Here is a 65,372-nt window from a genome sequence, read left to right on the forward strand (position 1 = left end):
CCTAAACAATCTATTAAAATGTTCAGTTTATATCTTATACAAACACAAGCGACCATAACTTTCCAGACAAAACATACAAATAGTTTAATTACAATCAAAAACTCAGATTTTGGTTAATGCCTTGGCTGGGAACCGAACCCGGGACTCCAGCTTGGAAGGCAGCTATGCTCACCACTATACCGCTATGTAAATGACTAAGATTCTCTGCAAATAAACCCATCCTACAATTGTCTGCATTCGTAACTCCGGCATCGGGACAACAGAAAATAGCCCTAATTTTAAAAACCCAAGCTTTTCCTAAGATTTTCATTAATCTCGCTCTCTTTGTATCTGACCCTCCGCCCCCGATTGTCACCTCTGATCTTCCCCTCAGTTAATTATGTCCTAATCCGCCACAATGTTTGCAGGGAGTGTTACACTCCTGGGCGAAAGGTCCAGTTTTATTAAAACATCTCAGCTCCCCCTTACTCCCTTCGCCTGACGTTCCCTTTCTGTCTGCTCCCGTTGCTCCAGCAGGCTCCACATATGCTGGTGGTGGTATTTCATCAACATGATTACCTCTGTATTTTTGGTATACTAGAGAAGGATATAGTTTGTTACCCTCACCCCCGCCCAATTGGCTAACTTTTTCATCTGCGGGAGCGGAGGGCAGCGCATCTTGGCTCTTTTTGGGTTTCCTCCTATTTTCACCCTCAACTCTCTTTTTTGCTTCTGAAAGCCAAACTCCGGCTGTGTATAACCCCTGTTTATTCTGCTTTTTCACATCTTTTCCACATTCCTTATGTATATGTTTTATAAGTGATTCCAGCTTTTCTACATTTAAACGGCCATCAAAATCATATTTCTTTCTCCATTTTAGACCGAAATCAATGTTTCTTTTGTCTCTCTGTTCCATATAACGCTCGTCTCCCGTTAGTTCCGGGACCTCCTTTGAGGATTTACTACCCATATTTGATACTTACAGTGCCTTGCGAAAGTATCCGGCCCCCTTGAACTTTGCGACCTTTTGCCACATTTCAGGCTTCAAACATAAAGATATAAAACTGTATTTTTTTGTGAAGAATCAACAACAAGTGGGACACAATCATGAAGTGGAACGACATTTATTGGATATTTCAAACTTTTTTAACAAATCAAAAACTGAAAAATTGGGCGTGCAAAATTATTCAGCCCCTTTACTTTCAGTGCAGCAAACTCTCTCCAGAAGTTCAGTGAGGATCTCTGAATGATCCAATGTTGACCTAAATGACTAATGATGATAAATACAATCCACCTGTGTGTAATCAAGTCTCCGTATAAATGCACCTGCACTGTGATAGTCTCAGAGGTCCGTTAAAATTTCACCCGTATACAATTATAAGCTCATTATAAACTATTGTTCCTTGGGACTGTCAATGATATCTCACTCACTCTCTAGACTAGGTTTCCCTCTCCACCTCCTTGGATATTACTTTCTTTCAGTATTGAATAGGTTGTTATTCCATTCGCCTAGGATTACCCTGCCTTCTCACCAAGCCTAATTTATCCTCACCCGTTTTAATATATCTATCCGCTACTTTCCATAACAGATAGACTACTCAGGTTAACTATTTAGGTATGTCTTTTGAATTAATGGCTATCCTATTTGTACAGAACGACCGTCCTATCTAACAAAAGTTACTATATCACTTCCTTCCGTTATATTTATTTGTGGTAGAATTCGTTACCTTAGGTCTTTTCGGACCTCCTTCCTTCCTATCGATTTTGGTTAAAACACAAAGTAGAAACCTAGTGTATTTCCTCCCAAATTCGAGAATAAAGACTATTTACCTTCGTCCTGTAGACTGGGAAAAGCAATGCCGGTTCGATTCCGTCACCTTCTCTGTCGCCCTTAGATCTAATACCGGCCTGTTCTTTAAACCTCAATTCAGAGGCCAGGTCTTTAAATAACGAGTCCAGACCCGTCCGTGCATGGCTTTCGGCTCTACCTTCGGACAACAGAGGCAAGTTTGTGGAATCTGCTTGTAGGACCAATTGTTACTGTAATTTCATTATTTCCAATATGTTTTCATTAGTCTATTTTATGAGAATTTGTAAGATTCTTATTTGCATAAAATAGACAGAGACCAGTCTTATCAAAAATGGATAATAGTATTTATTCTCGTAGCGCGCTCTCAAGTATCCACGAACAACAGTTTATATACAAAACATGACGTCATTTCATTGCTTCTAGAATTAATCTCCTCCTCCCGACTGAGAATAAAGCAAGTTCAGAAGTTCATTCCAACTCACTCACACACACACAGGACACACAACATAACTGAATTAACTCTTGACCCTTCACCATTATCGATCACCAATTAGCTGACAGTTCTAGTTAACAGAACCTAGGAATGCACTCACTGCCTTATCTAAAACACCCCAGAGCTAAGTTTCGTCGGTTCAACCATAGGTTAACGACCCTATCTGCTTACTTAACCCACAACCCGTTCCTCCCCAGACTAGTTGGAATGGTGTTCATTATGTTTAATTACTCCTTGTTCATGCCACATAATCCCTTCTTTATGAACTGACATTATTCATCAGATAGTTTACTTAGTTACAGTTCTATTTAAAATGGGGATATTGTTAATAAGTAAGTCATTTATGCCTGAATAAATTAAACTGATAATGACTAGATTTAAACTCATTTCACTTCGATTGGTTAGTCAACATATGCTGTCAATCACTGAGCTGAATTATTTGCGTTTAGACGAACAAGATCAGATTAACTGAGCCTTTCACCCCTCCCTTTTCAGTAACTGTGATGTGAACTACAAAAAAATGGTAACCAATACTTCAGGTCAGTATGATATGTATGTTAGGGCTGTCCCCGACAAAAAAATAAAATCTTAGTCGACCAAGAGTGGTCTTTTCTTTCGGATTGTTCTAAATTTTAAAACGTGTGTTTTTCCATTAAAAGAATAAAATCAACTATACTGTATTGGTAGACATTAACAATCAAAGGTTGAACAATTCACACAATGAAGTTATGAAACAATGAATGCGCACAAACTGGTGGGAAAGAATGCATTCTGCATCTTACCCACACTTCCCTTCTTCTTGTACCCAACCATCCCTGCAGCCACGTCAATGAATTAGTTCACTGAGACGGCTGCAAATCAGGCAGGTGTCTCGTTTGCCATAAAAAAAAAAATCTATTTGCAACTGCTCGACTAAAAGAAATCTTGGTCGACCAAACAATCGACCAGATGGGGTCAGCCATAATGTATGTGTTGAATATATTCCACGATTTGAGCTCGTGCTCGGCTCGTGCTCTACACTGTGTGCACCCGTATGTATGCGCTGAAATCTACGCCCACCGTGACCTATAGCACCGCCCACCGGGTGAAATGGCTGAAACAATATGTCCCATGTCTGTGTCACATTGTTTTACGCTAAACAGGACAATGTCCACAACCACGATTATGCTCTACAAATGAATAGTCCATGGCCTCATAGTTAAGTTGATTTATAACATTACCCTGGCTTTGATTGCCATGGCTTGCACTGTAGTCTTCAAATGTATACAGTGCTTAAGAGTGGGGTTTACTAGCCTGATTCTTGACTCATGCTTCACAAAGGTGCTTCCGATCCTTAAATCTGTCTGAGCTTTCCATAGTAGAGCTGAGGGAAATGTCTCCACATTTTACAGAAAACAGCATCCCTTGATAAACTGTATTTCAGACAAACTGTCCGTACCATGTGATTGTGATTAAACCAATAAGATGCCAGTAACCTCCTACTGCATTTACCCAAAATGTCTGATTAGTCAGGAGACGATACAAACTACAAATTAAATTCATTTATTAAATATTTTATATTCACTAGATGATCAAAGTATGTGGACAGGGGTTGAGGTCAGGGCTCTGTGCAGGCCGGTCAAGTTCTTCCACACTGATCTCGACAAACCATTTCTGTATGGACCTCGCTTTTTTGCACGGGGACACTGTCATGCTGAAACGGGAAAGGGCCTTCCTCAAACTGTTGCCACAAATTTAGAAGGATAGAACCATGAAAAACAGCCCCAGACCACTATTGACCAAACTTAGTGGTCTGGGGCAAACTTTACAGTTGGCACTATGCATTCGGGCAGGTAGCATTCTCCTGGCATCCGCCAAACCCAAATTTGTCCGTCCGACTGCCAGATGGTGAAGCTTGATTGATGACTCCAGTGAACGCGTTTCCAATGGTCCAGAGTCCATTGGCTGCGAGCTTTACACCACTCCAGCCGACGCTTGGCATTGCACATGGTTATCTTAGGCTTGTATGCATCAGCTCGGCCATGGAAACCCATTTCATGAAGCTCCCGATGAACAGTTCTTGTGCTGACGTTGCTTCCAGAGGAAGTTTGGAACTCGGTAGTGAGTGTTGCAACTGAGGACAGACAATTTTTACGTGCTTCGGCACTCTGCGGTCCCATTCTGTGAGTTTGTTTGGCCTACAACTTTGTGGCTGAGCCCTTGTTGCTCCTAGACATTTTCACTTAACAATAACAGCACTTACGGTTGACCTGGGCAGCTCTATCTTGTTGGAAAGGTGGAATCCTATGACTATGTCACTGAGCTCTTCAGTAAGGCCATTCTACTGCCGATATTAGTCTATGGAGATTGCATGGCTGTGTGTTCGATTTTATTCACCTGTCAGCAACGGGTGTGGCTGAATCCACTAATTTGCATATATTTTAAGACAGCCTGATTTGGGTGGGCCAGTATTCAACCTGTCGTGGCTTTGCCTCTGTAAGGCCTGTGAGTTTATTTCCTACTTGTATTGTTGTTTTCACAGATAGTCAGTGAGACATACCCTGTGGTGTGCAACAGTGACCCGTACCAACACAAGCCCTTCACCTCCTCTGGACACCACTTCCTAGAAAACCCTAATCCCAACCTTAACCCTAGCCCCAACCTCAGCAGGACCACTCTCCACTCTGCTATCGTCCGCATCACTGACTCCCTGCAGGCAGACATAATGGTGAGGGAGAGGAGAGAGAAAGAAGGGGCGAGATGGGAGAAGGGTGAGGTGAAAGGGGAGAGGGAAAAAGAGAGAGAAAGGGAGGATAAACAGGGTGTGGCAGGGCCCCACAGTGTGAGCCTCTGGGTTCTGTCTGCTGATGGGAGGGTTGGTAAGGCCTCAGAACTGGGACAACTCCCGCTGCATAGCAACCAGCTGCCCCCCCCTCCCTTAAGCAGGGCCCATCTCCTCCCCTCTCCTCCCCCCAGGCAGAAGCGAGGCAGCTCCACTGCTGTGGGTCCTGTGCTCAATGGGATGAACCCTAAAATGTCAGAGCCTCTGATTGGCCCTCCAAACTACTTCAGACCACTCCCCTCTGGAACCAGCAAGCGGCTTCAGACAAGCTCTCTCAGGGAGCCAATCACAGGTCAGATGGACTTCCTGTTCATCTCCAAGCCGCTGAAGCATCATCATGAAGAGAGCATGAGTCCGCAGGTTGCCAATCAACGGGCCAGTAGGGAGGATTGGCGGTTGGGCCAGAGGCACTTGGTGATGCTGTCAGAGGAAATAGATGTAGAGAACATCAGAGTTTACGGAGTTCGCTTCTTCCTGTCCCAACTCGGGAACAAGACCCCACGGCATTCCACCTCCCTCTATCTCTCAGAACATCACTCACACACACATGTCAAAACCAATTCCCTTTACGACTCAGGCATGGAACACAGACTGACAACCTGCTCCTCTTATGAGTCTGGCTCAGAACACACACTGAGACCCAACTTCCCCTTCGATCCTCAGCAGGCTATCAGCATCCCTACAGCAGAGAATGTTCTCTTACCATGAACTGAGAGTAGGACTATATAGTATCTAGCTAGCTATATATTCTATAACATAGAAATAACATTTGATTTTTTTTTTTACAATAAATTTGGACTGCAAACTTCATTGATATTATGCGTATTTATTTAATCTGTTTTCTCTGAAACGATGCATACACTTTCTAGATGGAGACAACCATTTGACTCCGGCAGAGATACTGATGACAACGCAACCCTTCAGGGTGTACGCAGGCAAAGATTATGGATATATTAACAAGATGCATGTCTTGCCACCCTAACAATGTGAGTCGTTGTCCACAAAGCGGGACAGCAGTCTGTGGAGACGTCTCATTATTGTAATCTGTTTTTTAAATATTCGATGAGGGTTGTTGACTTCATCCGCTTGTATTCAATGGTGAGATGCTACAGGGCATCCTCAAGCAGTTCCAGCAGGACTTTTACGGGATCAAAGAGAGCGTACAGCAGGAAAAGCTTTCTCTGTGACCCACCCCCATCCTGTCTGATCACACCTCTTCAAACTGTCCTGCAGATGAGGATAGTCACCCCTCCAGCACTGAACACACCCTGGTCCCACAACTGCACTGCTCCTCCATCACTGAGAGGGATACGTTCACAGAGCTGGAGAGATACATGGTGGAGCTCAGAGAGCTAGTCCACACAATCCAGACAGAACAAACCCACAAAACAGACCAGCACAACAACACCTGGAGGGCAGAAGGTGGAGATGGGTGGCTGCTCTACGGACTGAGGTAAGAACATAAAGGAGAATGGAAACAATGATTTAGAACTCTAACTGTAAATCCCCATATTGGCATTGTTGCATCACTGGCAGGAGAGAACATTTTGAAACCCCCAAAAATGGCTGAATTTACCAAGTAGCTCTGAGAATGAGTTTATTACAGAGAATGAAATAATGTTAGTTAGGGAGCCAATAAACCTACTGAAGCCATTCATATTTGAGCCGATCATTTTCCCAGATCAGAGTTCGTTCTCGTATTACATCCAGTCAGAGGTTCCTGTCAGTCTGTCTGGATAGCGATGTATTGGACGTGTCACTAATCCTTATGAAGGACTTCCTGTCAGAAGAAGTTACTCAAATCAGTCAGCAGCCGATATGCCAGTTAAATAATTGGTGAAATTTTGCTATAGGGGCAGGACTCCGTTGTATACTGATGGTCGTGAGCGCAGTCTAGCCGGGCCCTGAGCTCTTTAGTGGTGGACATCTTCTCCACCGCAGCACATGAACACTCTGGCACCAAGGGGTCAGTTTGGCATTGCTGTTCTTTCCTATTGGTAGAAAATAATTTCAATGTTTTTATTTTACCTTTATTTAACTAGGCAACAAATTCTTATTTTCAATGACGGCCTAGGAACACTGCCTGTTCAGGGGCAGAACGTCAGCTCGGGGGTTTGAACTTGCAACCTTCCGGTTACTAGTCAAATGCTCTAACCACTAGGCTACCCTGCTGCCCAAGGCATCTATTAGGCTACAGTTATATTCAAGAATCACTGCATATACTTGAACTAAACAATAGCTTTAGAAATAACATGGAATTTGCTTGTTCCTCCTCTGCCTCCAGGATGAAAACATTCAGGGATGAAGATGTCATCCTGAAAGCAAACAAACATTTTGTTAAGACAAATATATCAGTTGGCATTAGCAAGCTACCTGTCTTGTATGCTTTGTCAACACACACACACACACACACAGCAAATACAGGGACATTTATTTTTCAGCGAATATTAGTGTCAACTTATGTCAACTTCAGTCTAACTAAATGAGGTGGAGCTAACAAAATATTACTTGACTGAGGTGGAAGCTAGCTATAGTAACTACCTAATAACACAGAGAAACTGTTGCAATTTTTGTTGCAGTTTAGTTGCTTGCTAATGTTAGTTGCTAAATACTTCAGACGCAATTAGCTTGTTACCTTCAACTAGAGTTGCCACAAAGTTGTCCAGTGTCTAACGCTAGCCTCGTCAACAGCATTCATGACAAGTTAACGTTATCTCGGGCTCCCTTGCATTGACTCACGTCACCTCCTCCGTTCAGTCACTTTTGCTTGACTCCGAAGTCAGCGATGATGGTCAGTCGGTAACCCCTACACCATAACCCTCTAAATGTCAAATGGAGGCCCAAGCAGAGGGCATTAAATAGGCCTATGACTCCTTTCCATTCGGAAACTCCTGGTTGCCGCATTGAGAGTGCCCTTCATCGCGAAGTGCTGTCTGTAGATCCTGCTAGCTCGAGCTGGCATGTCCTTCCTCTTCAGGACATGGAGTAACTTCTTCAAAACTGCAGCCTATGGTCGTTTACCAAGGGATTGTTTTGGAGCCAATTCATGCAGCCCGGCACTATACAGTTCATGTTTGAATTACTATTGTTGTCCGCACCTAACCTCACTCTCTTCGATTGACGCTCCGGGTAAAGACTCAATACCACACCGCCAGTCGTTACTATGGCAATTTAAATAGCTCAAATAAACTTTGTCGACGATCAAAATACTAAACAGAGATATGTTTTTATGGTAAAGGCACATGTTTAGTATTAGTGGATTGAATAATTATCTGCTTATATTTACAGTTTAAGTCGGAAGTTTACATGCATCTTAGCCAAATACATTTAAACTCAGTTTTTCACAATTCCTGACATTTAATCCTAGTAACATTTCCCTGTCTTAAGTCAGTTAGGATCACCACTTTATTTTAAGAATGTGAAATGTCAGAATAATAGTAGTGTGATTTATTTCAGCTTTTATTTATTTAATCACATTCCCAGTGGGTCAGAGGTTTACATACACTCAATTAGTATTTGGTAGCATTACCTTTAAATTGTTAACTTTGGTCAAACCTTTCAGGTAGCCTTCCACAATAAGTTGGGTGAATTTTGGCCCATTCCTCCTGACAGAGCTGGTGTAACGGAGTCAGGTTTGTAGGCCTCCTTGCTCGCACACTTTTTCAGTTTTGCCCACAAATTTTCTATAGGATTGAGGTTGTGGCTTTGTGACGGCCACTCCAATACCTTGACTTTGTTGTCCTTAAGCAATTTTGACACAACTTTCGAAGTATGCTTGGGGTCATTGTCCATTTGGAACCAAGCTTTAACTTCCTGACTGATGTCTTGAGATGTTGCTTCAATTTATCCCCATAATTTTCCTGCCTCATGATGCTATCCATTTTGTGAAGTGCACCAGTCCCTCCTGCAGCAAAGCACCCCCACAACATGATGCTGCCACCCCCGTGCTTCACGGTTGAGATGGTGTTCTTCGGCTTGCAAGCCTCCCCTTTTTCCTCCAAACATAATGATGGTCATTATGGCCAAACGGTTCTATTTTTGTTTCATCAGGCCAGAGGACATTTCTCCAAAAAGTACGATCTTTGTCCCCATGTACAGTTGCAAACCGTAGTCTGGCTTTTTAATGGCGGTTTTGGAGCAGTGGCTTCTTCCTTGTTGAGCGGCCTTTCGGGTTATGTCGATATAGGACTCGTTTTACTGTGGATATAGATACGTTTGTACCTGCTTCCTCCAGCATCTTCACAAGGTCCTTTGCTGTTGTTCTGGGATTGATTTGCACTTTTCGCACCAAAGTACGTTAATCTCTAGGTGACAGAACACGTCTCCTTCCTGAGAGGTATGACGGCTGCGTGGGCCCATGGTTTATACTTGCGTACTATTGTTTGTACAGATGAATGTGGTAGCTTCAGACGTTTGGAAATTGCTCCGAAGAATGAACCAGACTTGTGGAGGTCTACATTTTTTTCCTGAGGTCTTGGATGATTTCTTTTGATTTTCCCATGTCAATCAAAGAGGAACTGAGTTTGAAGGTAGGCCTTGAAATACATCCACAGGTACACCTCCAATTGACTCAAATTATGTCAATTAGCCTATCAGAAGCTTCTAAAGCCATGACATCATTTTCTGTTTAAAGCTGTTTAAAGGCACAGTCAACTTAGTGTATGTAAACTTCTGACACACTGGAATAGTGAATTATAAATGAAATAATCTGTCTCTAAAAAATGGTTGGAAAAATGACTTGTGTCATGCATAAAGTAGATGTCCTAACCGACTTGCCAAAACTATAGTTTTGTTAACAAGAAATTTGTGGAGTGGTTGAAAAACGAGTTTTAATGACTCCAACCTAAGTGTATGTAAACTGCCGACTTCAACTGTACCTCGGCCTCAGATGTGAACAATCTGAGAGACAAGGCAAGAAGGGCCTTCTATGCCATCAAAAGGAACATAAAATTTGACACCTGAAATACTTTTGAAATACTTGAATTAGTTATAGAACCCATTTCCATTTACGGTTGTGAGGTCTGGGGTCCGCTCACCATCCAAGAATTCACAAAATGGGCCAAACACCAAATTGAGACTCTGCATCAGAATTCTGCAAAAATATCCTCTGTGTACAACATAAAACACCAAATGATGCATGCAGAACAGAATTTGGCTGATCCTTGCTAATTATCAAAATCCAGAAAAGAGACTTTAAATTCTACAACCACCTAAAAGGAAGTGATTTCCAATCCTTCTTTAACAAAACCATAAGCTACAGAGAAATTAACCTGGAGAAGAGCCCCCTAAGCAAGCTGGTCCTGGGCTCTGTTCACCATCACCCCACAGAGCCCCAGGATAGACACACAATTAGACCCAACCAAATCATGAGAAAACAAAAAGATAAAGCCTTAACACATTCGAAAGAATTTACACAAAAAAAATGAGCAAACTAGTGCTATTTGGCCATAAACAGAGAATACACAGTGTCAGAATACAAATTGAAGGAAATCAGTGACTACTATATGTACAGACTTAGTGAGCATAGCCTTGCTTTTGAGAAAGACTGCCGTAGGCAGACCACACTGCCCTTTCCGACCTGGACAAAAGGAAGAACACCTATGTGAGAATGGTGTTCATTGACTACAGCTCAGCTTTCAACACCATAGTGCCCACAAAGCTCATCACTAAGCTCAGGACCCTGGGACAACACCTCCCTCTGCAACTGGATCCTGGACTTCCTGACAGGTTGCCACCAGGTGGTAAGGTTAGGCAACAACACATCTGCTACGCTGATCCTCAACACTGGGGCCTCTCAGGGGTGCTTGCCTATTCCCTTGCCTAGCCGAACACACCATCATTCACATCGACAGAGCTGTCGTGGAGAGGTTCAAGTTCCTTGGTGTCCACCAACAAACTATCATGGTCCGAACACACAAAGACATTTGTGAAGAGGCCAAGCTTCCTGACATCCAGGACCTATATACTAGGCGGTGTCAAAAAATTGTCAGACTCCAGTCACCCAAGTCATAGACTGTTCTCTCTGCTACCGTAAGGCAAGCGGTGCCAGAGCGCAAAGGACCAAAAGGCTCCTTAACAGCTTCTACCCCCAAGCCATAAGACTGCTGAACAACTAATCAAATGGCCACCCCGACCATTTACATTGACCCCGCCATATCACGTTACCCCTACCTACATGTACAAATTACCTCGACTAACATGTACCCCCGCACATTGACTCAGTACCGGTACTCCCTGTATATAGCCTCGTTATTGTTATGTAATTTTCTTGTTATTTGTCAATGTTTTCGATTTTTTTTTTCACTAGTTAATTTAGTAAATATTTTATTAACTCTTTCTTGAACTGCATTGTCGGTTAGGTGCTTGTAAGTAAGCATTTCACGGTAAGGTCTACTACACCTGTTGTATTCTGAGCATGTGACAGCCTGTCTTTATGTGCACTGCTCTTGTACTTTAACTATTTGCACATCATTACAACACTGTAGACGTAATATGACATGTGAAATGTCTTTATTATTTTGAAACTTTTGTGAGTGTGTTTACTGTTACTTTTTTGTTTATGTCACTTTTGTTTATCTATTTCACTTTCTTTGGCAACTTAAACATGTTTCCCATGCAAATAAAGCCCCTCGAATTGAAATTGACAGATTTTTCGCCGAGTTAGGCCTCTCTTTCCTCTTCCTCTCTGACGCAGGGCAAGCAAGCGATGGCTGAGCGAGGATGATGGTTAGTGCTATATGGGATCCTCAATACGTCCACACCCTAAATCATAACCCTAACTTTACCTTAAAGGTAGACTCAGCGATTTGACATAGATGCCGAAAGTGAACAGCATAGTGGGTTAATTTCCGCAAAAACTAAGGGCGTTGAAGCGTGGGGCTAACTGCTCCGCTGTTTTGGAGCCCTGGCAACAACGCTGTACACAGCGTGAAGCATCCCTTGCACATGCGCAGATACTGTCCGTGTTCGAGAGCATCAACACCGTTATGTACATTGGTAAATTGTGACTGACTGATCTACAAATAATAATGAGTTATTTATGATGCAATGTGATTTGTAGGTCAGTCAGTAGCCTGCAGTCGTTTTGACTATCTCGAACACAGTCAATATCTGCGGTGCTGCTCGTGGCAACGTCATATCGTTGAGTCTACCGTTTACCGGACGTCCCAGTGATCCCGTTTAGACTCTTCTAGAGAAGGATAGAGAGTGGGAAAGAGGAAAGAGTGCTTGGGGATGGCGGACAAATCTCTCACGGTGTTCGTGAAGCTGTTCGCCGCGGTATTTTACGGACTCAGTTCTTTTCTCATCGTCGTGGTAAACAAGAGCATCCTCACAAACTATAGGTTTGTTTGATTTCCGTTTAGTCTGTTCGCTTGGTTCCAAAAACATCTAGACACACAGCGATGCTACGTACTGTTTGATTCTGATCTATTCAGGCTATTCATCAACTAGCTAACGTAAACTCACTTGCTAGTTAAATAATACTGCTTGGACAGGTTACGTTATTTAGCTAGTTAATTTACGCCGGCGAGTTACTTCCTACTAACGTTAGATACACATTTAAACATGTATTTATATTTTCTATGTAGGTAACTTAGCCACCAAAGCCTCAAACCCGTAGCTAACGTTAATTTATTTAAAGTTTAACTTTCATCGCTACACTAGCTAGCTGACTACTGTCGTTTCCTCGTTGTGTCACCGTTTGGGACACCTTCATATCACGAAGTTAGACGAGATGTTTGTCAATTTTCTCAAGCTGTTTTCTTGTCACAGTACGATACATTTTTACTTTCAGGTTCCCCTCGTCAATATGTGTCGGCATCGGGCAGGTAAGTGTTATTCCTGTGTTTTTGTGTGAGAGAGAAAGTGCGGTGTGTTAATCCAGTATAACTGATGTGTCTGTGTTGTAGATGCTGGCCACCGTGGTCGTGCTGTGGGTGGGCAAGGCTCTGAGGGTGCTGAGTTTCCCAGACTTCGACCATAGTATACCTCGCAAGGTGAGTCAGTCAGCTAATAAGTAGGTGTGCATGTCTGTCTGTGTCCATCTTTGTGTGTGTAACGTGTTTCTCTTGTTGCAGACCTTCCCACTCCCTTTCTTGTACGTAGGGAACCAGATAACTGGACTGTTTGGGACAAAACGGCTAAAGTATGTTATGCTCATCTGGGTTTATATGTTATGGTTATATGTAATGTATATATGTTGTGGTAGGGCTGGGTGATATGGCCAAAATCTCATATCCCGATATAGGTCATTTCAAATCCCGATAACGATACATATCAAGATATAGTACCTTTTCTGTAAATTCAATGAATCAATAGTTTATATAAAATGACCACATGTAAAGGTCTATTTCTCATGACATTTTGAATTATACTCTACAAATTAAAGGTACTTACTCATAGGTTCTAAATAAAAGGAGAACTTTTGTGCACATTTTCAATTAAGCATGTAACAAAATATAAATGTATTAAATCGAAAAAGGTAAATGGAAAACACTACAACTAGAGTTGGAAAAATATATATGTCTATATATTTTTTTTTGGGGGGGGCTTGCCTGTGTTGCATGTTATTTTGGCATTAATACTTGTCACATAACACTCGACCCAAGGTACCAAATTGATAACTCACGAAACCCCTGTTTCTTGACCGTGTAAATTGGGGCCATGTCTTTGCAGATGTAAGTTGTAACAGCAGCTGTTATCTCCTTCCGCGAGTAAACCTCTCTTGCAACATCTGAGTCGGATTTGTTTTGAGCACTCAACTTTACTTTTTTGGGTCTCGTCCTTGGAGACTCTCCGTACTGTTTCACATGATTATTGCGTATGTGGTAAAAGAGGTTTGTGGTTTTTGAGCCTGTTGTCTGGACCGGCCTGCGGCATATTTTGCAAAGGACGGTTTTCTGGTCCATGTCAGAAGTTTCATACCCAAACCACGTCCATGCGACCGAAGTAGCTCCTCTTTTAGGTACGAGCTCTGTGTCACATTCACTCTACTTCCAGAACGCAAAGCGTCGTCCAGTTGACTAAAAATATTGCCCTAAAGAGTGATTTGCGACACAACGAAATAAACGATAGAGCATGATATTAAACGTTAAATGTTTTTCTATTGTCACATGATATATATCGTCATATCGCCCAGTTATATGTTGTGGCTCTGTCAGTTATATGTTATATGTTGTGGCTATCTGGGGGGGTTATATGTTGTGGCTCTGGGGGGTTATATGTTGTGGCTATCTGGGGGGGTTCGGAAAGTATTCAGACCCCTTCTGATTTCCCACATTTTGTTACGTTACAGCCTTATTCTAAAAGGGATTAAAATAAACATGTTCCTCGTCAATCTACACACAATACCACATGACAAAGCGAAACAGGTTTTTAGTGATGTTTGTAAATGTATAAAGAGAGGTAAATAAGGGAAGTATTCAGACTCTTTGCTACGAGATTCGAAATTAAGCACAGGTGCATCCTGTTTCCATTGATCGTACTGGATGTTTCTACAATTTGATTGGATTCCACCTGTGGTAAATTCAATTGATTAGACAGACATACACCTGTCTATATAAGGTCCCACAGTTGACAGTGCATGTCAGAGCAAAAACTAAGCCATGAGGTCGAAACAATTGTCCGTAGAGCTCTGATACAGGATTGTGTCGAGGTACAGATCTGGGTAAGGGTACCAAAACGTTTCTGCGGCATTGAAGGTCCCCAACAACACAGTGGCATCCATCATTCTTAAATGGAACCACCTAGAATCTTTCTAGAGCTGACTGCCTGGCCAAACTGAGCAATGGGGAAGGGCCTTGGTCATGGAGGTGACTGACAGATTTCCTCTATGGAGATGGGAGAACCTTCCAGAAGGACAACCATCTCTGCATCACTCTACCAATCAGACCTTTATGGTAGTGTGGCCAGTTGGAAGCCACTCCTCAGTAAAAGGCACAACAGCCTGCTTGGAGTTTGCCAAAAGGCACCTAAAGGACTCTCAGACCATGAGAAACAAGATTCTCTGGTCTGATGAAACCAAGATTGAATTCTTTGACCTGAATGCCAAGCGTCATGTATGGAGGAAACCTGGCACCATCCCTACAGTGAAGCATGGTGGTGGCAGCATCGTGCTGTGGGAATGTTTTTCAGTAGCAGGGACTGGGAGATTAGTCATGATTGAGAGAAAGACGAACCGAGCATCGTACAGATATCCTTGATGAAAACCTGCTCCAGAGTGCTCCGGACATTCAGACTGGGGTGAGGGTTCACCTTCCAAAAGGACAACGACGCCAAGACACAGCAGCAGCTTTGGGACAAGTTTCAATGTCCTTGAGTGGCCCAGCCAGAGCCCGGACTTGAACCTGATCTCTGGAGAGACGTGAAAATAGCTGTGCAGTGACGCTATCAATCCAACCTGACAGAGCTTGAGCAGATCTGCAGAGAAGAATGAGAGAAACTCCCTACATACAGGTGTGCCAAGTTTGTATCTTCATACCCAATAAGACTTGAGGCTGTAATAGCTGCTAAAGGTGTTTCAACAATGTACTGAGTAAAGTGTCTGACTATTTATGGAAATAAGGCGTTTCTGTTTATTTTTAATACCAACATGTCTAAAAACCTGTTTTTGCTTTCTCATTATGGGGTATTGTGTGTAGATTGAAAAGGGGGAAAACTCATTTTAGAATAAGGCTGTAACATAACAAAATGTGGAGAAAATCAAGGGTCTGAATAATGCACTGTATGTTCTGGTAATATTTGGGGTTATATGGAATGGTTATAGGTTGGGGTTATCTGGGGGCGCAGGTTGGGGCTGTAGGTTATCTGAGGCTTCATCTAGCTGTGTTGTTTTGGAGGTAGTGGATAGATGATGATGATATTGTTCTCTACCAGCCTGCCGATGTTCACAGTCCTCAGGAGGTTCTCCATCCTCTTCACCATGATGGCTGAAGTTCTGCTGCTCAAGTATGATTTACTATTTAATATTATTTAAATATATTTATTTTGTTTGAATATTGAAACACTAGGTTATACAGCTTTGTTTTGTCTCTATCCTCTAAAGGGAGAATCCTAACTTCTATGTGATTTTCCGGTAGTCATGCATTGGTGTCATTGGAGACCAAGGGAACATATTTGTTGAAGTGGCAGTTAAGATTCACCCCTAAATGACCCATCTGTATGTCTGTAATAAAATAGTGCCTCCATTTATTCACCCCTTGACTTTTTCCACAATTTGTTGTCTTACTGCCTGAATTTAAAATAGATTAAATTTAGTTTTTTTGTCACTGGCCTACACACAATACACCATAATGTCAATGTGGTATTATGTTTTACAAATTAATACAAAATATAAAGCTGAAATGTATTTACTCAAATAAGTGTTAAACCCCTTTGTTATGGCAAGTCCAAATCAGTTCAGGAGTAAAGATGTGCTTAACAAGTCACATAATAAGTTGCATAGACTCACTCTGTGTGTAATAATGGTGTTGAACAAGATTTTTTAATGACTACCTCATCTCTGTACCCCACATATACAATTATCTGTTAGGTCCCTCATCTCTGTACCCCACATATACAATTATCTGTTAGGTCCCTCATCTCTGTACCCCACATATACAATTATCTGTTAGGTCCCTCATCTCTGTACCCCACATATACAATTATCTGTTAGGTCCCTCATCTCTGTACCCCACATATACAATTATCTGTAAGGTCCCTCATCTCTGTACCCCCACACATTCAATTATCTGTCAGGTCCCTCAGTCCAGCAGTGAATTCCACACAGATTCAACCACAAAGACCAGGGTGGTTTTTACAATGCCTTGCAAAGAAAAGCACCTATTGGTAGATGGTAAAAAAAAGAAAGCAGACATTGAATATCCCTTTGATCATGGTGAAGTTATTAGTTATACTTTGGATGGTGTATCAATAAGCCCAGTCACTACAAAGATACAGGTGTCCTTCCTAACTCAGTTGCCGGAGAGAAAGGAAAACGCTCAGGGATTTCACCATGAGGCCAATGGTGACTTTTTAAAACATTTACCGATTTTAATGGCTGTGATAGGAGAGGACTGATGATCAACAACATTGTAATTGATATACTAAACTAAGTGACAGAGTGAAAAGGAATCCTGTACAGAATATAAGTATTCCAAAACATGCATCCTGGCGACAGTAAGGCACTAAAGTACAACTGCACAAAATGTGGCAAAGAAATTAACTTTGTTTCGGCAAATCCAACACATCACTCAGTACCATTCTTCAACAGAGTGGCCCATAGCTAGTGCATTGATCTTAATAAGATAGCCAGGCGAGACAACCACATACAATATTAGTCGTATCACATAATACATACAAAATGCATAAAAATGTCTCTTCACAGTCCCTGTCGTGCCGTAAGGTATTCTTTTATTGTGTTGGTCCCCATTTTCATGAGCTGAAATGAAAGATCCCAGAAATGTTGTGCATACGTTTGTTTATAAATGTCTTAGTGAGCATTTCTCCTTTGCCAAGATAATCCATCCACCTGACAGGTGTGGCATATCAAGAAGCTGATTAAACAGCATGATCATTACACAGGTGTACCTTGTGCTGGGTACAATAACCTGCCACTCTAAAATGTGCAGTTGTCTCAAACACAATGCCACAGATGTCTCAAGTTGTGGGAGTGTGCAATTGGCATGGTGACTACAGGAATGTCGCCAGACAATTGATGTTAAATTTCTCTACCATAATCCGTTGCCAACGTTGTTTTAAAGAGTTTGCAGTACGTCCAACCGGCCTCGCATCAGCAAGCAAAGTGTAACAAGCACGCCAGCCCCTCCACCTCTGACTTTTTCACCTGCGGGATGGTCCGAGACGGGTACTAATTTCTGCACAAAAGGCCAGAAAAAGTCTCCGGCAAGCTCATCTGCTTGCTCGTCATCCTCATCAGGATCTTGACCTCACTGCAATTTGGCGTTGTAACCAGCTTCAGTGGGCAAATGCTCACCTTCGATGGCTACTGGCACGCTGAAGAAGTGCGCTTTTCATGGATGAATCCCGGTTTCAACTGTACCAGGCAGATGGCAGACTACGTGCATTGCGTCGTGTGGGTGAGCGATTTGCTGATGTCACATGGTGAACAGAGTGCCCCGTGGTGGTGGGGTTATGGTATGGGCAGGCATAAACTACGGACAACAAACACAATTAGCATTTTATCGATGGCAATTTGAATGCACAGAGATACCATGACGACACTTGCAACACTCACTACAGAGTTCTTAACTGTCTCTGGGAGCAACGTCAGCACCAGAACTGTTTGTTGGGAGCTTCGTGAAATGGGTTTCCCTGGCCGAGCAGCCACACACAAGCCTAAGATCACCATGTGCAATGCCAAGCGTTGGCTGGAGTGGTGTAAAGCTCGCAGCCAATGGAATGGAAACGCGTTCTCTGGAGTGATAAATCCAGCTTCACCATCTGGCAGTCCGACGGACAAATCTGGGTTTGGCGGATGCCAGGACAACACTACCTGCCCGAATGCATAGTGCCAACTGAAAAGTTTTGTGAAGGAGGAATAGTGGTCTGGGGCTGTTTTTCATGGTTCGGGCTAGGCCCCTTAGTTCCAGTAAAGGGATATCTTAAATCTACAGCATACAATGACATTCGAGATTATTCTGTGCTTCCAACTTTGTGGCAACAGTTTGGGGAAGGCCCTTTCCTGTTTCAGCATGACAGTGCCCCCATGCAGAAAGCGAGGTCCATACAGAAGTGGATTGTCGAGATCGGTGTGGAAGAACTTAACTGGCCTGCAGAGAGCCCTGACCTCAACCCCATCGAACACCTTTGGGATGAATTGTAACGCCGACTGTGAGCCAGGCCTAATCACCCAACATCAGTGCCCGGCCTTACTAATGGTCTTGTGGCTGACCAAAATGTTCCAACATCTAGCGGATTGCCTTCCGAGAATAATCTGTTGTTGTTATAGCAGCAAAGGGGTGACCAACTCCATATTAATGCCCATGATTTTGGAATGAGATGTTCGACGAGCAGGTGTCCAGATAGTTTTGGTTAGGTGGTGTAGTGAACCATGATGAGATTCTGAGCCATTTTTTTTTTGTGCCTTTCATACACCATCACCTCATGTTTCAACATGGTAATACATGGCCCCATGTCGCAAGGATCTGTACACAATTCTTGGAAGTTGAAAATATCCCAGTTGTTCCATGGTCTGCATACTCACCAGACATGTCACCAAATGAGCATGTTTGGGATGCTCTGTATCGACATGTACGACAGCATGTTCCAGTCAATATCTAGCAAGAGGAGTGGGACAGCATTCCACAGACCACAACAACTTAATGCGAAGGATATGTCACACCAGATACTGACTGGTTTCTGATCATCGCCCCTATTTTTTTATTTTTAAGATATCTGTATTCCCAGTCGTGAAATCCACAAATTAGGGCCAAATGAATTTTTCAGTTGACTGATTTTCTTATGAACTGTAATTTAGTAAAATCTTTGAAATTGTATGTTGCGTTTTATTTTTGTTCAGTGTAAATTGGCTTAAAAATCTGTCAAGACTTTAACATTTCTGTCTAGCAATGATCAGCAACCAACTTGACAGAGCTTGAAGAATAAAAAAAATGTATAATGTGCAAATATTTTATAATCCTGGTGTGCAAAGCTGATAGACTTACCTAGAAAGACTTCCAAAGTGATTCTGACATGTATTGACTCAAGGGTGTGAATGCTTATGTAAATTAGAAGTTTTTGTATTTCACTTTCAAATCATTTGCGACAATTTCTAAATACATGTTTAAACTTTGTAATAATGGGTTATTTTGTGAAATCTATTGAATCCATTTTGAATTCAGGCTGTAACACAACATTGAATAAATCAAGAGGTCTGAAGACTGTCTGAAGGCCTGTACTTCGTCTCTAACCTTTTACTCTTCAACTCTTCAGGAAGACATTCTCCAGGCCTGTCCAGCTAACTGTGTTTACTATGATCCTGGGGGCGTTTGTAGCGGCAAGGTACGTTCTACTGCTCCATGTGTGAAGAGTCTCTGACGTCAGCTTTAGTCATGGTATATCATCTATAGGACCGCTTTATTCATTTAGTATAATATCTTTAGGTCAACTTTATTCATATGGTATATAATATCTTTAGGTCAGCTTTATTCATATGGTATATAATATCTTTAGGTCAGCTTTATTCATATGGTATATATTATCTTTAGGTCAACTTTATTCATATGGTATATATTATCTTTAGGTCAACTTTATTCATATGGTATATAATATCTTTAGGTCAACTTTATTCATATGGTATATAATATCTTTAGGTCAACTTTATTCATATGGTATAGTTTTGTATTTATTTCACCTTTTATTTAACCAGGTAGGCTAGTTGAGAACTTGTTCTCATGTACAATGCGACCTGGCCAAGATAAAGCAAAGCAGCTTCGACACAAACAACAAAACAGAGTTACACATGGAGTAAACAAAGATACAGTCAATAATACAGTGTGTGCAAATGAGGTAAGATAAGGGAGGTAAGGCAATAAATAGGCCATGGTGGCGAAGTAATTACAATATAGAGATTAAACACTGGAATGGTGGATGTGCATTAGATTAATGTGCGATTAGAGATACTGGGGTGCAAAGGAGCAAGATGAATAAATACAGTATGGGGATGAGGTAGGTAGCTGTTTACAGATGGGCTATGTTCAGGTGCAGTGATCTGTGAGCTGCTCTGACAGCTGGTGCTTAAAGCTAGTGAGGGAGATATGAGTCTCCAGCTTCAGTGATTTTTGCAGTTCGTTCCAGTCATTGGCAGCAGAGAACTGAAAGGAAAGGTGGCCAAAGGAGGAATTGGCTTTGGGGGTGACCAGTGAGATATACCTGCTGCTATGGTGACCAGTGAGCTGAGATAAGCGGGGCTTCACCTAGTAGAGACTTGTAGATGAGCCAGTGTGTTTGGCGACGAGTATGAAGCGAGGGCTAGCCAACGAGAGCGTACAGGTTGCAGTGGTGGGTAGTATATGGGGCTTTGGTGACAAAACGGATGGCACTCTGATAGACTGCATCCAATTTGTTGGGTAGAGTGTTGGAGGCTATTTTATAAATTATAATGCCAAAGTCAAGGATCGGTAGGATGTTTGTCAGCATGAGTGAAGGATGCTTTGTTGCGAAATAGGAAGCCAATTCTAGATTTCATTTTGGATTGGAGATGCTTAATGTGAGTCTGGAAGGAGAGTTTACAGTAACCAGACACCTTGGTATTTGTAGTTGTCGACATATTCTAAGTCAGAACCTTCCAGAGTAGTGATGCAGCTAGGTGAGGGCAGTGATTGGTTGAAGAGCATGCATAAAACATTTAGGTCAGCTTTATTCATATGGTATAATATCTTTAGGTCAGCTTTATTCATATGGTATATAATATCTTTAGGTCAGCTTTATTCCTGGTGCACAGAGAAGGGTTAGGGTCCACACCAGTATCTCCATGTATTTTTTTTGTGTTATGCCCTGTTTTTGTCCTACGCTGAATGACCACATTGGAAATAAGTGTTTACGCTTTCATGTGTGTTACGAATCCCTTTTGGCCCGACAGTCTAGGGGAGATGGTAACGTGACCCCGTAACATAACTCATGCAAATTATAATAGTGAAAAAGTAAAAGTGAGAACGAAATAACCAGGACAACTAAATTACCGTCAAACACATGGTTTATTAGAAAACACACGGTAATGGGGGGGGCAGGAAAAGGGGCTGAGCTGGACCCAAGGAAAGAAATAATAAGTATTCAAAAACACCCCTAAGCTAGACTAGCCTACTTTAACAACAGCTAATTAACTAACCAAAAATACAGTGGGTGGTCCGCCCAGTTCTAACTAGTGTATTTAACAAAGTCTACCTACGGGTAGTGTATGCCCATGGGTGACTTGTCTTGGTTTCCCCTTTTCCCACCAGCAAACAAACACAAACACCAAAAACAATACTCACAGGTGAGGACAAAGTGATATGGAGGTGCTCAAACAAAAGATAGCTCAATACATAAAGAGACATAGTAGGAGAGGGTGAAACAGAAAGCTCTACAGACAGATTGAGCTCCAGAGCAAACAACTGACAGGGTTTTTAAACCAAGGGAAAGGAACTGTGATTGGGTAGGAAACAGGAGGTGTGTCTTCTGATTGATGATTGATTGGTGACTGGTTGGGGAGTGATGATTTTCACCTGTGAGGGGAGAAGGAGAGAAAAGAACACAGGATACATACACACAAACACACAGGATAACTGTATCATCCTCTGGGTTTCTTGTATTTTAAAAAGTGCATATTGTTTTACCAAAAATAAAATGAATAATTTCATAAAGTGTTTAAATGATCTCTCTGAGTTGTGCTGGAGGAGTCATGCCCTCTCTAGAATGTTATCTTTATGGCGTGTGTAAGCTGAGTCTCTGCCCCCAGCTAAATACATGTTTCAACATGTACGCCCCTATGTTTCTGACCTGTCTCTGCGCTCTACTGCACTGACCTGCTGTATGTGTCCGTCCGTACGTGTTCTCTCTCCAGTGCTGACCTGTCTTTCGACCTCCAAGGCTATGTATTTATTCTGCTAAATGATGTTCTGACTGCAGCTAACGGAGCCTACGTCAAGCAGAAGCTAGACTCCAAGGTATGTAAGCAGCTAGCTGGACCAATGTGTATGTGTATTTACAGTGGGGCAAAAAATATCTACAGTGGGGGGCAAAAAAGTATTTAGTCAGCCACCAATTGTGCAAGTTCTCCCACAAGTTCTCCCACTGAGGCCTGTAATTTTCATCATAGGTACACTTCAATTATGACAGACAAAATGAGAGAGAAAAAAATCCAGAAAATCACATTGTAGGATTTGTAATTAATTTTTTTGCAAATGGAAAATAAGTATTTGGTCAATAACAAAAGTTTCTCAATACCTTGTTATATACCCTTTGTTGGCAATGACAGAGGTCAAACGTTTTCTGTAAGTCTTCACAAGGTTTTCACACACTGTTGCTGGTATTTTGGCCCATTCCTCCATGCAGATCTCCTCTAGAGCAGTGATGTTTTGGGGCTGTTGCTGGGCAACAGAGACTTTCATCTCCCTTCAAAGATTTTCTATGGGGTTGAGATCTGGAGACTGGCTAGGCCACTCCAGGACCTTGAAATGCTTCTTACGAAGCCACTCCTTCGTTGCCCGGGCGGTGTGTTTGGGATCATTGTCATGCTGAAAGACCCAGCCACGTTTCATCTTCAATGCCCTTGCTGATGGAAGGAGGTTTTCATTCAAAATCTCACGATACATGGCCCCATTCATTCTTTCCTTTACACGGATCAGTCGTCCTGGTCCCTTTGCAGAAAAACAGCCCCAAAGCATGATGTTTCCACCCCCATGCTTCACAGTAGCTATGGTGTTCTTTGGATGCAACTCAGCATTCTTTGTCCTCCAAACACGACGAGTTGAGTTTTTACCAAAAAGTTCTATTTTGGTTTCATCTGACCATATGACATTCTCCCAATCTTCTTCTGGATCATCCAAATGCTCTCTAGCAAACTTCAGATGGGCCTGGACATGTACTGGCTTAAGGAGGGGGACACGTCTGGCAGTGCAGGATTTGAGTCCCTGGCGGCGTAGTGTGTTACTGATGGTAGGCTTTGTTACATTGGTCCCAGCTCTCTGCAGGTCATTCACTAGGTCCCCCCGTGTGGTTCTGGGATTTTTGCTTACCGTTGTGATCATTTTGACCCCACGGGGAGAGATCTTGCGTGGAGCCCCAGATCGAGGGAGATTATCAGTGGTCTTGTATGTCTTCCATTTCCTAATAATTGCTCCCACAGTTGATTTCTTCAAACGAAGCTGCTTACCTATTGCAGATCTACAATTTTGTTTCTGGTGTCCTTTGACAGCTCTTTGGTCTTGGCCATAGTGGAGTTTGGAGTGTGACTGTTTGTCTTTTATACTGATAACAAGTTCAAACAGGTGCCATTAATACAGGTAACAAGTGGAGGACAGAGGAGCCTCTTAAAGAAGAAGTTACAGGTCTGTCTTGTTTGTAGGTGACCAAATACTTATTTTCCACCATAATTTGAAAATAAATTCATTAAAAATCCTACAATGTGATTTTCTGTATTTGTTTTCTTCTCATTTTGTCTGTCATAGTTGAAGTGTACATATGATGAAAATTACAGGCCTCATCTTTTTAAGTGGGAGAACTTGCACAATTGGTGGCTGACTAAATACTTTTTTCCCCACTGTAACAGTTGAAGTCGGAAGTTTACATACACTTAGGTTGGCGTCATTAAAACTCTTTTTTCAACCACTCCACAAATGTCTTGTTAACAAACTATAGGTTTGGCAAGTCGGTTAGGACATCTACTTTGTGCATGACACAAGTAATTTTTTCAACAATTGTTTACAGACTGATTAATTCACTATCACAATTCCAGTGGCTCAGAAGTTTACATACACTAAGTTGACTGTGCCTTTAAACAGCTTGGAAAATTCCAGAAAATTATTTCATGGTTTTAGAAGCTTCTGATCGGCGAATTGACATCATTTGAATCAATTGTAGGTGAACCTGTGGATGTATTTCAAGGCCTACCTTCAAACTCAAACTCAGTGCCTCTTTGCTTGACATCGTGGGGAAAATCTAAAGAAATCAGCCAAGATCTTAGAAAGTCATCCTTGGGAGCACTTTCCAAACACCTGATGGTACCACGTTCACGTGTATAAACGCCACGGGACCACGCAGCCGTCATACCGCTCAGGAAGGAGACAAGTTCTGTCTCCTAGAGATGAACGTACTTTGGTGCGAAAAGTGCAAATCAATCCCAGAACAACAGCAAAGGACCTTGTGAAGATGCTGGAGGAAACGGGTACAAATGTATCTATATTCACAGTAAATTGAGTCCTATATCGACAACCTGAAAGGCCGCATAGCAAGGAAGAAGCCACTGCTCCAAAACCGCTATAAAAAAATAGTGGATATATTGAAGCAACATCAAGACATTGAAGCAACATCTCAAGACATCAGTCAAGAAGTTAAAGCATGGAATTTAGAATTCAAGGCACACTTAACCAGCACGGCTACCACAGCATTCTGTCGCGATACACCATCCTATCTCGTTTGGTCTTAGTGGGACTATCATTTGTTTTTCAACAGGACAATGACCCAACACACCTCCAGGTTGTGTCAGGGCTATTTGACCAAGAAGGAGAGATGGAGTGCTGCATCAGATGACCTGGCCTCCACAATTACCCAATCTCAACCCAATTGAGATGGTTTGGGATGAGTTGGACCGCAGAGTGACGGAAAAGCAGCCAACAAGTGCTCAACATATGTAGGAACTCCTTCAAGACTGTTGGAAAAGCATTCCAGATGAAGCAGGTTGAGAGAATGCCAAGCTGTCATCAAGGCTACTATATATTTTGAAAGCTTTTTTTGGTTACTACATGATTCCATATGTGTTATTTCATAGTTTTGATGTCTTCACTATTCTACAATGTAGAAAATAGAAAAGGTCTTGAAAGAGGTGGGTGCATACCGTATGACTGATACCGTATGTTCCACCTAGCTGGACTAATATATTTAGCACCTAACATTCGGAAAGTATTCAGACCCTATCACTTTTCCCACATTTTGTTACGTTATAGCCTTATTCAAAAATGTATTACATTAATTTGAGCAATCGGGGGAGAAGGGCCTTGGTCAGGGAGGTGGAGGAATAATGGTTTGGGGCTGTTTTTCATGGTTCAGACTAGGCCCCTTAGTTCCAGTAAAGGGATATCTTAACTCCACAGCATACAATGACATTCTAGACTATTCTGTGCTTCCAACTTTTTGGCAACAGTTTGGGGAAGGCCGTTTCCTGTTTCAGCATGACAATGACCCCGTGCACAAAGCGAGGTCCATACAGAAATTGTTTGTCGAGATCGGTGTGGAAGAACTTGACTGGCCTGCACAGAGTCCTGACCTCAACCCCATCAAACACCTTTGGGATGAATTGGAACGTCGACTGTGAGCCAGGCCTAATCGGCCGACATCACTAATGCTCTTGTGGCTGAATGGAAGCAAGTCCCAACGTCCAGTGGAAAGCCTTCCCAGCAAAGGGGGGACAAACTCCATATTTTAATGCCCCTGATTTTGGAATGAGATGTTTGTAGAGCAGGTGTCCATGGAGTGTATGTGGAGATAATCGAAGGCAAGCTATCCTTCACATGTTATTGCTGGATACCAGTTAGTTTAGCTAATCAGACAAAACTTGTGACTGATGTTTTAACTCAATAAATTATCAAGGCTTGTACTCCAGTATAGCACAGGAAGGCTGAGATATGTTTAGAAAGTGACCCACTGTCACCCTCGGTGACTTCTGAATGAGAGTTAATTTTGGGAGTTGACATGAGATGAGGTTGGCTGTTGCACTCATATTACACTGTCTGCTAGCTTTCTAATTCACTTCATGCTACTGCTTTGACGATCTCTCATCACCACTAGTTCTACTGTTCTACTACTAGTAATACTATTCTACTGCTATTTCTACCACTAGTTATACTATTCGACTACTACCACTAGTTACACTGGTCTACTACTAGTTATGCCACTAGTTATACTACTAGTTATACTGTTCTACCACTAGTTATACTGTTCTACTACTAGTGATACTGCTAGTTATACCACTAATTATACTGTTCTACCACTAGGTCTACTACTAGTTATACTGTTCTGCCACTAGTTCTACCACTAGTTATAATGCTCTACTACCAGTTATACTACTAGTTATACTGTTCTACTACTAGTTATACTGTTCTACCACTAGTTATACTCTTATACTACTAGTTATAATGCTCTACTACTAGTTATACCACTAGTTATACTATTCTACCATCAGTTATACTACTAGTTATACCACTAGTTATACTGTTCTACTACTAGCTATACCACTAGTTATACTGTTCTACCACTAGGTCTATTACTAATTATTCTGTTCTACCACTAGTTCTACCTCTAGTTATACAGTTCTACTACTAGTTATACTGTTCTGCCACTAGTTATACTGTTCTACCACTAGCTATACCACTAGTTATACTGTTCTACTACTAGTTATACTGTTCTACCACTAGGTCTACTACTAGTTATACTGTTCTGACACTAGTTCTACCACTAGTTATACTGTTATACTACTAGTTATACCACTAGTTATTCTGTTCTACCTCTAGTTATACTGTTCTACCACTAGTTATACTCGTATACTACTAGTTATAATGCTCTACTACTAGTTATACCACTAGTTATACTATTCTACCATCAGTTCTTCTACTAGTTATACTGTTCTACTACTAGTTATACCACTAGTTGTACTGTTCTACCACTAGCTCTACTACTAGTAATACTATTCTACCACTAGTTATACTATTCGACTACTACCACTAGTTACACTGGTCTACTACTAGTTATACTGTTCTACCACTAGTTATACCACTAGTTCTACCACTAGTTATGCTCTTCTACTACTAGTTACATTGTTATACTACTAGTTATACTACTAGTTATACCACTAGTTATACTGTTCTACCACTAGTTATACTGTTATACTGTCTACTGTTCTACTACTAGTTCTACCACTAGTTATACTGTTCTACCACTAGTTATACTCTTCTACCACTAGTTATACTGTTATACTGTTCTACTACTAGTTATACTATTATACCACTAGTTATACTGTTCTACCACTAGCTATACTGCTAGTTATACTATTCTATTGCTAGTTATACTAGTCTACTACTGCCAAAGTCATTTTTATGTACGGTTCTTTAGACTAATGATAACCCTACCACCATATATAGTGTTAGCATGCCATCCCAACAACCCCAAAGAGTTTGTTTTAGAGCAGTGAACTGGTGACAGCTGTATGCTGGCTAGAGAGGAATGTACCATCATGAATAACCCTCTGTTCTCTTCTCTGCCTCTTCTTCCCCTCCCTTCTCTCCCTCTCTTGCCCCTCTCAGGAGCTGGGGAAGTATGGCTTGCTGTATTATAATGCGTTGTTTATGATCTTTCCAACAATGCTGCTAGCTCAACTCACTGGAGATGTTCAGAGGGTAAGATCTGTCTGTCTGCCGGTCTGTGTGGCAGCAGTCTCTCAATGTGCTAATGTCATGGAGAGACTGAGAGGGAGGGCACGAGACAATTGGCAAAGTGGGGAAACTTAGGCAGGAAACGTCAACAACGAACAGTGAGCCGTCAACTCATGCATGAAAAAACTAATAATTAAAGAAAAGCATCTGTCGGTCATATTTTTAATCTGAGCCTAGAGAAAAGTATTTGTCCTCAGGCCTGGAGGGAAGCCAGTCATTTGGCTACCCAAGAGTGGTAAAGCAGCTGGTTTACTGGTTCTAACAGCAGACCTATCAGCTTGCTGCAAACTGTTGAAAATACAGTACAACACTATTTCTCTGTAAACAAATTAACAGACGTTCAGCATGCTTATAGAGAAGGGCACTCAACATGTACTTCTCTGACATAAATGTAATATAAAGACGATTGTGGGTGCTGTTCTGTTAGTTCAGTGCAGCCTTTGACAGTACTGACCATAACCTGTTGTTGAGAACTTGTGTTATGGATTTTCAACCTCAGATTGCCATATTGTGGATTCAGAGCTATCTAATAAAGTCAGAAGGGCTTCTTTAATGTCAAACATTTAAGGTGTAGTGTACCACAGGGCAGCTCTTCAGCTCTGCCACTTTTTTCTATTTTGACCAATGACCTGTCACTGGCATTACACAAAGCCTGTATGTCCATGTATGCTGACGATTCAACCATATGCTCATGAAGTCATGAGTCAAGTCTGTTTTGGAATGGGTGTCAGTAATAAACTTGTCCTGAACATCTCTAAAACGAAGAGCATTCTATTTGGTGCAAATAATTATCTACGTTCTAGACCTCAGTGGCTGTTGTACAAGTTGAGAGGACTAAATTACTTGTGAAGATGGAGAGCGGTCTGTCCGTAATAGAGATGCTGTGCTTTTATGACACCAAGTCCTGCAGGCTCTAGTTTTCTTGTCTTGATTATTGTCCGGTCGAGTGCTGCAATAAAAGACCTAGAACGCCCAGAACAGAGCGGCACCTCTTGCTCTTCATTGTAATCAGAGGGCTGATATAAATACTACAGTGCCTTGCAAAAGTATTAATCCCCCTTGGTGTTTTTCCTATTTAGTTGCATTACAACCTGTAATTTGAATGGATTTTTATTTTTGGATTTCCGGTAATGGACATACAGAAAATAGTCCAAATTGGTGAAGTGAAATAAAAAAGTGATGTGTGCATATGTATTCCCCTTTGCTATGAAGCCCCTGCAACCAATTACCTTCAGAAGTCACATTGAACACGGGTGGACTTTATTTAAGTGTCACATGATCTCAGTGTATATATACACCTGTAGTCTGTAGCATCACCAAGGAGCTCTCCAAACAGGTCAGGGACAAGGTTGTGTTATAAAAAAATATCAAACTTTGAACATCCCACGGAGCACCATTAAATCCATTATTAAAAAATGGCACCACGTGTGGGCTGCCCACCAAAACTCACGGACCAGGCAAGGAGGGCATTAATCAGAGAGAAAAAAATAATAATAATAACGCTGCAAAGCTCCACACCGGAGATTGGAGTATCTGTCCATAGGACCACTTTAAGCCCTACACTCCACAGAGCTGGGCTTTACAGAAGAGTGGCCAGAAAAAGGCATTGCTTTAGAAAAAAATAAGTAAACACGTTTGGTGTTTGCCAAAAAGCTTGTGGGGGAGACCCCAAACATATGGAAGAAGGTACTTTGGTCAGATGAAACTAAAATTGAGCTTTTTGGCCATCAAGGAAAACGCAACACCTCTCATCACCCCGAGAAACCAGTGAAGCATGGTGGTGGCAGCATCATGCTTGTGGGGATGTTTTTCATCAGCAGAGATTAAGAAACTGGTCAGAATTGAAGGAATGGTGCTAAATACAGGGAAATTCTTGAGGGGAAACCTGTTTCAGTCTTCCAGAGATTTGAGACTGGGACAGAGGTTCACCTTCCAGCAGGACAATGACCCTGAGCATACTGCTAAAGCAACACTTGAGTGGTTTAAGGGGAAACATTTAAATGTCTTGGAATGTCCTAGTCAAAGCCCAGACCTCAATACAATTGAGAATCTGTGGTATGACTTAAAGATTGCTGTACACCAGCGGAACCCATCCAACTTGAAGGAGCTGGAGCTGTTTTGCCTTGAAGAATGAGCAAAAATCCCAGTGGCAAGATGTGCCAAGCTTATAGAGACAGCCCAAAAGAATTGCAGCTGTAATTGCTCCACAAGGTGGCTCTACAAAGTATTGACTTTGGGGGGGGTGAATAGTTACGCACGCTCAAGTTCTGTTTTTTTTTCTTATATCTTGCTTTGTTTCACAATAAAAAATATTTTGCATCTTCAAAGTGATAGGCATGTTGTGTAAATCAAATGATACAAACCCCCCAAAAAACGTTTAATTCCAGGTTGTAAGGCAACAAAATAGGAAAAATGCCAAGGGGGTGAATACTTTCGCAAGCAACTGTATGCATGCCAGTCTCTCTTGGCTAAGAGTTGAGGAGAGACTGACAAGAAAACATGCAATAATGGCTCTATATAATACTGTATCTCATATTGGTCAAATGAACAGCAAACCTGGTTTAAAAAAAACAGATAAAGCAACACCTCTCCCCTGTTTGACCTAGATCGTTTGTGTGTATTGATATGTAGGCTACGTGTGCCGCTTTTGTAGTTTTGTCCTTGAGCTGTACTTGTCTATTAATGTTTTGTGTGGACCCCAGGAAGAGTAGCTGCTGCTTTTGCAACAGCTAATGGGGGATCCTAATAAGATACCAAAAGAGTGCGAGACAGAGGGACTGAGTGCGAGACAGAGAGACTCAGTGTCTGAGAGAGTGGTAGAGAGGCCTGGTTTTCCAAACTCAGGAAGTGAAGAGGCCAGCAGCCAGAAACACACAAAGCTGCCATTATGTTGTTAGCTACTACTAAATACACTTTCTCTGCTGTCTTAATGATGGTGTATGTCTGCAGGCGGTGGAATATGATGGCTGGTCAGACATCCTGTTTCTCAGCCAGTTCATCCTATCCTGTATAATGGGGTGAGATCCTGACTCTTAACCTCTCTGTTCTCTACCCCTCTTCCATACTCCTCTTCTTTCTGTTTGTCTACCCTTCTGTGCTGTGTGTGTGATGACTTGTGGTGTGTTTGTATTGCAGGTTTGTGCTGATGTATTCTACAGTGCTCTGTACACAATACAACTCAGCTCTAACCACCACCATCGTGGGCTGTATCAAGGTAAGCTCCCAGAACAGAACCCCAGCCCATTAATAATGACTAGATAAAATGCTATCTTACCCCTAACCCATTAATTATGACATGATAAAATGCTATCTTACCCCTAACCCATTAATAATGACTAGATAAAATGCTATCTTACCCCTAACCCATTAATTATGACATGATAAAATGCTATCTTACCCCTAACCCATTAATTATGACATGATAAAATGCTATCTTACCCCTAACCCATTAATTATGACATGATAAAACGTTCTCTAATAATGACATAACACACTAACCCTAACCTATCAATAATGAAATGATAAAACGTTAACACATCAATAATGACATAAAATGCTCTCTAACCCGCTGATATTTTCAGCTAAAAAAAAATGTGGCGTTTTAAGCATTCTAGTACAGTTAAACACACACATGGACGCAGAGGTCCAAGGCACTGCATCTCAGTGCAAGAGGCGTAACAACAGTGCCTGGTTCAAATCCAAGCTGGATAACATCCAGCCGTGATTGGGAGTCTCATAGGGCGGCGCACAATTCGTCCGGGCCGTCGTTGTAAATAAGAATTTGTTCTTACTGACTTTTATCTTGAAGGCAAATCGGAAATTCCACCATTGCGTCTAATCCTCATTGTTGCTAGCTTCACAACACATAACTCAGTCAAGTCAAGCCTCATTAGCCAGATGAAGCTAGCTGGCTGCTTAACCCTGTTGCCCAAAGCTAAAGTTATAAGTAGCTGGCTAGCTATTTATTTTCATGAACAACAAGTGGGAACCTAGCTAATACTTACTCACAAGGATTCATAAATCATTGCTAAGAATAATGAATATGACTGCAGTTTCTACTGATCATTGTTTTCAGGCAGGTTGTATTGGTGCTGGCCAGGTACCAAGCTAAAGCTAGCTACCCCAGAAGGTGTTTTCAGGCAGGTTGTATTGGTGCTAGCTAGGCACTAAGCTGGTTGTATTGGTGATAGTTAGCTACCCCAGAAGGTGTTTTCAGGCAGGTTGTATTGGTGATAGTTAGCTACCCCAGAAGGTGTTTTCAGGCAGGTTGTATTGGTGCTAGCTAGCTAAGCTGGTTGATGTTGCGGTCGAACAAATGATGCTTTATTACCAACACGGTATTGAAAACACATCGTTCGTGGCAGGTGTTTACTTTTCTGTACAGCTTTGACCCAAACGGCGTTCCATAGTATGTATGTCGTGACGCTATTACTGTGTAACATCTGAAAAATAGCACACTTGGTAGTGTGTCCCAGTGCTCGACCAGTCGGCGAAAGCCAATATCACCCACGACAGAGAACGGTTGATTGTCAAGGGCAATGAATTCTATTATCTTGGCATTAATTGATTTAGCCTTGTCTCGCTCAAATGACTGCTAGATCCACACAGCAGACATTGTGTGGGCTAGGTTAGGAGTGCTGTGTAGCGCCATTACGTCATGTACCTACGTTATATAGGTATGCACGGTAGCTTTGACATCGGGCCGATGCCGATAAGTTCACCAATATATTGTGCATCCCTAATAATGACATGATAAAACGCTCTCTAACCCATCAGTAATCACATGATAAAACGCTCTCTAACCCATCAGTAATCACATGATAAAAAGCTCTCCAACCCATCAGTAATCACATGATAAAAAGCTCTCCAACCCATCAGTAATCACATGATAAAAAGCTCTCCAAACCCATCAGTAATCACATGATAAAAAGCTCTCCAACCCATCAGTAATCACATGATAAAAAGCTCTCCAACCCATCAGTAATCACATGATAAAAAGCTCTCTAACCCGAACCTGTTAAGGACAAAACTCTTCTAACCCATTAATAATGACACACGTTCTCTAACCCATCAATGACACACGCTCTCTAACCCATCAATAATCACATGATAAAACCTCACTCTAACCCATCAATAATCACATGATAAAACCTCACTTTAACCCATTAATGACAAAACGTTCTCTTAACCCTAACCAATTAATAATGACAAAACGTTCTCTAACCCATCAATGACACACGCTCTCTAACCCATCAATAATCACATGATAAAACCTCACTCTAACCCATTAATGACAAAACGTTCTCTAACCCTAACCAAGTAATAATGACAAAACGTTCTCTAACCCATCAATGACACACGCTCTCTAACCCATCAATAATCACATGATAAAACCTCACTCTAACCCATTAATGACAAAACGTTCTCTAACCCTAACCATTAATAATGACAAAACGTTCTCTAACCCATTAGTAATGACACACGCTCTCTAACCCATCAATAATGACACACGCTCTCTAACCCATCAATAATCACATGATAAAACCTCACTCTAACCCATCAATAATGACACACGCTCTCTAACCCATCAATAATGACACACGCTCTCTAACCCATCAATAATCACATGATAAAATGTTTTTTTTTAATCCTTCTACTGCATTCTTTCTTACAGAATATTCTAGTGACATACATCGGGATGGTGTTTGGTGGAGACTACATTTTCTCTTGGACAAATTTCATTGGTTTAAATATCAGGTATGGACTGGATATATTTGGGCTTAAGTCACACAACAGCAGAAATAGTTCTTCATTTCAGACAGTTAATGGTGTGTGTGTGTGTGTCAGTATTGCAGGTAGCCTGGTGTACTCCTACATTACTCTGACAGAGGAACAGTCCAGTAAACCCTCTGAGAACGCCATGGAGATCAAGGGGAAAGTGGTGGTATGACATCATGGTGACATCGGTATGCCAGAGGAAAAGTCACTGGAGATCCTTTTTCAAATGTTAATGGTACAAGAGAACATTCTATTTTTGGTACATGTTGTATTTATGGACTTAAAAGCTGTGGTTACCATAGCAACCAACTGGACACCCCACCATGGCAACAGGCTCCTCCCACTGGACACGTGGATTAGGAGGGCGTGGCTGGGGCAACATGATTTTAAAGGGTGCTTTTACTGTTTAGTCATTAGACGATTACATCATGGAGAGCACGGTCTTCCCGTTTTTGGTGAAATGGGTTCATGGGGATTGAATTCTCTCCTGATGTCAGAACCCAGCGGAATGTGTGGAATGTTCCCTCAAACAGGAATGGTCCAATGGAATCTGAGGCAGTATTATGTGGGTGCTGGTATGTGCAAAAGATGTTGTCCATCATACAGTTGAAGTCGGAAGTTTACATACATACACCTTAGCCAAATACATTTAAACTCAGTTTTTCACAATTCCTGACAGTTAATCCTAGTAAAAATCCCCTATCTTGGGTCAATTAGGATAACCACTTTGTCAGAATAATAGTAGAGAATCACATTCCCAGTGCGTCAGAAGTTTAAATACATTAAATTAGTATTTGGTAGCATTACCTTTAAATTGTTTAACTTTGGTCAAACGTTTCGAGTAGCTTCCCACAATAAGTTGGGTGAATTTTGGCCCATTCCTCCTGACAGAGCTGGTGTAACTGAGTCAGGTTTGTAGGCCTCCTTGCTCGCACACGCTTTTTCAGTTCTGCCCACAAATTTTCTATAGGATTGAGGTCAGGGCTTTGTGATGGCCACTCCAATTCCTTGACTTTGTTGTCCTTAAGCCATTTTGCCACAACTTTGGAAGTATGCTTGGGGTCATTCAACCCATTTGCGACCAAGCTTTAACTTCCTTGAGATGTTTCTTCAATATATCCACATAATTTTCCTGCCTCATGATGCCATCTATTTTGTGAAATGCACCAGTCCCTCCTGCAGCAAAGCACCCCCACAACATGATGCTGCCACCCCCGTGCTTCATGGTTGGGATGGTGTTCTTCGGCTTGCAAGCCTCCCCCTTTTCCTCCAAACATAACGATGGTCATTATGGCCAAACAGTTATATTTTTGTTTCAAACCGTAGTCTGGCTTTTTTATAGCGGCGCAGTGGCTTCGTCCTTGCTGAGCGGCCTTTCAGGTTATGTCGATATAGGACTTGTTTTACTGTGGATATAGATACTTTTGTACCTGTTTCCTCCAGCATCTTCACAAGGTCATTTGCTTTTTGTTCTGGGATTGATTTGCACTTTTTGCTCCAAAGTACATTCATCTCTAGGAGACAGAACACGTCTTCTTCCCGAGTGGTATGACATCTGTGTGGTCCCATGGTGTTTATACGTGCGTACTATTGTTTGTACAGATGAACGTGGTACCTTCAGGCTTTTGGAAATTGCTCCCAAGGATGAACCAGACTTGTGGAGGTCGACAATTTATTTTCTGAGGTCTTGGCTGATTTCTTTTGATTTTCCCATGATGTCAAGCAAAGAGGCACTGAGTTTGAAGGTGGGCCTTGAAATACATGCACAGGTCCACCTCCAATTGACTCAAATGATGGTTTTAGAATGAATGTGGTACCTTCAGGCATTTGTAAATTGCTCCCAAGGATGAACCAGGCTTGTGGAGGTCGACGATTTCTTTTGATTTTCCCAAGCAAAGAGGCACTGAGTTTGAAGGTAGGCCTTGCACAGGTACGCTTCTGATAGGCTAATTGACATGACATAATTTTCCAGTTTAAAGGCACAGTCAACTTTGTATGTACACTTCTGACCCACTGGAATTGTGATACAGTGAGTTAAGTGAAATAATCTGTAAGCAATTGTTGTAAAAATTATTTGTCATCCATAAAGTAGATGTCCTAACCGACTTGCCAAAACTAGGAAATTTGTGGAGCGGTTGAAATACACTTAGGTTGGAGTCATTAAAACTTGTATTTTAAACTTCTGATTTCAACTGTATCTGAAAGGAAAGACTGTTAATATTGTCATTCTCCAGTATTTCTGAATGTCTGCTCTGGGTTTTATAAAGGGTTTGTATGTGTGACTGGGTCTCTGTAGAGGCAACTTGTGATAATTATGTTTTCATTTGCTTTTAAAAACAATATTATTGCACTTTTACCAGCTGTTGTTCTAGCTAGCCAATGTTGGGAGAAGGTGAACTATATATGCCTTACTGTGACACGCCATGTCCAGGGTTAACTTTTACCCTAAAGGCTTTCACATGTCCCGCTGAATGTGGATATAGTGTTGGTGTGCCGATCATCCTCTGAAGATGTCCGACTCGTGCTTCTACATTGAAAATCGGTACACACATTACGTTCAGAGGTGCTAAATACTCTCTGCCACCAAACTATAGGTGTCTGAGCCCTAAAGACCAGAGGTTAACTCCACCCTCCATGTTTTCCTTAGATTTGAAGCATACAAAGAAATTTCAAGGTAGACTCTAAATGTTGCCATGAGCAGCACCACAGATATTGAGATGCAAGACTTGGCTCTCACACGGTATGTGCACGGGTTTGTTTCATAACTCAAATTGAAATCTTCCGCTGCTCTATGTTCGCTACACACGTTAGTCTGAGACTGCCCTCATTTGTGATGACGTCAAAATGAAGGCTGTTGTACAAAACAAAGTCATCAGAGATTGGATCGTCTTTAACCGGGTATCGAAGCCAATAACTAATTTTCTAAACGCCGCTTTATCCACGTGTGTTCTTGCTCTGGGCACAACACCTCTGTCTCTGGGACCAATCAAAACGGTTAGGATGTGTCCTTTCTAGAAATCGTCGCAAGACGTTTGGGTAGCCAGGGCACCAAAACAGCACAGAAGTTGAGTCTGACCCACTATGCTGTTTAGTTTCTGCATGTACAACATATCGCTGAGTCTACATAGCGCAAGCGTCACTTGCTCGTCTCATTGATTAGTGGGTCTGTTTTAACTGTAGCTGGCAGGCAACACCTGGCTCTTGTTAAAGCTTTTAGAGTTGTTTCATAGTTTGGCTGTCAGAGGTTAACTTCTCCCCTAAGGGTTAAGGATGGGACTAACTTAACCCTGAAGGCTGTTTAATACTTAGAAACGTCAGGGTCCTTTTACATTGCCATTACCCAACAACAGTCAAGTTGTCAGGTATGGCAATATTCGCCATTTTAAAATAGCATTTTTGATATACCAATGTCTGCACTCCCCAAGGTTTTAGCTGGGTGTACTTACTTTTTGTTACTGATCTGTGCAGTAAGTTATGTTGATCACCAAACATGTCAAACTATCTTCAAAACCAGAACAATGATTTTTAACATTAAAAATACCTCATCTACAACCCTTCAAGTATTTCAGTCCATAGTGAAATGGATCTTTTTGCTGTCTTCTGTTTATTGCAAACCGCTAGACCACTGACAGTCAGAGGCTAAAAGCAGCACAGGGTCAGCCACACAGCAGCAGCAATCCTAATGTATACCTTCTGTTTCATGAAATGAACCCTCATCAGCAATCTCTGCAGGACACTAAGGGAGGTGCGTGGATGTGGAACCCTGTGCAGACTTTCTATTGAAACCCGAGGTATACGTTAAATACATTTTATTACTTACACTGGATTTATGTAAACAAATTACTAAAACCAAATAAAGTTAATGGAACTAACAATCACAAAAAAGCTTGACAGTCGGGGAAATTTACAATTCAAAAGCAATTAAGCGGTATTGATTTGTTAGAACACAGCATTAGCCATAGTAAATGAATTGCAGGACATTTGCTTTTAAGACTGCAAAATGTATTCTAACACCATGGAGAAATTGGCTTAAATAAAATGTCTACCTCCGCCAAGATGGGAGGGCTCAAATTCAGCCACACCCACCACCACCCTTTTTGATCCAGAAAAACCCTGCATATTAGGGGTTAAATGTCTTGCTCAAGGGCTTAGATATATTTGATTAAAACACCCCAAATTAAAATAAATCCACTCCTACCACCAAATAAATATACAGTACCAGTCAAAAGTTGATACCTACTGCTTCCAGGGTTTTTATTTTCTACATTGTAAAATACTTGTGGACATCTATGGAATCATGTTGTAACCAAAAAAGTGTTAAACAAATCTAAATATATTTGAGATTCTTCAAAGTAGCCACACTTTGCCTTGATGACAGCTTGGCATTCTCTCAACCAGCTTCACCTGGAATGCTGTTCCTACATATGCTGAGTGCTTGTTTGCTGCTTTTCCTTCAATTGGGTTGAGGTTGGGTGATTGTGAAGGCTAGGTCATTTGATGCATCACTCTCCTTCTTAGTCAAATAGCCCTTACACAACCTGGAGGTGTGTTGGGTCATTGTCCTGTTGAAAAACAAATGATAGTCCCACTAAGACCAAACACGATGGGATGGCGTATCGCTACGGAATGCTGTGGTAGCCATGCTGGTTAAGTGTGCCTTGAATTCTAAATAAATCAGACAGTGTCACCAGCAAAGCACCATCACACCTCCTCCTCCATGCTTCACGGTGGGAACCACACACCATCACACCTCCTCCTCCATGCTTCACGGTGGGAACCACACACCATCACACCTCCTCCTCCATGCTTCACGGTGGGAACCACACACCATAACACCTCCTCCTCCATGCTTCACGGTGGGAACTCCATGCTTCACGGTGGGAACCACACACCATCACACCTCCTCCTCCATGCTTCACGGTGGGAACCACACACCATAACACCTCCTCCTCCATGCTTCACGGTGGGAACCCCACACCATAACACCTCCTCCATGCTTCACGGTGGGAACCACACACCATCACACCTCCTCCATGCTTCACGGTGGGAACCCCACACCATAACACCTCCTCCTCCATGCTTCACGGTGGGAACCACACATGCGGAGATCATCCGTTTACCTACTCTGCATCTCAAAGGCACAGCGGTTGGAACCAAAAACCTTTAAATTTGGACTCATCAGACCAAAGTGCAGATTTCCACTGGTCTAATGTCCTTTGCTTGTGTTTCTTTGCCCAAGCAAGTCTTCTTATTGGTGTCCTTAAGTAGTGGTTTCTTTGCAGAAATTTGACCATGAAGGCCTGATTCATGCAGTCTGTTACATGAATTCTGAAGCATTTATTTGGGCTGAAATTTCTGAGGCTGGTAACTCTAATAAATGTATTCTCTGCAGCAGAGGTAACTCTGGGTCTTCCTTTCCTGTGGTGGTCCTCATGAGAACCAGTTTTATCATAGCGCTTGGTTTTTGCACTTGGAATACATTTTCCGTATTGACTGACCGTTTTTTTCTCTTTGCTTATTTGAGCTGTTTATTTGCACCAAATAGGACTATTTTCTGTATACCACCCCTACTTTGGTTCAAATGCATTAAGAAGAAAAGAAATTCCAGAAATGAACTTTTAAGGCACACCTGTTAATTTAAATGTATTCCAGGTGACTACCTCATGAAGCTGGTTGAGAGAATGCAAAGCTGTCAAGAATCTCATATTTTGATTTATTTAACACTTTTGATTTCTACATGATTCCATGTGTTATTTCATAGTTTGTCTTAACTATTATTCTACAATGTAGAAAAGTCAAAGTGAAAAAAAAATGGCTTCCACCATTTCAAAGTAGTCAACTGAGTGGGGAGTGTTCAGTGAATTGTTGCCTATGGTTTGTAAAATAAATTTGTATCAATTTGGTAGCCAACAAATGAGTCAAGATTTGGTTCAGCACTGCAGGTGGCGCTAAATCACCAATATTAGCAATACTCTTATTAAACACAAAAGAAAATGGACAACTTTCAAATTGAGATGGCGCTACCCATGCTGTCACAGAATCCATTGAGGCACAGAGTCCTTTCTACCTCTATGAAGCCAACACACAGGTTGGAGCGTTCTCAGGAGATGACATCAAGGACGCACCTGGAGGTCCCCATGGCAGCCCCACAGGATAGGCTGAGTCTTGCAGGAGAGTGATGACCTCACCACCCCCTAATTTCTACCGGTAGAAGAGGGTTGTGTAAATGTGACTTTAAAAATAATCTCTTGCTTTACTGACACCATCCACATCAGTTCTACATTTAAAGGGATTTTGACAATGAAAACCTTTATCTACTTGCCCAGTCTGATTAACGCAAGGATACTTTTGTGAGCCAATATTAACTGGTGTTAGTGCAATGATACCATGGACTTCCAGTCATTGTGGTAACACTAGTTAGCATTGGCTCACGCAAGTATCCTTGCGTATACCTTTAATCCAACTTAAAAGCTGCCAAGCCAAAGCTCTGCCATCTCTGATCGTTCCTCTAGTCGTAGAATAAAATCCATCTCTCTGCAAGTAGAATAAAATACATCCCTCCATCTCTCCTCTAGTAGAATAAAATGCATACCCCCATCTCTCCTCTGGTAGTAGAATAAAATACATCCCTCCATCTCTCCTCCAGTAGAATAAAAGGCATCCCTCCATCTCTCCTCCAGTAGAATAAAATACATCCCTCCATCTCTCCTCCAGTAGAATAAAAGGCATCCCTCCATCTCTCCTTTAGTAGAATAAAATGCATCCCTCCAGTAGAATAAAATACATCCCATCTCTCCTTCAAGAGAATAAAATGTATCCCTCCATCTCATCTAGTTTAATAAAATACATCTCTCCTCTAGTAGAATAAAATGCATCCCTCCATCTCTCCTCCAGTAGAATAAAATACATCCCTCCATCTCTCATCTAGTTTAATAAAATTACATCTCTCCTCTAGTTTAATAAAATACATCATCTCTCCTCTAGTTTAATACAATACATCTCTCCATCTCTCCTCTAGTAGAATAAAATACATCCCTCCATCTCTCCTCTAGTTTAATAAAATACATCCCTCCATCTCTCCTCTAGTTTAATACAATACATCCCTCCATCTCTCCTCTAGTTTAATAAAATACATCTCTCCATCTCTCCTCTAGTAGAATAAAATACATCCCTCCATCTCTCCTCTAGTTTAATAAAATACATCCCTCCATCTCTCCTCTAGTTTAATACAATACATCCCTCCATCTCTCCTCTAGTTTAATAAAATGCATCCCTCCATCTCTCCTCTAGTTTAATAAAATACATCCCTCCATCTCCATCTCTCCTCTAGTTTAATAAAATACATCCCTCCATCTCTCCTAATAAAATACATCCCTCCATCTCTCCTCTAGTTTAATAAAATACATCCCTCCATCTCTCCTCCAGTAGAATAAAATACATCCCTCCATCTCTCCTCCAGTAGAATAAAATACATCCCTCCATCTCTCCTCTAGTTTAATAAAATACATCCCTCCATCTCTCCTCTAGTTTAATAAAATACATCCCTCCATCTCTCCTCTAGTTTAATAAAATACATCCCTCCATCTCTCCTCTAGTTTAATTAAATACATCCCTCCATCTCTCCTCTAGTTTAATAAAATACATCCCTCCATCTCTCCTCCAGTAGAATAAAATACATCCCTCCATCTCTCCTCTAGTTTAATAAAATACATCCCTCCATCTCTCCTCTAGTTTAATTAAATACATCCCTCCATCTCTCCTCTAGTTTAATAAAATACATCCCTCCATCTCTCCTCCAGTAGAATAAAATACATCCCTCCATCTCTCCTCCAGTAGAATAAAATACATCCCTCCATCTCTCCTCCAGTAGAATAAAATACATCCCTCCATCTCTCTAGTAGAATAAAATACATCCCTCCATCTCTCCTCTAGTTTAATAAAATACATCCCTCCATCTCTCCTAGTTTAATAAAATACATCCCTCCACCTCTCCTCTAGTTTAATAAAATACATCCCTCCATCTCTCCTCCAGTAGAATAAAATACATCTCTCCTCCAGTAGAATAAAATACATCCCTCCATCTCTCCTCTAGTAGAATAAAATACATCCCTCCATCTCTCCTCTAGTAGAATAAAATACATCCCTCCATCTCTCCTCTAGTAGAATAAAATACATCCCTCCATCTCTCCTCTAGTAGAATAAAATACATCCCTCCATCTCTCCTCTAGTAGAATAAAATACATCCCTCCATCTCTCCTCTAGTAGAATAAAATACATCCCTCCATCTCTCCTCTAGTTTAATAAAATACATCCCTCCATCTCTCCTCTAGTTTAATAAAATACATCCCTCCATCTCTCCTCTAGTAGAATAAAATACATCCCTCCATCTCTCCTCTAGTTTAATAAAATACATCCCTCCACCTCTCCTCTAGTTTAATACAATACATCCCTCCACCTCTCCTCTAGTTTAATAAAATACATCCCTCCATCTCTCCTCCAGTAGAATAAAATACATCTCTCCTCCAGTAGAATAAAATACATCCCTCCATCTCTCCTCTAGTAGAATAAAATGCATCCCTCCATCTCTCCTAGTTTAATAAAATACATCCCTCCACCTCTCCTCTAGTAGAATAAAATACATCCCTCCATCTCTCCTCCAGTAGAATAAAATACATCCCTCCATCTCTCCTCCAGTAGAATAAAATACATCCCTCCACCTCTCCTAGTTGAATTAAATACATCTCTCCTCTAGTTTAATAAAATGCATCCCTCCATCTCTCCTAGTTTAATAAAATACATCCCTCCATCTCTCCTCTAGTTTAATAAAATACATCCCTCCATCTCTCCTCCAGTAGAATAAAATACATCCCTCCATCTCTCCTCTAGTTTAATAAAATACATCCCTCCATCTCTCCTCTAGTAGAATAAAATACATCCCTCCATCTCTCCTCTAGTTTAATAAAATACATCCCTCCACCTCTCCTCTAGTAGAATAAAATACATCCCTCCATCTCTCCTCTAGTTTAATAAAATACATCTCTCCATCTCTACTTGTTTAATAAAATACATCCCTCCACCTCTCCTAGTTGAATTAAATACATCCCTCCACCTCTCCTAGTTTAATAAAATACATCCCTCCATCTCTCCTAGTTTAATAAAATACATCCCTCCATCTCTCCTCTAGTTTAATAAAATACATCCCTCCACCTCTCCTAGTTTAATAAAATACATCCCTCCATCTCTACTTGTTTAATAAAATACATCCCTCCACCTCTCCTAGTTTAATAAAATACATCCCTCCACCTCTCCTAGTTTAATAAAATACATCCCTCCACCTCTCCTAGTTTAATAAAATACATCCCTCCACCTCTCCTCTAGTTTAATACAATACATCCCTCCACCTCTCCTAGTTTAATAAAATACATCCCTCCACCTCTCCTCTAGTTTAATAAAATACATCCCTCCACCTCTCCTAGTTTAATAAAATACATCCCTCCACCTCTCCTCTAGTTTAATAAAATACATCCCTCCACCTCTCCTAGTTTAATAAAATACATCCCTCCACCTCTCCTAGTTTAATAAAATACATCCCCTCTATCGCTCTAGTAGAAGATTAAAATGGCTTGAAAAAGAACAAACCTGAGTGTTGCTGGACTTAACCACGGGAGGCTGGTGAGGGTAGTGCGGCTCATAGTAATGTGAATGGTATGAAACCATGATTTTAATGTGTCGATACCATTCACTCCAGCCACCCATGGACTTACCATCCATATTTCCCCAGCCAATAGATACTGCAGATTTGGTAACTGCTATAGTGAAGTAAGGTTCTCTGCTAGGTAGTACAGGCTGTATGCATTGCAGGTAATGCAGCAGATGTTACACAGCGAAGACAACAGTCTGTAAAGCCACAGCCGACCAGACAGACGCCTGTATCTACCGTCTGTCTCACACAGCTTGGCGTAAGCCTCCCTATTGGTAGATAGACCAATGTCCTGGCCCAATCCTTGTGCTTGCTCCATTAGATGCATGTCTTCCATTATCTCTGATGTCATCTGACCGAACCACTGGGCGTTGACCGCTGCTACCGACACACACAGGAAGTATACCCCAATCTACAGCGAGAGAGACAAAGTGTATCAATGTATGAAAGCGGCTGCATAGAGGAATGAGTCCCTGACAAGGTTACAGATCTGGGGGAGAATCTCAATTGCATTCTCGTCTCCTTCTCAAAACCCATTGAGAGAGCCAGAGGTCCCTCCCTTCGGACCTTCTCCAATGGGTTATGAGGTGAGGATTCTCCCACGGTCAGGACTCCTCGTGTACCTGGAAGGTCTCCCTGGGAGAATCTGTTGCATACTTCATGTCCTCTCCTTTTCATAACCCATTGGAGGAGAAGGTCTGAAGGGAGGGGCCTCTGGCTTTCTCATCCAATGGGTTTTGAGAAGGAGATGAGTATGCAATTGAAAATTTCCTTGTCATCTAGCAGGGTGGTAGGGTCAAGGGTCAAGGTTACCTGGAAGGCCTCTCTGTCATCTAGCAGGTCTGCAGGGTGGTAGACGGCGAACAGCGTCAGGTTGAGGAAGGCACAGAGAGAGCCCAGGTGAAGGTAGAACGGAACCAGTCTGCTCTGGATCAAACCAAATGTGTGTCTGTTCAGGTGGCTGTCCATCACCAAGCCTGATCAAAAACACACAGGAGCCCTATAGGAGTACTGTCCATCACCAAGCCTGATCAAAAACACACAGGAGCCCTATAGGAGTACTGTCCATCACCAAGCCTGATCAAAAACACACAGGAGCCCTATAGGAGTACTGTCCATCACCAAGCCTGATCAAAAACACACAGGAGCCCTATAGGAGTACTGTCCATCACCAAGCCTGATCAAAAACACACAGGAGCCCTATAGGAGTACTGTCCATCACACACCCTCTCACAGGGTTAAGGGGATCAGAGGTCAAGTTACTTACTTGATATGCAGGTAAACCAGATCTGCATGCCCCAGTAGGTGGACAGCAGCACCAGTTGCAGCAGTTTGGCAGAGAGGCTGGGATCCCCTTCAGTGGTCATTGTCAGTCCAGCCGTCTCCTTCCACCTTTCTCTCTGCCTGGATCCCTGTAAGCAGACACACAGGGTTATTTCTCTCTGACCCTGTCCCCCCACTAAGTCACCAGCAGTAGCAGGTTACTGGACCAGAGGTGAAAGTCTGGTTTCAGAATAACAGCAATGTACAACTAGCTAGCTACTCAACTTAACTCTGTTTCCCTTGTAGCTATAAGAATCTGACTACATGTTAATTACATTCTCTAGTCGGAACGTGGCAATGTCTTGGAAAACGCACCTCAATCCAGTGATGGGAGATGTCACTAATTATGCCAACTGACAAATCAAGATGATTAAAAACGAGGAGCATTACAATGAAACATTTCCGTCAGTATTCTAGGCAAGCTAATATTAAAGCAACCAATGCTAGGCTTCGCATTTTCATGGAATCCAATGGGCTGCTAAAGCATTAGCTAGCCTAGCATGCTGATGAAAAAGACAAAACTAGCAGTACTTCAATCTTATCAATTTATAAGAGAATTCTGTTCATTGACCAGTGTTCAACACCATTAGTGCCTCCAAGCTCAGGACCCTGGAACTGAACACCTCCCTCTGCAACTGGATCCTGGACTTCCTAACAGGCCGCCCCCATATAGTGAGGGTAGGCAACAACACTCCTGCATGGCCGCGCACGACTCCAACATCAAGTTTACTGACAACATGATGGTGGTAGGCCTGATCACCGACGACGATGAGACAGTCTATAGGGAAGTCAGTGACCTGCCAGGACAACAACCTCTCACTCAATGTAGCAAGACAAAGGAGCCGATAATGGACTACAGGAAACAGAGGGTCGAGCATGCCCCATCCACGGGGCTGTAGTGGAGTAGGTTGAGAGCTTCAAGTTCCTCTGTGTCCACCTATGTACACAGTCACTGTGGGGACAACGTCATCGATGCACTTATTGATGAAGCCAGAGATGTGGTGTACTCAATGACATCAGAAGAATCCCAGAACATATTCCAGTCTGTGATGCAAAGCAGTCCTGTAGCTTAGCATCTGCTTCATCTGTCCACTTTTTTTATTGATCTAGTCACTGGTGCTACCTGCTTTCATTTTCGTTTGTAAGCAGGAATCAGAAGGATAAAGTCATGGTCAGATTTGCCAAATGGAGGGAGAGCTTTGTACGCGTCTCTGTGTGTGGAGTAAAGGTGGTCTTGAGTGTTTTTCCCTCTGGTTGCACATTTACCATGCTGATAGAAATTAGGTAAAACGGTAAAACACATTTACCATGCTGATGGAAATGAGGTAAAACGGTAAAACACATTTACCATGCTGATGGAAATGAGGTAAAACACATTTACCATGCTGATAGAAGTGAGGTAAAACACATTTACCATGCTGATGGAAATGAGGTAAAACGGTAAAACACATTTACCATGCTGATGGAAATGAGGTAAAACACATTTACCATGCTGATGGAAATGAGGTAAAACGGTAAAACACATTTACCATGCTGATGGAAATGAGGTAAAACACATTTACCATGCTGATAGAAGTGAGGTAAAACGGATTTGAAGTCCCCGGCCACCAGGAGCTCCGCCTCTGGATGAGCGTTTTCCTGTTTGCTCATGGCGGTATACATCTCATTGAGTGAGGTCTTAGTGCATCGGTCTGTGGTGGTATGTAGACAGCTACGAAAACTCTCTAGGTAGACAGTGTGGTATACAGCTCATTGAGTGAGGTCTTAGTGTCAGCATCAGTCTGTGGTGGTATGTAGACAGCTACGAAAAATACAGATGAAAACTCTCTAGGTAGATAGAGTATCTCATGATAAGCTGTTGATCACACTACCTCAGACAGGCAAAACCTTAAGACTTCCTTTGATATGGTGCACCAGCTGTTGTTTACACATATACATAGACCGTCACCCCTTGTCTTCCCAGAGGCTGCTGTTCTATCCTGCCGATGCAGTGTATAACCCGCCAGATGCATTTTATTCATGTCGTTGTTCGGCCACTTCTCAGTGAAAGATAAGATATATAAGTGCTTTTAGCATGTCCAATTTATTTTCCAGAGATTGTACGTTGGCCAGTAGTACGGATGGCAAGGGCAGATTAGCCAATCATCTGCAGATTCTCCAGGCCCCCCGATCTCTTTCTGCGATATCTTTTCCGTCTCTTATCTCCTGTGAATGACGGGGATGAGGGCCTGTTCAGGTGTCTGGAGTAAATCCCTCTTGTCTGACTCATTTAAGAGAAATTATTCGTCCAGTTCAAGATGGGTAATCGCAGTTCTGATTTCGATAAGATATTTTTGTCATAAGAGATGGAAGCAGCAACATTATCTACAAAATAAGTTACTAACAATGCTTAGAAAACAAACAAAATAGCACTGTTGGTTAATTAAGAGCCCATGAAACGGCAGCCATCCTCTCCAACGCCATCTTACACTTATGTAAATGTAATATTTGTTTATTTTATTAGCAAACATTTCTAAAAACCTGTTTTTGCTTTGTCATTATGGGATCTTGTATATAGATTGAAGGGAAAAATAAATAAACGATTTAATCAGTTTTAGAATATGGCTGTAAGCTAACAAAATGTTGGGAAAAGTCAAGGGTCTGAATACTTTTCCAAAGGCACTATACGCTGCTGCTACTGTTCATCTGTATCCAAAGGCACTACGCTGCTGCTACTGTTCATCTGTATCCAAAGGCACTATACGCTGCTGCTACTGTTCATCTGTATTCAAAGGCACTGCTGCTACTGTTCATCTGTATTCAAAGGCACTACGCTGCTGCTACTGTTCATCTGTATCCAAGGCACTATACGCTGCTGCTACTGTTCATCTGTATCCAAAGGCACTACGCTGCTGCTACTGTTCATCTGTATCCAAAGGCACTATACGCTGCTGCTACTGTTCATCTGTATCCAAAGGCACTATACGCTGCTGCTACTGTTCATCTGTATCCAAAGGCACTACGCTGCTGCTACTGTTCATCTGTATCCAAAGGCACTACGCTGCTGCTACTGTTCATCTGTATTCAAAGGCACTACGCTGCTGCTACTGTTCATCTGTATCCAAAGGCACTGCTGCTACTGTTCATCTGTATCCAAAGGCACTATACGCTGCTGCTACTGTTCATCTGTATCCAAAGGCACTACGCTGCTGCTACTGTTCATCTGTATCCAAAGGCACTATACGCTGCTGCTACTGTTCATCTGTATTCAAAGGCACTGCTGCTACTGTTCATCTGTATCCAAAGGCACTGCTGCTACTGTTCATCTGTATCCAAAGGCACTGCTGCTACTGTTCATCTGTATCCAAAGGCACTACGCTGCTGCTACTGTTCATCTGTATCCAAAGGCACTGCTGCTACTGTTCATCTGTATCCAAAGGCACTACGCTGCTGCTACTGTTCATCTGTATTCAAAGGCACTGCTGCTACTGTTCATCTGTATCCAAAGGCACTACGCTGCTGCTATCTGTTCATCTGTATTTCATCTGTATTCAAAGGCACTGCTGCTACTGTTCATCTGTATCCAAAGGCACTACGCTGCTGCTACTGTTCATCTGTATTCAAAGGCACTGCTGCTACTGTTCATCTGTATCCAAAGGCACTATACGCTGCTGCTACTGTTCATCTGTATTCAAAGGCACTGCTGCTACTGTTCATCTGTATCCAAAGGCACTACGCTGCTGCTACTGTTCATCTGTATTCAAAGGCACTATACGCTGCTGCTACTGTTCATCTGTATCCAAAGGCACTATACGCTGCTGCTACTGTTCATCTGTATCCAAAGGCACTATACGCTGCTGCTACTGTTCATCTGTATCCAAAGGCACTATACGCTGCTGCTACTGTTCATCTGTATCCTAAGGCACTACGCTGCTGCTACTGTTCATCTGTATTCAAAGGCACTGCTGCTACTGTTCATCTGTATCCAAAGGCACTGCTGCTACTGTTCATCTGTATCCAAAGGCGCTGCTGCTACTGTTCATCTGTATCCAAAGGCACTACGCTGCTGCTACTGTTCATCTGTATCCAAAGGCACTGCTGCTACGCTGCTGCTACTGTTCATCTGTATTCAAAGGCACTATACGCTGCTGCTACTGTTCATCTGTATTCAAAGGCACTGCTGCTACTGTTCATCTGTATCCAAAGGCACTACGCTGCTGCTACTGTTCATCTGTATCCAAAGGCACTGCTGCTACTGTTCATCTGTATTCAAAGGCACTGCTGCTACTGTTCATCTGTATTCAAAGGCACTATACGCTGCTGCTACTGTTCATCTGTATCCAAAGGCACTGCTGCTACTACTGTTCATCTGTATTCAAAGGCACTGCTGCTACTGTTCATCTGTATCCAAAGGCACTACGCTGCTGCTACTGTTCATCTGTATCCAAAGGCACTACGCTGCTGCTACTGTTCATCTGTATCCAAAGGCACTATACGCTGCTGCTACTGTTCATCTGTATCCAAAGGCACTACGCTGCTGCTACTGTTCATCTGTATCCAAAGGCACTACGCTGCTGCTACTGTTCATCTGTATCCAAAGGCACTATACGCTGCTGCTACTGTTCATCTGTATCCAAAGGCACTACGCTGCTGCTACTGTTCATCTGTATCCAAAGGCACTACGCTGCTGCTACTGTTCATCTGTATCCAAAGGCACTATCTGTATTCGCTGCTGCTACTGTTCATCTGTATCCAAAGGCACTACGCTGCTGCTACTGTTCATCTGTATTCATAGGCACTACACTGCTGCTACTGTTCATCTGTATTCAAAGGCACTGCTGCTACTGTTCATCTGTATTCAAAGGCACTATACGCTGCTGCTACTGTTCATCTGTATTCAAAGGCACTGCTGCTACTGTTCATCTGTATTCAAAGGCACTATACGCTGCTGCTACTGTTCATCTGTATCCAAAGGCACTATACGCTGCTGCTACTGTTCATCTGTATCCAAAGGCACTGCTGCTACTGTTCATCTGTATTCAAAGGCACTGCTGCTACTGTTCATCTGTATTCAAAGGCACTGCTGCTACTGTTCATCTGTATTCAAAGGCACTATACGCTGCTGCTACTGTTCATCTGTATTCAAAGGCACTATACGCTGCTGCTACTGTTCATCTGTATTCAAAGGCACTGCTGCTACTGTTCATCTGTATCCAAAGGCGCTGCTGCTACTGTTCATCTGTATCCAAAGGCGCTGCTGCTACTGTTCATCTGTATCCAAAGGCGCTGCTGCTACTGTTCATCTGTATCCAAAGGCGCTGCTGCTACTGTTCATCTGTATTCAAAGGCACTGCTGCTACTGTTCATCTGTATTCAAAGGCACTGCTGCTACTGTTCATCTGTATCCAAAGGCGCTGCTGCTACTGTTCATCTGTATTCAAAGGCACTGCTGCTACTGTTCATCTGTATCCAAAGGCGCTGCTGCTACTGTTCATCTGTATTCAAAGGCACTGCTGCTACTGTTCATCTGTATTCAAAGGCACTATACGCTGCTGCTACTGTTCATCTGTATCCAAAGGCACTACGCTGCTGCTACTGTTCATCTGTATTCAAAGGCACTGCTGCTACTGTTCATCTGTATTCAAAGGCACTACACTGCTGCTACTGTTCATCTGTATCCAAAGGCACTACGCTGCTGCTACTGTTCATCTGTATCCAAAGGCACTGCTGCTACTGTTCATCTGTATTCAAAGGCGCTGCTGCTACTGTTCATCTGTATTCAAAGGCACTATACGCTGCTGCTACTGTTCATCTGTATCCAAAGGCACTACGCTGCTGCTACTGTTCATCTGTATCCAAAGGCACTATACGCTGCTGCTACTGTTCATCTGTATCCAAAGGCACTACGCTGCTGCTACTGTTCATCTGTATCCAAAGGCACTACGCTGCTGCTACTGTTCATCTGTATCCAAAGGCACTATACGCTGCTGCTACTGTTCATCTGTATCCAAAGGCACTACGCTGCTGCTACTGTTCATCTGTATCCAAAGGCACTATACGCTGCTGCTACTGTTCATCTGTATCCAAAGGCACTACGCTGCTGCTACTGTTCATCTGTATCCAAAGGCACTACGCTGCTGCTACTGTTCATCTGTATTCAAAGGCACTACGCTGCTGCTACTGTTCATCTGTATTCAAAGGCACTGCTGCTACTGTTCATCTGTATTCAAAGGCACTGCTGCTACTGTTCATCTGTATTCAAAGGCACTATACGCTGCTGCTACTGTTCATCTGTATTCAAAGGCACTGCTGCTACTGTTCATCTGTATTCAAAGGCACTATACGCTGCTGCTACTGTTCATCTGTATCCAAAGGCACTATACGCTGCTGCTACTGTTCATCTGTATCCAAAGGCACTGCTGCTACTGTTCATCTGTATTCAAAGGCACTGCTGCTACTGTTCATCTGTATTCAAAGGCACTGCTGCTACTGTTCATCTGTATTCAAAGGCACTATACGCTGCTGCTACTGTTCATCTGTATTCAAAGGCACTATACGCTGCTGCTACTGTTCATCTGTATTCAAAGGCACTGCTGCTACTGTTCATCTGTATTCAAAGGCACTATACGCTGCTGCTACTGTTCATCTGTATTCAAAGGCACTATACGCTGCTGCTACTGTTCATCTGTATTCAAAGGCACTGCTGCTACTGTTCATCTGTATTCAAAGGCACTGCTGCTACTGTTCATCTGTATTCAAAGGCACTATACGCTGCTGCTACTGTTCATCTGTATCCAAAGGCACTGCTGCTACTGTTCATCTGTATTCAAAGGCACTGCTGCTACTGTTCATCTGTATTCAAAGGCACTGCTGCTACTGTTCATCTGTATCCAAAGGCACTGCTGCTACTGTTCATCTGTATTCAAAGGCACTGCTGCTACTGTTCATCTGTATCCAAAGGCACTATACGCTGCTGCTACTGTTCATCTGTATTCAAAGGCACTATACGCTGCTGCTACTGTTCATCTGTATTCAAAGGCACTGCTGCTACTGTTCATCTGTATTCAAAGGCACTGCTGCTACTGTTCATCTGTATTCAAAGGCACTGCTGCTACTGTTCATCTGTATTCAAAGGCACTGCTGCTACTGTTCATCTGTATTCAAAGGCACTGCTGCTACTGTTCATCTGTATTCAAAGGCACTGCTGCTACTGTTCATCTGTATTCAAAGGCACTGCTGCTACTGTTCATCTGTATTCAAAGGCACTATACGCTGCTGCTACTGTTCATCTGTATCCAAAGGCACTGCTGCTACTGTTCATCTGTATTCAAAGGCACTGCTGCTACTGTTCATCTGTATTCAAAGGCACTGCTGCTACTGTTCATCTGTATCCAAAGGCACTGCTGCTACTGTTCATCTGTATTCAAAGGCACTGCTGCTACTGTTCATCTGTATCCAAAGGCACTATACGCTGCTGCTACTGTTCATCTGTATTCAAAGGCACTATACGCTGCTGCTACTGTTCATCTGTATTCAAAGGCACTGCTGCTACTGTTCATCTGTATTCAAAGGCACTGCTGCTACTGTTCATCTGTATCCAAAGGCACTGCTGCTACTGTTCATCTGTATTCAAAGGCACTGCTGCTACTGTTCATCTGTATCCAAAGGCACTATACGCTGCTGCTACTGTTCATCTGTATTCAAAGGCACTATACGCTGCTGCTACTGTTCATCTGTATTCAAAGGCACTGCTGCTACTGTTCATCTGTATTCAAAGGCACTGCTGCTACTGTTCATCTGTATTCAAAGGCACTGCTGCTACTGTTCATCTGTATTCAAAGGCACTGCTGCTACTGTTCATCTGTATTCAAAGGCACTGCTGCTACTGTTCATCTGTATTCAAAGGCACTGCTGCTACTGTTCATCTGTATTCAAAGGCACTGCTGCTACTGTTCATCTGTATTCAAAGGCACTATACGCTGCTGCTACTGTTCATCTGTATCCAAAGGCACTGCTGCTACTGTTCATCTGTATTCAAAGGCACTGCTGCTACTGTTCATCTGTATTCAAAGGCACTGCTGCTACTGTTCATCTGTATCCAAAGGCACTGCTGCTACTGTTCATCTGTATTCAAAGGCACTGCTGCTACTGTTCATCTGTATCCAAAGGCACTATACGCTGCTGCTACTGTTCATCTGTATTCAAAGGCACTATACGCTGCTGCTACTGTTCATCTGTATTCAAAGGCACTATACGCTGCTGCTACTGTTCATCTGTATCCAAAGGCACTACGCTGCTGCTACTGTTCATCTGTATTCAAAGGCACTACGCTGCTGCTACTGTTCATCTGTATTCAAATTGTGAGTTGTGGGTCATTGTCCTGTGATAGTCCCACTAAGACCAAACCAGATGGGATGGCATATCGCTACAGAATGCTGTGGTAGCCATGCTGGTTAAGTGTGCCTTGAATTCTAATTAAATCACTGACAGTGTCACCAGCAAAGCACGATCGCACCACCACCTCCACGCTTCACGGTGGGAACCACACATGCAGAGATCATCCGTTCACCTACTCCGCACCTCACAAAGACACAGTGGTTGGATCAAAAAAAATCTCAAATTTGGACTGATCAGACAGACCAAAGGACAGATTTCCACCTGATGTCCATTGCTCGTGTTTCTTGACCCAAGCAAGTCTCTTATTAGTGGTTTCTTTGCAGCAATTCGACCATGACCTGATTCACGCAGTCTCCTCTGAACAGTTGATTTTGAGATGTCTGTTACTTGATCTCTGTGAAGCATTTATTTGAGGTGCAGTTAACTCTAATGATCTTATCCTCTGCAGCAGAGGTAACTGGGTCTTCCTATCCTGTGGCGGTCCTCATGAGAGCCAGTTTCATCATAGCACTTGATGGTTTTTGCAAATACAACTTAAGAATCTTTCAAAGTCCTTGAAATTCTCCAAATTGGCTGACCTTCATGTCTTAAACAACCCTTGTGTAGTCTTAACATTCTGTATACTCCCCTTGTGTAGTCTTAACATTCTGTATACTCCCCTTGTGTAGTCTTAACATTCTGTATACTCCCCTTGTGTAGTCTTAACATTCTGTATACTCCCCTTGTCCTAAAGGGTAAAAAAAGTGACCCGTCTTCACTAAACCCCTAAAATAAAGTAGCTTAATTGAATTTTAAATCCCAAATCTATTTTGCATGAAGAAACAACCCGTCATTCTTCAAACTTTGAATATCTGTGTTTTCCCTCTTCACTATGCAGAAAGACTGATTAAATGCAGTCTACACCACTCTTTTTTTTAACAACACACCTATCAATAGTTATTTACTAAAGTAGAGGTTTATTATTGCTTAAGGTACTGCATAGGTGTAAACTTTTGTGTGCAAGAGACAGCACTTGTATTGCCTAAGAAAGAAGCAGAAATGTGAAAAAGTAGTCTTGATTGCATTTTATTGAAGGGAAACAATAAGTCTTGAACTTTTTTGGCAACATAGTGATATATTCTTATACTGTACAATGAGGAATTCAACTACAAAATACTAGTCTTCTCACGTTTTTTAAACATTGCCCCCACCCACAAGGTGTATAAACAATAAACTAGATACAAAACAGAAATGTGAACATAAATCAATGAACTCTACTTAGCACATGTAGGAAAGTATGCAAGTGTGTGTGCATGGACTTTGCAGATGTATTTCTCACATGTGCAGCACACAGTATTTGTTTTACAGTCCTTTGGCTCTCCTTTCTTTGAATGTGTGGGGTTAGTGCCTTTCTCAGCTGCTCCAGGAACATCCTCTTGTTCCACTGCTCTCCTTTCTTTGAATGTGTGGGGTTACAAGAGCCTTTCCCAGCTGCTCCAGGAACATCCTCTTGTTCCACTTATCAGGCATCCAGGTAGGGTTGATCTTGTTCCATATCACGAAGGCATTGTATGAGGACACATCAATGATGTTATGGAAGATGACCAGGGGCCAGCGGGCAGTCGTCCTGCAGCTGTCAGTACCAATCACCTTGTCCACACCTCTTTTGTTGTGGTTGTAGTCCAGGATGATGTCTGGCTTCCTGTCCTTATGATCACTGATCTTAGCATTTTGTGCAGTGTGCTCAGGAGGACCATATTCTTGTTCCTCTTTGTGAGGTAAGAAACTAGAGTGGTGGTGAAGGCAAACTTTGATAAGAAGGCCTCTCTTCCCCTTTGTGTTGAGTGCAGGGGGATCTCAGGCTCGTTCTTTCTAACTGTGCCAACCATGGTGATCTTCCTCTGGAGCTGCTGGCTGAGTTCATAAGAGGTGAAGAAATTGTCACACGTGACATTGTGCCCCCTCAGTCCATCTGTCACACCAAGCACAACCTGCATCACCTGGTTCTTCTCCGGGCCTCCACTGGTCGGCTTCCCTGTGTAGACTTGCATCTTCCAAGCGTAGCTGAATTGTGTGTCACAGGCCACACCCATATCTTGACGCCATACTTTACTGGCTTGCTGGGCATATACTGCCAGACAGGACAGTGATCTTTAGACAAGAGATTACTGTCAGTAATTACTTTGTCACAGAAAACAATCACTTAAATCAATGATATTACAGCAATACATAATAAAATTAACAGTGAATCACATTATAGATATGAAAATAAAAATGTACCTCTGAATAGAACCAGTTGCTTTAGGCCCAGGGTTGTAGAGGTATGGCAGACACTCCACCCACTTCTTATGGCTGCCAGTTTGTCTCTCACACATCTTGACTCAGTTATCAAATCTTAGCATTATTGAGACTGTGTGAAAGACTGTGGCATCATGGCACGGAAAATCACCCTTCCACTCTCTGCATCCCAGAGACTACATGTAGCCTCGCCTCGGGCCCTTAGCAGCCCTATGTAGACACGCAGGTCAATCTCATCCATCCTTTTCGAGTTGTCTCCAATTTTGTCATTTCCAGGATGATTTTTTTTGATGGCTGGTGTGAACATGTAGAATGTTGAGGTAATGTCCTGGGCAACTGCATGCCTTGTGGGCCCTGGGGCCATCCTTATGACATTTGTGCTGCCTTCCTGCCCTGGTTGTCATATGGTGACAAGGACCATGTTAAAATGTATCTTTCAGCTTGGGGGATTTCTCCATCTGAAGATGATTCATCTGGGTTGTATTCTTCCCCATCTTCTTCTTTAGATAACTCTTCTAAACCATTGTTTTCTTGTTTCTCCTGGACATCTGAAGAAAATAAAAATCAGATCTACGACCTGTTGGGCACTGAAACGTTGCACTCATGGCTTCAGCAGAGAGAGAACTGGAGGGACTGTCATCTGCACCACCTTTATAGCCTCTGACTGCATTCACCATTAGCAAACAATATTTACTTAGTCTGAAATTGGTTTGATTTTGTCTGTGAACTTGAGTCATGTGTGGGGTCGTGGAGGGGAGATGCTGCACATGCACGTCTAAGTTCAATCAGTAGCACACAATCTCAATTTCTCTTTGTTGGTGTGTAAATAACTACTGGGACAAAAATGACCCTTAGAATCTTTGTACCCTGGTGGTGTACAGCTTTCATGGAAATATGAACAAAGGCAATGTTTCACTTTTTCTAATGTTGGGGTCACTCTAGGAAAAGTCAACTAATTTCAAATTGAAAAAATACAATTTAGGGTGTTTTCTCTGCTGTTAAACATAGTGGCTGGTCATTTTTGATACTTAAGACAATAAAAGGGTTAAAGTAATGAATGGACTAATTTCTCTTTGCCATAATATGGACTTGGTCCTTTACCAAATACCTTCTGTACCACCCCTACCTTGTCACAACACAACTGATTGGCTCAAATGCATTAAGGAAAATTCCACAAATTCACTTTTAACAAGGCACATCTGTTAATTGAAATTCATTCCAGTTGACTACATCATGAAGTTGGTTGAGAGAATGCCAAGTGTGTGCAAAGCTGTCAAGGCAAAGGGTGGCTACTTTGAATAATCTCACATTTAAAATATATTTTGATTTGTTCAACACTTTGGTTCCATGTGTTATTTCATAGTTTTGATGTCTTCACTATTATTCTACAATGTAGAAAATAGTCAAAAATAAAATAAAAACCCTGGAATGAGTATTCTATCCACATTTTTGACTGGTGCTGTATACGTTATGTAAAGTTACATATCGGTACTGGTATGTATATACCCAGTGTATATATAGCCATGGTATCGTTAGTCATTGTGTATTTATTCCTCATTATTTTATTTCATATTTTTCCTCTCTGCATTGTTAGGAAGGGCACGTAATTAAGAATTTCACTGTTAGTCTGCAGCGGTTGTTTACAAATGAAATTCGTCTCCCTGATCTTGGAAAAGGCGCGTTGTGACTAGAGAGTAATTAAAGTGTAGTCGGATTCTTAGGGCTATTTCCCAACAGCTTTACACTGTTGTGTCCCTTGATTATTTCGACCCCAGAACCATGTGTTGTTGCCATGCTATGTTGTTTTAGGTCTCTATGTAACGTTAGTGATGCCTCTTGTCGTGATGTGCGTTTTGCCCTATATTTTTTAATTTAATTATATATATATTTTTGTAGGTTTAATCCCCGTCCCCGGAATAAGGCCTTTTTTGTAGGCCGTCATTGTAAATAATAATGTGATCTTAACTGACTTGCCTAGTTAAACATGTGGGTTTTTTAATCCGTCTGACAGCATAACATGACTAACTAACTGCAGACATACTTAGCCCGCAAGCTGGTTACAGCATGCTACATAGTTAGGCAGCTAACGTTAGCCGGCAAGCCATTTGATCAGTGTAGGGTGGGGTGGGACATAACAAGCCAGCTTCAATGTCACCTTCAACGAACTACGTTGGCTAGCTACTTGTTGTCATGTTTCAAGAGGTACTGTAGCTGCTAGCGAACTGCTGCCTACCTGGCAGCTTAGCTAGCCAATTATGAGAAGTCAAGACAGGCTTGCTAACTAGCCACCTAAATTGTGCAAAGTTGTCTAATCGTGCATAAAGATTTGTAATCAGTGCTTTTCATGATAACGTCCATTAATCTCTATTTAGGAAATTAATGTTATTTCAACAGCACCTCAAATAGCTACCAGTTTGTTGCAGTCTTGAAAACGACACCTTTCCTTGCTGACTGGAGACAGAGGCGCTCTTCTTCTTCGTTGGAGATGGGTCTGCGGATACAACTTTAAGGTGCACTGCCACCTACTGTACTGAAGTGTGAGGCCAGTCACGGCCAACCTACCTGAATTATTCTTGTTCGTAAAATGAAAATAAATATTAATAATTGCACCACCAACTAACCCTATACCTATACACCACTATTTAATTTTAAAAAATACACTCATTAAGAACCCTCTACCCCATTCCACTACTTTGATGCTATCTGCTCCTGCACCATGCCAACGACCTGGGAGGACAGAACACCATCCCCCAACACACCCTGTAACTCTTCTGAAGTCAGATCTCGTTTACCAAAATACTTATCTGCAGTTTCCACCACAATATATATTTTCTGTGATTTACGTTCCATCTCTGGCACAGTTGATAACCATTGCTATGAACGCTAAGAAACCAGCCTTACTGAAGCATACAGTACCAGTCAAGAGTTTGGACACACCTACTCATTCAAGGGTTTTTCTTTATTTTTTACTATATTCTACATTGTAGAATAATAGTGAAGACATCAACTATGAAAGAACACATATGGAATCATCTAGTAAGCAAAAAAGTGCTAAACAAATCAAAATATATTTTAACGACCCTGGGCCGCTACAATATTTTATATTTGAGATTATTCAAAGTAGCCACCCTTCGCCTTGATGACAGATTTTACAGTGTTCGGGAGCTGCCAAGTAGCAAGCCTATATTGGAGTCCAGAATAGCGACACTGCCCTCTGGGTGTTTAAATTAAGAACTGTCATTTAACCCATTGAAAATAGGCGATCTCAGCGGAGAAATATTGTAAAACATATTTTTTTAAACGACGAAATAGAACAAGCGTAAAATTATTACAAATGAGTGCAGAGATTGAAGAAATTGCAGAAACTTCTGAAATGGAGAAAGTGAGGAATAGGATGAACATTCTGAAAATGAAGGAATTACAAGGAATGAGGGGGAAAAAAATGTATGTAGAAAATGGCAACCATTGGTCGAGTACTAGAGTTTGAGGCTACAAAAGAGGATTTTGATTCCCATTTAGGGCGTTTTGAGCGTTGGCTGGCTGCAAATTAAATCAAAGATGGAAAGAAAGCAGACGTATTTCTCAGTGGTTTGGGTCCAACTGAGTATGGATTGCTGAAAGGTCTCATTGAACCAATAAATGCAGTGGAGTTGACCTATGCAGGTCTGGATATTTATGGATTTTTTTGATTGCTCTAAGACCCACATTGGTGTCAATGTTGGTATGAAGGAGTCAATATCAATTGAAAAAAACAGTTTCTTGAGGCACACTAATTTCTTTCAATTTTGTCACAAATTCATACGTGTCTTTAATGAAGCTTTGATGTTTTCGTGACAGAGGATTTATTAAATAATCTAAATACTCCGCTATTCTATATGATTCAGAACCACAATCCGATACAATCGGCCTACCACATGGAACCTCTGAGGGAATGGTCCAAGTCTCAGGAGGTTTGTGGATTTTAGGCAACAAATAAAATTGTCTGGGGGGGGCGGGGTATCTGGTCCATATAGATAAAACATTTGTGTCTGTAATGTATTTATTCTCATAAAGTTCCCCTATAATCTCCCTCATTTGTCTCTGGGTCTCCTGCTGCAATGAGTGAGTCAGTGGTCTATAATGTTTAGAATTACTCAACTGCCTGTTCGCCTCTATCAGATACTGGGTTTTATCCAATATAACAATCTTTGATCCTTTATCCGCTGGTTTTATAACTATGTTTGAATTCTTACTTAAGGAATTTAAAGAATTCCGTTCTTGTTTTGTAAGATTATCTTTTCCTGCCATATAGAACCTAAATGTACTAAAGGAAGTAGAGTCCCTTTGAATTAAAGTCTGCATCGTATTAGACACTCCCTGTAGCTTAGGCTCCCAGTGTGATGGACCAATAAATGGTACTCTTTGGTTGTCAGTATTATAATTAAAATGATCAAGTCATTTTAATTTTCTATGGTAAGTGTGCAAATCCCTCCTGAGCTCCAGACGATCGATCTTAGCGGGTGTCGGAATAAACATAAGGCCCTTCTCCAGAAGTTGCTGTTCTGCCGCTGTAAGTCTAAAAGTAATCGATAAATTCAATACATTAGAGTGCTGGGGAGTAATACCAACACACTCTTCCCCTCTTAATAGTTGAACTGGTCTAGCCAGTCATTTAAAATGTTTACAGCTGTATCTGGTCTCCAATGTATTGGATCATCCTGCATTGTGTGAAATCTAAGTTCATTCAGATCCAGTAGTTCCCTACAAGTTTTCTGAATATACTGGTTCAATTGATTCAGAACCTTCTGCTTTTCCCATGAAAGCTCATCCGAAAAGTGTATGATGGGAACATAAACCTGTGCATGAGGGAAAACTTCAGTTGTTTTATTCAGTAGCTGTTGCAACTGCTTGACTGCAGTTGAGTACTGCTGGTTCAAGCCATTGACAAGACCCACTGATAGAACCACCTTCTGTGTGTTTTCCTGTTTCTCCAACTTGCCTATCACTCCTGCAATATGTCTAAAGGTTGCTCCCGGAAAGCTATCTATCTGTGTGTTAGTGTCCGTAAAGCTAGGAATGCGCGCAAGGTTGAAATCCCCAATAAAAACCACAGGTTTTGTAATCTCAATACTCCAATCATTTATTTTCCTTTCAGTTCTAGAATGACATGTGGGATAAAAAAGTGTTTCCCTTTTTACAGGTTCCAGTATTAGTTCTGTCCCAGGTTCCGTTTCTTTTCCGTTTTCCATTGCTACCGTACCCTGCTGGTTATCTTGTTATGGACCTGTAGTAGAATTGGATAAAACCATGTCATCCATCAAAACAGCCACATTATTCAATGGTAGTATTAGGCTATCCCTGTTATTCCCAGTCATCTCCAATCCCCCTGCTGTTAAAAGTACATTTGAGTGCTCTCTACCTGGGATTATCAAGGCTGGGACTTTAGGTTGGGCCAGATTCTCTCTTGGTCGTTGAGTTTGGGGATTAAATATCTCCTTGCTCTTCTTGATTGTTGGGGTCTGAAGCTAGTCCCTCCACTCTTTGCAGGGCCTAATTTCCGAGGGGTGAGACAGGTTTCCCATAAGAGGGGAGATAGTTGGTTAGTAGGTGAGCTCATAGAGGGAACCACTCTACGGGGAGAAGTAGGCCCCACATGAACCTCCACCTGTACCTCCCTTCCCTGTATACCCCCAACAAACCCTGTGGTATTGCTGTTGGTAGTCAGGCTATGGTTAATCGGTTTGTCTACAGGAATACTGGAAGACTGTTCCTTAACCATATTACCCCTTACCGAGTTGTCACTCGATCCCCCTGGAGTATTCCTGCATATTCCAGAGTCCCTGTGGGCCTTGGCTCCCATTAAGGCCCTGCCAATCGGTGACTTGCTAGTCACTGCAGCCGCATAAGTGGAATTAGCCTGATGAGAGGTTATCAGTTTAGTAGAGGCAAGTGGGTCAATGTTTTTTTTTAGCATGTCTTTTAAGGTAGTTACTGAAGATGTAAATTTATGTTTGTATCTGGCCTTTGCCCACATCACCCGCCTTCTCTAAAGCTTCCTGGTTATAGGTTGAGGTATTCTGAATGCATAAGGCAATTACCCCGTCATAATGCTCCCTCAGAATATGCATATTATTCTCCATCCACCTGCTGGTGTTAAGTTTTGTTGGTTGGGCGAGGAGGGTTTAATAAAGGCCGCCAATTTATTCACCTGTCTTACCATACCTTCTGGAAAAGAATGATTAACCGCAGAGTAATCTAAGATTTCTGAGTGATGAATTGCTTGTAAAGCCTTAAAATATCCCTTCGTGAGGGTTATATCTTGCAGAGGAGGAATACTCCTAGTTTCTCCAGTAGACTCACCCTGATCATTTAGGTTAACTAGAGCCTGGAAACCCTTCAGTTAAACGAATTGACAAGGCTCGGTTACAGACCGGGGAACTGTTGCTGACCATATGTGTCACTCTGGAAACGCAGGCACGGCACTACCGGTACCATAATTTGCCCAAAAATGCCAGCCGGGCCCGGACACTGATTGAGGGACAAATCAATCCATGATTAACTGATTAAATAAAGTATATTTGTTTGAAATTCACCCTTGTATTTCATTATGCATTAAAATGATTAAAAATGTGTTTCAGTTTGGGTTACCAGGTGCCTATTTTCAATCACCAGTTGTACATGAAACAGTTTTATTTTAGAAAAGTTTGGATTTAGTAAATTTTCACAAATATTTTAGAATCCTCCATATAATCCTATTAATATTACTCCCCACAATGAAGCCCCACTACTGGGTAAAATTCACTAGATGTCCCCAAAGGTACAATCTATGGAGGATTCTAAAATAGAATCCTTTGGCTACCTCTAGTGAATTTTCCCCAGTATTGAGTCTCCAAAGTGGGATTTAATATTATAATGCCTGGTAAATGCATTTAGGACCATGTTTTTATTTTTAGGTTACCAGGTGCCTATTTTCAATCACCAGTTGCACAGAGGTAAATCCTAATCCGCAAAAATATTTTAAAGTGTCCATAAATCACTCAGGATGGGCCCCCATGGATAGAGGGCCGTAGTATGGTACTCCCATATCGGGCATTAATATCAGAATGACCGGTAAGTGCATTTAGGACCGTATTTTTATTTTTAGGTTACCAGGTGCCTACTTTCAATCACCAGTTGCACAGAGGTAAATCCTAATCCGCATCCACAAAAATATTTTAAACTGTCCATAAAGCACTCAGGACGGGCCCCCATGGATAGAGGGCCGTAGTATGATACTCCCATAGTGGGCATTAATATCAGAATGACCGGTAAGTGCATTTAGGACCATATTTTTATTTTTAAGTTACCAGGTGCATATAGGGTTAGTTTCTAGTTTTGAGTCGGTTGATCCACTTCCATCTCTGACACGTGGAAGCCGAAGGGGGGGAAGGGAGGGGTGTGCACTCCACATCATATACGCGCGGGCCGGAGGGGTCCGGGCGCGGCCGGCCAAAGTAGTAGGCCCCATGGTTGCCCACTTGTAGATTAACCCGTTGGTTGGGTTAAAAGACTGTCTGTAGGGTTAGGGTTAGGTATAGTTTTTAGAATGGTTAAGGTTAGGTTTAAGGTTAGGGTAAGGTATAGTTTTTTAGAATGGTTAAGGTAAAGGTTAGGTTTAGGGTAAGGCATAGTTTTTTAGAATGGTTAAGGTTAGGTTTAGGGTTAGGTAAGAGTTTTTTAGAGTGGTTAAGGTTAGGGTTGAGGTTAGGGTAAGATATAGTATTTTAATATTTAGATTAAGGTTAGGGTGAGGGTTAAGGTTAGGTATGGATTTTAGGATGGTTAAGGTTATGGTTAGGGTTAGGGTCAGGTATAGTTTTTAGAATGGTAGAGTTTAGGTAGGTCTGTAAACTCGATGTAGGATCAGGCAAAATCCCTTGAGTTGCGCACCTTATGCAGGTTTGGTCCTCGGTTGGTTGCCATGTGTCCATATCGAGTGGTGTGGTCATGATGTCTAGGTCCGCTTGTCAACGGATGTGGAAAGCATAGTGCAACCTAGGAGTTTACTCCCCATCGGATCCTTTTCTCTTAGCTCCATGTTGTCTATGTATTTACTTCCGTGTTCGTTAGGGTTAGGGTTAGGGTTAGGTTCAATAAGTGACAGACAAATCTGGTGTGCACTGGCACAGGCAACCCCTTTAGGATAAATAGGTAAGACGTATGTATAATATACTTTAAATGACAAACAAAAAAACTAGAAGGACCAGAGTCCGACATTTACAATGGGGCTTATGTTAAAAGGCAGAAATTCTAAACTAAGAATAAAGACCAAGTGCCAAGTTCAGAGCGGTGGTCTAGGAGAAAAAGTTCGATATGAAAATCTAGAGATTAAAATAGATATAGAGATTGAAATAGATATAGAGAGTGTAGGGATCCAAATTAGATATGGAGGTGTAGGGACATAAGGTTAGGGTTAGAAATTAAGCTGAAGATTTGAAAGACATAGGTTAAGGTCAAAATCCAGATTGGGGTTACCATAAGGGTCAGAGTTAAAATACAGGTCAAGGTTGAATTAAAATCAGATATGAGGGTCTAAGGGTTAGGGTTAGGTTCAGGCATGGGGGTCCCAGGGTTAGGGTGAGGAATTAGGGTAACTTGGGGTTAAGGTTAGAATTCAGGTTGGGTTGGGGTTAGGGTTAGGGTTAGGGTTAGGTTCAATAAGTAAGGTTTAGGCATGAGGGTCTCAGGGTTAGGGTGAGGGATTGGGGTAACTAGGGGTTAAGGTTAGAATTCAGGTTAGGGTTAGGGTCTACAAGGTGAACCACCCAATGAGTACAATAATAAATAAATAAAAATAAAAGGTCCATGGTGCCATCAAACAAAGGCAAAACTAGGGTTAGGGTTAGGGTTAGGGTTAGTTCAGATCGGAGCTCTGGAAAGAGGCCTGAGTTCCCGACAAGGTTAAATGATGTCAGTGATCTTCAGATCGGAGCTCTAGAAAGAGGCCTGAGTTCCCGACTTGCGAGTTATATGACCATTTGAAAGGTATTTTCTCAGCCCCGAGTTTCCTGTTGTTTTGAGCAGAAGTCATGCTGGATTGACAGCATGGCCAATGTTGAATGTTTATCTGTTTAAGCTTGGAAAAGAGACCATTAAACCCAGACTTGGGACCACGCACCCACTCCACTGAAAAGCAGGCTAGTGATTGCTTTGCAATGCTTGGAGTTAGTCACTGATTCCTTCCAAACCACTCATTGTTGAATATGCGTTTGCAATTTGTGTAATGTTTATGGCCGATGAGCTCAAGTTTTATCTATAACTTCTCTTCATATGACAAGGATTAAAAAGGATTTCCCAGTAGATTGTTGATGTGATTCATGAGTGCTAGCTAAGATTTTGAAAGTATGATGTTGACATGATCAGTCCAATCAAAGCTACTGTAGATATTTAGTGTTTTTATTAGGATCCCCATTAGCTGTTGCAAAAGCAGAAGCTACTCTTCCTTTGACCAATATGAGATGGGAAGGAAGTTCCATGCAATAATGGCTCTATATAATACTGTACGCTTTCTTGAATTTGTTCTGGATTTGTGGACTGAAAAAATCCCTGGTGGGATGTGTGTGTGTGTGTGTGTGTGTGTGTGTGTGTGTGTGTGTGTGTGTGTGTGTGTGTGTGTGTGTGTGTGTGTGTGTGGCAGAGTTGTGTGTAAATTGACTATGCAAACAATTTGGGATTTT

The 65,372-nt window shown here is 41.9% G+C and overlaps 2 protein-coding genes across 9 annotated transcripts; one reads left to right on the forward strand and one right to left on the reverse strand.

The window, feature by feature from the left end:
• The first annotated feature begins 6,249 nt into the window (after positions 1–6,249).
• On the forward strand, positions 6,250–37,553 carry LOC115123440 (nucleotide sugar transporter SLC35D2-like). 4 transcript variants are annotated; one of them, XM_029652785.2, is made up of 12 exons: positions 6,250–6,556; positions 12,899–12,932; positions 13,014–13,100; positions 13,182–13,249; positions 15,979–16,050; positions 20,035–20,103; positions 22,643–22,745; positions 28,095–28,187; positions 31,173–31,240; positions 31,359–31,437; positions 33,898–33,980; positions 34,079–34,160. In XM_029652785.2, the coding sequence occupies exons 1-12, from the start codon at positions 6,438–6,440 to the stop codon at positions 34,080–34,082; spliced, it is 879 nt and encodes a 292-aa protein (XP_029508645.1). In that variant the 5' UTR covers positions 6,250–6,437; the 3' UTR covers positions 34,083–34,160. The 4 variants fall into 4 exon arrangements, with proteins under 4 accessions (XP_029508645.1, XP_064871026.1, XP_029508643.1 ...); XM_029652783.2 differs by having other exon boundaries at positions 6,270–6,556; positions 34,071–37,553; XM_029652784.2 differs by lacking the exon at positions 6,250–6,556 and adding an exon at positions 12,227–12,446 and having other exon boundaries at positions 34,071–37,553.
• A 242-nt stretch (positions 37,554–37,795) lies between these two features.
• Positions 37,796–58,162, reverse strand: si:ch211-121a2.4 (transmembrane protein 205). 5 transcript variants are annotated; one of them, XM_065014957.1, is made up of 5 exons: positions 58,075–58,162; positions 44,969–45,113; positions 44,515–44,678; positions 43,939–44,113; positions 37,796–40,202 (listed from the first exon to the last, which is right to left on the reverse strand). In XM_065014957.1, exons 2-5 carry the CDS (start codon positions 45,066–45,068, stop codon positions 40,186–40,188), a joined length of 456 nt encoding a protein of 151 aa, XP_064871029.1. In that variant the 5' UTR covers positions 45,069–45,113; positions 58,075–58,162; the 3' UTR covers positions 37,796–40,185. The 5 variants fall into 5 exon arrangements, with proteins under 5 accessions (XP_064871029.1, XP_064871027.1, XP_064871028.1 ...); XM_065014955.1 differs by lacking the exon at positions 37,796–40,202 and having other exon boundaries at positions 43,477–44,113; XM_065014956.1 differs by lacking the exon at positions 37,796–40,202 and having other exon boundaries at positions 43,477–44,113; positions 58,088–58,152.
• Between the last annotated feature and the right edge of the window lie 7,210 nt (positions 58,163–65,372).

The sequence above is a fragment of the Oncorhynchus nerka genome, unplaced genomic scaffold (assembly GCF_034236695.1).
Source record: "Oncorhynchus nerka isolate Pitt River unplaced genomic scaffold, Oner_Uvic_2.0 unplaced_scaffold_1881, whole genome shotgun sequence".
In the NCBI taxonomy this organism is placed as follows: domain Eukaryota; kingdom Metazoa; phylum Chordata; class Actinopteri; order Salmoniformes; family Salmonidae; genus Oncorhynchus; species Oncorhynchus nerka.

Coding starts and splice junctions, on each gene's coding strand:
- LOC115123440 (XM_029652783.2), top strand. CDS start 6,438: ATGGTGGAGCTCAGAGAGCTAGTCCACACAATCCAGACAGAACAAACC. Junction 13,250..15,978: donor TTTGGGACAAAACGGCTAAA/GTATGTTATGCT, acceptor GTTCTCTACCAG/CCTGCCGATGTTCACAGTCC. Junction 28,188..31,172: donor TCACTGGAGATGTTCAGAGG/GTAAGATCTGTC, acceptor GTATGTCTGCAG/GCGGTGGAATATGATGGCTG.
- si:ch211-121a2.4 (XM_029652780.2), bottom strand. CDS start 55,754: ATGTGTGAGAGACAAACTGGCAGCCATAAGAAGTGGGTGGAGTGTCTG. Junction 55,531..55,659: donor GCAACTGGTTCTATTCAGAG/GTACATTTTTAT, acceptor TCTTGTCTAAAG/ATCACTGTCCTGTCTGGCAG.